At 47.3% G+C, this 72089-nt stretch overlaps 1 protein-coding gene across 1 annotated transcript; it reads right to left on the bottom strand.

Moving 5' to 3' along the window:
* Positions 1–15368: 15368 nt before the first annotated feature.
* LOC118932789 (annexin A8-like) lies at positions 15369–57309 on the bottom strand. Its single transcript, XM_057505370.1, is given in 13 exon segments — positions 15369–15515; positions 44517–44639; positions 45763–45827; positions 47510–47605; positions 47936–47957; positions 48541–48594; positions 49049–49095; positions 49098–49124; positions 49951–50041; positions 50826–50939; positions 52214–52308; positions 53128–53218; positions 57289–57309. Coding segments are annotated over 13 exon segments (993 nt in total).
* Positions 57310–72089: the final 14780 nt, after the last annotated feature.

Below are 72089 nucleotides of genomic sequence, written 5' to 3'. Positions count from 1 at the left end.
TAACACAGAGTTTTGGTAGGGGTTTCTTTGCACATTGTTACATTGTTCTGACTGTGATTAACCTGCTTTGTTGTTTTTTTTTTCTGGAGGCTCTCACCCTACTTAGTCTAAGCCCACCGTCCCTGTCTCAACACTACTTGATTTTTGCTGCATTCTGTTCTGGACATCAGGTCCCTGAAATCTCCTCTTCTGTTAGCCTCCGTGACATGATTCCAGCCTTGTTATCCTAGCTCTTGGCTGCTCCTTCTCAGGCTCCTCTGTTCCTCACATGTTAGGCTTTCTTTGGTTCTGCCTTGGCTTTTGTGTCCCACCTTCCCATGCACAATTGCATTATGTTCCCAAGGCTTCAGCTGCTGCGTACGAACTGACAGTTCCTGTATTATGCCTCCTCCACATTTCATCTACTTGCTGCTGGACTTCACCACCTGGGTGTGCCCCCCATACCTGAAGTGCAAGTCCAAAGCAAAATGTGAGCCCTTCTCTTGGATACCTGCTGGACTTCACATCATACTTACTCCTATCACCAACCGCCTGATGGCCTAATTCACAGCATCTGATTCATTCCTGTTCTTTTGGACAATTTCAAGAGTGTCTCCTAGTAGTATACCCACCTCTAGTCTTGCTGTCCAGTGGTCCTTTCTCTCCTTTCTAGTAACAGATTCAACCTTGACTTTCTCATTTGGCACTTCCCACCATTTTCAGGATGGAGTCTCAATGCTTTTATGTGGCTCGCAGACCATTTGTGGCCCACCTCTAGCTGACCTTCCCATCCTCTGTTCTAACCCCCACCTCACTCCCTGCTCCAGCCTGCTAGACCCCTTACATTCTGTTCCAACAACATGCCACACTTTGCCCAAACAGATGCCTATTGAATCCCTGTGTACTTTTTAATTCTAAGTTTACTTTCTCTGAAAACTTTCGCTGACTCCCTTGTCTCATTGCCTGAATGCCCAGAATGCTTTGCACTTAGGAAGCCTTTGAACTTGAAAGAAGAAAGGATGTCTCTCTGCCCACTGGGCTGCAGCCTCCTTAAGCAAAGGGACAGGGCCTTTATCTGTAGGGTAGCCAGCACAGCCCCTGGACCTGAGTAGATGCCACAGAAAAGGATAGTATGCTGGTGTCCACCATGAAGACAGACAGATGAACTTTGAGGCTTGGAGGTGAGTGGAGCCCAGGGAGAAGACCAAGAAAAGCTGGGCCAGCAACCTTTTTTTTCCCTACAGTGCAGCTCATCAAGACTACAGTGGTCTCCAGCTACAGCACACATAAAACAACTCTCCATATGGAGCATTTAAACTAGGCTTCAGGGCCTTTGTATCTTTTGTATTTAAGAAAGCAGGATATATGATAAATTAAGCCCAAGGCAGGGGGAGTGACTAGGGTAGAGCACTGCCCTCTGTGAATTCCCTGGCCATGTTGGAAGCAAGTTCTTCAATCTTGGGCTCAGTTCTTTATCATCTGCCCATACTTCCTTTACTTTTCCCCAGGCAGAACTGTTGACACAGGAATCTACAACATTTGTGTATATCAACACAGAAAGCAATTAGCAAATGCTTGAGTCCCTGTGTAAATATGCAAACTTCCTTATGCAGACGTTTGACTCAGAAAGAAGTGGCTTTTAGAAATATTTAATACACAAATGTGCAGACAAGATGTCAGCTGCAGATCCCTCCTCTGGCAGCCAGGTGCCTGAACTCAGCTGTTATCAGAGTCCCTGGCTGTCCTCTGAGCATGTTGGTGGTCGCCATTAGCTGCATTGAAGCTAACAGGTTCTAGTGGGTATGTGCCAGTTCCACGTACTCTCTCACTTAACAGTGAGAGTGAATGGACTGTGAGTCATCGATAAAGGAGGGTCATTCAGTCAACATCATTAATCGCCAAGGCATGAGCCAGGCCCTAGAGCCACGGAAGGCAGGACTTCAAGGGTGCATTCTGCAGCCTGACAGAGCTCAGAGCTTATGAGGGAAATGTACATTTAATGGGTAGATTTATGTACAAAAAGGCCTTTCTGTGTGTTGTATCATGTAATGAAATAGAGGGAATAGCAAACATTCAACAGTCAGAAAAGACTAAATAGCATGATGTGATGGGCTTCCGGGCTGCATTACAGCATTAAGAATGCTCATGATCTGTTAAATATTTTTAAATAAGGATTTAAACCATAGAACATACTCCCCACTCCTTGTAAGTGCACTGACACATTTCCTGAGAGAAAACCAAGCAGCCTATAACCCTGGGAGGAAATACACCTTCCACTGATTATGGGATTGCAGTGATATTTTTGTTGGTTCTCTTTACATTTTTCACATTTTCCAAGTTTTCTACAATAAGCAGGCATTGCATTTATAATCAGAAAAAGCTATTTTTAAAAAGTTTTCATGCCGGGGTGGAAAAGACATGAAGCTTCTTAGGGCCCCCTGGGTTCTGCTCTTCTGTCTGGAGAGGCTGGTTCTAATCATTCTTTTAAGAGTGCTACCTAAAAGCAAATGAAAGGGAAAGAGGATATGTAATTTTGAGGCTTCTGAAACATTTTTCAAACCCATTTGTGCTGATTCACCTTCTCCAAGAGCCCCTGTGAGAAGTGCAAAGGTTTGGAGCAGACAGCTTGGTCCTGAGGGTACAGGTGATCTGTCTGGTGACAGTTGTGGCAGGCCCACTTCCCTCCTATAGGACACTCGCTGACCTAGTAACCAAGAGGGCTCTTAATCCATGTTACCTCCAAACACCCAGGCCTGGTTAAGAGATCAGAAATACGTGTGTTTTGACAAGTCAGGAGCACACTTGGGTCAGCCCTCAGCTTTCCTGTCCCCAGAGCAAATCAAATGAGTTCTGCCATTGCCATGAGCCTTCCTCTATCTCCCTCAGAAGTGTTGGAGTCTGTCTGAATGTTATCTCCAGAGTGATGACGTGAAGTTTGCGGGAGGCTGACTCCATCATCTGTCTGTCACTAAGATGGTGGTAAGACTGTAGGATGCAGGGAGCAAAAGTGCACAGCAGAGAAAGCTTTGAGTGGGTAGCTGGATGGCCTGGTGACCTTGGGCAGGTGACTACCACCCTGTCCTGGGTCACAGCTTCTGCACTTATGACATGCATTCTAATGGCCTTGCCGCTTCAACATGCAGCCATTCTGCATTTTCTGGCCTAAGGAGATGCCGGTGACTCCTCAGGAGCACCCTCAGTGCCCGGATAGACTCCTCAGTGGCTTTGCTCAGTGTCATTTGAAGATTTCAAGTTTTTGTTGGCTTTGGACTTGAGATAAAAAATTGTTTAAGCTCAAAGTGTTAAGATTGGGATCTGGCTGGTCAAATCACAGATGACAAAACTGAGACCTGGAAGGATGGTCAGAGACACTTGTCTGAAACCCCACAGGCCCTTTGGGGGCTAGCTGAGAGGCCAACTGCAGCTCCCCTGTCCGTGTATGGGGCCCTCACACCATCTGCCCCCCAAAATGTCACATCTGAGCCTGCCTCCTAGGGAGATGCACAGCAAGCTGGGACTCCCGGCCTGGGCTTTGGGCACAATTTCCTCACACATGGGATAACCAGCGTGCTGTCCACGAGAGGCTGAGGTGACCACAGTGGAGTAAAGTGCTTCCTACCTCGAAGTGTACGTGTAGAGTTTGGGGGATTAAAAGCCATGGAGGAGAAACCCCAGGACTTTGTCAGAAAGGAGTGAAGGAGACCCTCCCCTCCTGGACCCGGCCAGACTGTTAGCACAAGGCCAGAGCCATTCATGGAGTGGAGAGTGGGGAGAGGGGAGGGGCAGGAGTAGTCTGTTGCAGCCCTTCCGTGTTCCTTTTGAGCCTGGGCACTGAGGCCAGTGGCACCGCCAAGATGCAGCTCCTGGGGTGGCATGGTGGGGGCAGAGGGCCTCTGAGTGGGACTTTGTCAGTGGATTTCTCTCTATAATTTTCTAGCAAGTTTAGTTGCCAGAGTTAGGAAGATCCCCCAGACCTGCTGTTCTGTTATTGAGAATGTCAATTGCACCTTGAGCCACAAAACGGGCACTTGAGCCACACGACTCAGTGTGGTAGAAAGGGAGGGCTTTGGATGTGGGCTGCAGCTTGGATGTGACCATCTTTCCAAAGTCTTTGAACTCCATCCTTCCCTGGCATCTCAGCAACTGCCCCCACAGAGGCATGTTGTGGATGTGGAACTCAGCACCTCAGGATGTGGATATGCCCTTGATACAGATTCATGGATTTTATATTCTCTACAGTCTGGTGGTGCTCAGAGGGGCAATGTTTTCAGTAAGCAGGCCATTGACATCAGCTTATGAATATTCATGAGTCTCTTTGTGCCCTGATTCCAACATGAAGGTTCCTTTTCCAGAAGAGAGGGCTTTCAGTGCTGTCAGCCCAAAGACTGGGCTGAAATGCCTGTCAGTCGTCTCTCTGAGGATAAGAGATGGCTGTAACCCAGGATCCCCACTAGCCACGGAATGCTGCTGGGTGCCCGAGGAGAGTGTGACCTATCCCTGCCCACACATAGTCTTTTTTTATTTTGTGATAAAATATACATATAACATAAAATTTGCCATTTTCATGATTTTTTAAGTGTGCAATTCAGTGGCATCAAGTACCTTCACAGTATTGTGCAACTATCACTATTCCCCAATTTTTTAATCTTTCCAAACAGAAACTCTGTAGCCATTAAATACTAAATTCCCATTCTGTCCCCCAACCCCAACCCCAGCCCCTGGTAACCTCTTATCTACTTTCTATCTCTATGAATTTGTCTATTTTAGATATTTTGTATAAGTGGAACCATACAATATTTGTCCTTTGGTATCTGGCTTATTTTACTTACCATGGTGTTGACAAGGTTCAACCATGTGATATGCATATATCAAAACTCCATTCTTTATTATGGCTAAATAATATTCCATTATACATATATACAACACTTTATCTGTTCATCTGTTGATGACACTTATGTTGGTTTTATGTTTGGCTATTGAGAATAGCACTGCAGTGAATATTGGCATACATTTTTCCAGTTCTTTTGGGTGTGTACCTAGGAGTGGAATTGCTGGGTCATATGGTAATTCTATGTTTAACTTCTTAAGGAACTGCTGAACTGTTTTCTATAGCAGCTGTACCATTTTACGTCAGCACGGCAGTGTAGAAGCGTTCCAGTTTTTCTACAGCCTTGCCAGCACTTATTTCCATTTTTGAAAGTTGTAACCTGTTCTAATAGATGTGAAGTGGTGTCTCATTGTGGTTTTGATTTGCTAATGACTAAAGATGTTGGGCATCTTTTCACCTGCTTATTGACTATTTGTATATCATTTTTCTGAAGAAATATCTTTTCAAGTTCTAAGGTCATTTTTTAAAACTGAGTTTGTTTTGTTGTTGAGTTTTGGGGGTTATTTATATATTCTAGGTATTAAACCTTATATACATGATTTGGGAGTATTTTCTTGCATTCTGTAGGTTATTTTTTCACTTTCTTGATAATGTAAAATTTCTTGATTCTCCGAAGTTTTAATATTCTGATGAAGTCTGCTTATTCTTTTTTTCTTTTGTTGCTCATGTTTTGGTATCATATCTACAATTCTATTGCCAAATCCAAGGTCATAAAGATTCACCCTTATGTTTTTTTCTAAGAGTTATACAACTCTTACCTCATTAGCTCTTACATTTAGGTCTCTGATACCTTTTGACTTAGTTTCTGTATATTGTGTGAGGAAGAGTCTAACTTAATTATTTTGCCTGTGGAAATCCAATTGTCCCAGCACCGTTTTTGAGCAGATTGTTCTTTCCCCGTTGAATGGACTTGGCAGCCTTGTCAAAAATCAGTTGACCATAGATGTATGAGCTTATTTCTGGATTCTCAAGTCTATTCCATTGGTCTGTATTTCTATCTTCATGTTAATACCACACTGTTTTGGTTACTATGGCTCTAAAGTGAGTTTTAAAATCAGTTGGTGCAACTGAGACATACACTCTTTTGTTCCTGCCCATATCCTCTCCTGGTGACCTGTTAGCTTCCAGCCCCCCTCAAGCCTCTGGTCCTAAGCCTACAATGGGCATAAGCTTGGGAGAACTGCTTCTTGTTTCCTGTCCCCAGATTCCTCTCTAAGGACTGTGTGAGTATGTGAAGGAGGCAGAATATAATAAATTATGCAAACTTGGATGCTTTTGGATGTGAAAGGAGATTTGTACTAGTTTCCTAGGGCGTATAACAAATTATCACCAATGTGGTGGCTTAAGACAGTAGAAACGTATTCTCTCACAGTTCTGGAGGCCCAATGTCTAATGTTTGTTGACCCTCACAGAACTCAAGGGAGGTGGAGAGTTGGGAGAGGGCAGGGAGATAAGTCCATTTAGAAGTAGTGCAGAGCGTACCAGGTTTCAGAGGGAAGGCAGAGAGAAGTCCAAGGGTGCTGGAGGAAATATTTGATCTTCTAGAGGAGACCAGGGAGGCTAAGGAAGGTAGATAGCCTGGGAGGCCTGGGAGGACGGAGAGAAGCTAAAAGTGGAGTGAAATCTGTGCACCTGGAGGTAGGGTCTGAAAAAGGGGACCTAGGAAGTTCCATGGGCATGTTTCTGTTTGTCACCAGATGTTGGTTGTGTAGCCCCTTATGTGGCACTGCAGGGAACTTCCGGTAGTTTTACCTCCATGGTGCCCTGCTTTGAGAAAAGGCTCCTTCTTAGCAAAATGCTGTGATTCTGTCAGGGGTAATAATAAAGGGACTCCCCCAGCCCAGGCCACAGGGGAGCAAAGGACACCTGCTGGCCAATCAGAGTGTCTCATAACATTGGGTGTGCTTGTTATAATTAGTTCAGGGGTCGGCACATGACACAGCAGAGCCAACCAGCAGCTATCTTTAGGAACGGAGAATGAATTCTGCTACAGGAGCTCCCTCCTTTCTGTACTGTGAGGAGTGCGAGCTTGGGCCTGCCGTGTACCATTTTGTTGTCTCATGGGGAGAATGTGCCTGAAGCTGAAACCACTCAGCAGCCTGCAGAGCCTAGAGCTGGAGACGGAGAGTCTGAGGGCCTGGCTGGAATTCCCGGGCACAAACCATATGTCCAAGTCCTGTCGTGGGCTTTCTAGATCAGCAAGTCAACAAGGTTGCTTTGAGTGACAAGACTTTGTGGAAGGTTAAAGAGGGCTACAAGATTTTTTGACAGAGCTCCCTTTGAGAGGTGGGATGAGTCCAAGGTGATCATCTAAGCCAGAGTCCATGGGCAAGAATCAGGCCCCAGGAGAGCCCACTGGGCTGTGGGGCACATGGGAGGAGAGGGCAGAGGTTGGACTCTGAGGAGCTGGAGGAGGAGATCTTATTACATCTTGATCTCTTACCAAATGCAGCCTTCAAAGGTGGGCACTGCTGCTCTTGTCCCAGTGATAAGGGCGAGGCTGTGGGCTGTGAAAGCCAAGGCCACCCTGTAAGCAGGTAGTGAGGTCTGGAGTTCACACTCACCATCTCCCCAATTCAGTTCTCCTGGCAACAAGTCAGTAACATGCCCTCACGGCCTCCCCCCCAACTTCTGAATTATCCTGCTGCACAGATCTCATTACCGCCAGGGGCAGGGAGCATGGCTCCAGCCTTACCCACCTCGGCCACTAATGAGTGCCCTAATTTGATTGGTTCCAAATGAATGTAATGCAAAATTAAAAGATTCCAGAAGATACTGCCATAAATCGAATGAGTTGGCTTCAATTTATTATGTTTTGAATTCAATTAAATTTCTCCTCCAGTCCTCTCTGAATATTAATCCAGCTGCTAGCTGCAGAGCAATAACTGGAAGGGGCTATAATTGTTGAATTCCCTCTCCACCATTCAGTTTGGGCTCAGGCAATAGCTCTGGATAGAAAACCTCAGCCTGGGCCTGGAGAGGTCAAGGGAGTTCAAGGCCAGCCACCAAGCCTCCCTCCAGCCAGCCAGCAGCATATTGCCTGTTGGGGAAGGAATTCAAAGCAAAGTACCAGATTTAAATCATTAAAATATTATTTTTAGTGCATAAACACTTTGAGACCACATAGAAAGGAGTGCTGGAATCATGGACTTGATCGTGTGACAGGCAGCGGGGGACACGATGACCTAAGGTCTGAGCTCAGTCTGGCCACAAACTTGCCTGTCAACTTTTCCAAGCCTTGGTTCCTCCACTTGCAGGATGAGGGAGCTAGACTCCAGGAAGGGTTTGGTAGCCTTGGTTTCTGTGCTGCCATTCCCTTTGTCCTCACCTGCCCACCCACCCCCTGCACTATCTCCTGCTGTGGTCATTCTCTGGCCCATTTGGCCTGGGCACCTGACCTCTTCAGGCTGCCCCAACAGGGCTTTCTTCCTGGGCATAAGTTGGATACAGCCAATGGGAGGCTTTGGCTGGAGGGCAAATGATAGGAAAAGAGAGGGTCAGAGCACACCCCCACCCATGCAGGGCTGTGTCCCTTCAAGACCCCAGACTTCCCTGAAGTCCCGTCTCCACATCTCCAGCTCTCTTTGGAAATGGTGGCACCATTGCCCCTTTACCTCTTTAGCTCGATGAGTGGTAACAGTGTCTTAGAGTCACTGTCTCTGTGTCCCCAACACCCACTGTTTGTTCTCTGTGTCCTGCCCACACTCCTGCTAGGAATACTGTCATTAAAGTCTCATCATGTGAACCCTCTGTGATGAATTCCACTTCCTGCTATGACCCTAAGTAATGCAGATGCTAAATCCACTCTTGACTGAGTTTTCTATGGAGGTTCTGCCAAGGAGTGGGACTGCAGCTGGGACAAAAGGGAGACTCCTGGTTTGGGGGCTCAGTATGAAGCCAGGGAGGCCTGGAAGCTGCCAGAAAGAGCTCCGGAGAGGCCGTCCCTGGGGGCACTGACAGTCCTAGGAAAGAGAGCACAGAGTGAAGAGAGGTGGGACTTCAGAGGACCTGGGAGTGGGCAGCTGGGGGCTGGCTGTCACTTCTGTCCCTCGGAGACCAGATGATGCCTCAGAAAGGCAAAGGAAAGAGGGACAGGCTCCCAGGCCTGCTCTACTCTTAACTCAGTTGAATGTAGGAGAGTGAAAAGCCCCTGACACAGGCAGAGTGTGTGTCCTCAAGGTGCAGGAGGGAGGTATCTCTGTAGAGAAGCTGAAGATGGAGCATTGGGTTGCTCTGGAATGGGGCTTCCAAGGGTACAGTGCTGAGGACTTGGAGTCAGCCAAGAGGAAGAGCTGGAAAGAGAGGAGTCCCAGAGCAGGATGGAGGGAGAGTGGGAGACGGTGGGTGGCCAGGGGCTTGCCTTTGGGATCAAGACCAAAAATTACAAGGGTGGGACCAACTAGGGTTATGTCTCCCAGCTTCGGTGTAAGCGAATGATCTGGGACCCTGGAGGGGAGTGGAGAACCTCACTATGAATGTCTGGCCGAGGAGCCCTGAGTCAGTGCACTGGGGTCTGGAGAACTGGAAGTCAGCATCAGGCCTGGGTTATGGCATATCAGCATCCTCGGGCTGTGGCCTGACTGTCTCCTGGTCTGTGGGCAGGGCGGGCTGAATTCTGCCTCAGTGGCTCCCACATCTCAGTCCCGGTACTGGCTCTTGGATTGGAGGGAAGCCTAGGGATGATTATTGATTTAGCTGGAGAAGGAACAGCCAGCAACCACCAGGGAGGGATGGGGTCCTTGTCACTGCAGGTGCTCAAGATCTTCTGGAAGCCCAGGACTGATGAGGAAAAGATGCAGATGGCCTAGGGGGCATTATTGACATTGGGGCTCTGAGGATCTGTGACCTATGAGTCAATAAGAAATGTGGGTACAAGGAAGCCAGGCCCAGATTCCAGGCAAGCAGAGGTGGGGATCTAGGCCGAGAGTCTGAGCACCAGAGGAGCAGAGGCAAACAGGATCCTGGCCAGCTGTTCTCAGGCAGCTTCCACTCATCCGCAGTCCCCAGGGAGAGTGGGCAGGAGCTGGGGAATGAGCAGGGCATGGTCAGTGCTCTGCACAGACAATGGAGGCAGAGGAGCCATATGCCTGGGAAGCAGATGAATGGGAACGGGCAGGTGTTCTTATGAAAATTAAGGCATCTTGCTGTCTCCCAGAGAGAGGAGGTGACAAGAGGTCTGCTCATTCATTCTTTCATCCATTCACAATTGGTTTTTAAAAATTAAAGCAGGTGAGCATATTTTTTTAACAGCCTTGGAACACTTATCTTTTATTGAAACCTGGGACATAGTAGATTAGAATCCTAAAGATTCAGCCCAGCAAGTTAGAAATTAAGGCTGTTTTCTTCTTAAAAAGTCTAACTCAGAAACTATTAAAGATCATCTCAAATTATATTTTTTCTTAATGATCCTAAATTTCGTTCTAAATGGAGTCTCAATATCAGATATTGTTCAGAACTTTTTCAAAGTTTGACCATTTGTCCCAATTTTTAAACATCTTTCACTCTCATGGTGTGTCCTGTCATTTACGTAATGCATACAGAGAGGAACAAAACAAATAAGAGAGAAAGGTTTAGGATGAGAGAAAGCAGCTTTTTTTTTGCAGGCTTTTCATTTATTTTTTAAAAGTTAACATGTGAGATAATAGGAAACTGAAAACCCCAAGAAGCAAAGAACAAAGTCATCCATAATCACAAGCATTTCAGTTTGATGTGTTCTTCTAGGTCCCATGCGTGAATCTACACAACTAAGCATCCATTTTTATGTAATTAAGATTGTAGTTATGCATCATGCTTTTTCACACATCATGAATATTTAACATTTTAAAGCCCCCAAACTATGTATTTTGATAACCAAGAATACACTATACCAACCCAAACTGAAAGAAAAAAAAAACGTATCTTGACTTTTCATAAAAGACAAAAATGGCAACAGGCCTCTAATAAAGATATTGGCAGAGTTACAATTAAAATGCTACATTCCCTTAATGTTCAATTAAAAATTAGACATAAAACAATAGAGTATACAAAGCATAATGCTTCTAAGAGAATTCATTGTCCAATCTATACTACTAAAATATTTAGCATGGAGGTTATGTTTTCACTGAATTACTTAACAATGTATTCCTACAGCACAGCCATAAGAGATGCACACTCATCAATGGTTATCACTGAAATGTAAATATGAACATATCTGCATACATTCCTTTCAATACTTCCTCTGCCCCTCAGCTGCCAACCTAATGAACAAATCTTGACATTTCTCATGGTGTAAATTCCATGTCTAAGATACCTCTTTTCTATCACTTAAAGCAAAAAAATATCTACAAATTGGTTAATTCACTAGTTCTACTTATCGTAGCGGTGTCACCTCACGATATCTAAAAAGCTTAATGACATCTAAAAAGCTTAGATGTTGCAAAATAATGAATGTACCTTGTTCACAATAAACACAGGTACTTTATAAGAAGTAACGATAGACCTATGGTTATAACCTAAAAATATCTTTTAAACATGGAGATACTAGCAAAGAGCCCTTCCCTTCACCCTTCCTCTTCACCTTCCTCCACCATTTCAACCACCAAGTACAGGACTACATCTAGCTTCAAGAGGTGGATTAACAAAGTAGCTCACAGAAGACAGTCCTTCCTAAAAACTAATAAAAGGGCTTTTATAAAGGGACTATTTTACTACCTCTACTTTTATTATACTTTGCAATTAGGCCTTGTGTATCTGTTAATGCACAGCAATTAACTAAAATGTACAGACAGAACAATGATTAGACAATCTGATTTGTCTAAAGACTCACCAGGCACAGAACCCCTCTGCACTTCTTTTTCTGCCCCCTCCCCCACCACCCAGTGAAGAGTCAGCACTCTCTAAAACATTGTTTAACACTTTTAACAATCTCCTACTTTAACAATTCCATTTCCTCAATACAACCATTCCTTATGAATTAACAGAAAAAATACTGTAAGGGTGTTACTTTTAATTCCCTACTTTAACATATGTTGTGTACTTCTAAACATCTAGAAAGACTAGATGTTTCAAATAAGGGTTTAAGTTTTTCCACTATACACATAGTAGTAACTTGAATAAACTACACACAAAGGCTATATATAATCTGCAAGTACCTTCTAAATAAGAACATTCCGGCCTGAAACTTCCCCTTCTCATCTCTATCAACCCAAGAGACAAGTATAACAAGCACCTGTAATGCTTAGAGGGGATGTGAACTACATTTCCTCAAGCTGTTTTCAGAACAGTCCTATGAATTTTAATACAAAGTGTACACATATATGTTTACTAACTCTACTTTTGTCATACACTAGCAACCTCTTTAACATCTAGAAAAACTAGATGTTGTAAATTAGGACTTTTGTCCTTTATATACAATATATATACAACTTAGTAAAACAAAATGCAGACATATGGGACAAGGGTTAATCTTGCGTAACTATAAACATACTGGTATAAAGCCCTTTGCACATTCTTCTTCCTTCCTAAACCACCAGATACAGTGTGTACTGCTCAGAGGTGGCTTGATAATTTCTATCATTCCATTTCTAAAACACAGTATTTCATATGAATTTTAACAAAAGGGTATCTACAAAATGTGTTATTTAGACAGTATTTCATATGAATTTTAACAAAAGGGTATCTACAAAATGTGTTATTTTCCTACTTCTACTTTTAACATACTTTGTGCACTTCTAAACATCTAGAATGACTAGATGTTTCAAATAAGGACTTGTTTGTCCACTATATACACAGTAGTGTTGAATGAACTACACATGTGTAACAATGGTTATATCTGAAAAGTGTCTTCTATGTAGGAACATTCTAGTCTAGAACCCTTCACTTCTCCTAACTCCTCCTCTCCATCACCACATGGGTGAGTACAGGCACATATCATTTAGACATGATTTTACAATTTCATCTCTAAAAGTCCTTTTCGTAAGACAGCCTTTCAATGAATTTTAACAAAGTATACAAAATGTGTTAGTTTACTAACTCTACTTTTGTCATACATTGGCAACCTTTTTAATATCTAGAGACTAGATATTATAAAATTAGGACCCATTTGTCCAATATATACACAATATATACAGTAAAGTTAAATGAAATGCACATCACACACAGGGCAATGGATAAGCTGAAATTTCTAGTACACACTAGCAAAACATGTTTTGCAATTTCTTCCCTCCCATCTCCCTCAACCCGATGAACAAGTACAGAAAATAGACTGTTCAGAGAGGTGGCTTAACAATTCCACTTCCAAAGACAGTATTTCCCATCAGTTTTTAAAAGCTATTTACAATAAGTGTTATTCTACTAATACTTTTACATATATTAAGCACTTCTAAATATCTAGAAAGACTAGATATTGTCATGTAAGAACTTACTTGTCCACTATGTACACAGCACTGTTAAATAAAATTGCACATGTGTAACAAAGGCTATAATCTGAGGTATCTTCTAAATATCACCATTTTGGCCTGGACCCTTCCCTACCTCACTTCCTTCTACCACCAATCCAAGTACAGGCATGTGTAATGCTTAGAGGTGGTTGAATAAATTCCTATCTAAAAGTCATTTATGAAAAAGCTTTGCTATGAATTTCAACACAAAGTATACAAAATGTGCTAATTTTACTAACTACTTTGTCATACACTGGCAACCTCTTTAACATCTAGAGACTAGATGTTGCAAAAGTAAAGGACTCATTTGTCCAATTATATACACTATATACAAAGGAAAACAAAATGCACATCAAAAAAATGATTTTGTCTGAAAATGTCCAAGTATGAAGAGCATATTACCTTTTGCAGTTCTTTCCCCTCCCACCACTTCTTCCAAACCACTGGACAAATATAGGGAACAATACTGTTCACAGAGGTGCTTTTTAACAGTTCCATTCCCAAAGGGCAATATTTCCTATAAATATTACCAAAAAAGGTTATTTACAAAGTGATATTTTACTACCTCTAGATTTAACATACGTCGGGCACTTCTAAACATCTAGATGGACTAGATGTTTCAAATACGGACTCAGTTTGTCCACTATATACACAGCAGTCTTGAATAAACTGCACACATTTAAGTTATAATCTGAAAGTGTCTTCAAAATATGAACATTCTAGCCAAGGAGCCACCTTTTCCTTCTCTCCACCAAACCCAACAGGCTAAAATGCTCAAATTTTCAGAAGACAATCTTTCCTAGGAATTTTAACACAAAATCTACAAAATGTTATCAGTTTACTAATTCTATGTTTTGTCATACACTTGGCAACCTCTTTAACATCTAGAAAGACTAGACGTTGAAAATTTGGACTCATCTGTCCATTATATGCACTATATACATGGTAAAGTAAAACAAAATGCACAAACATAAAGAACAATGGTTAATTCTCACTATAAACAAACTGGCAATAGAGCTCTTTGCGCTTACTTCTCCCTCCTTCCTTGAACCAGTGCATAAACACAACGTGTACTGTTCAAAGAGGTGGTTTGGCCATTCCCCCCAAAACAAACATATTTGCTATGAATTTTAACAAAAATATTTACAAAATGTCTTTTTACTATCTTTACTTTTAACATATATCAGGCACTTCAGAATATCTAGAAAGACTAGATATTTTTAGAAAAATCTTTTTGAGTATTTAGCATTGTCAACTATATACACAGTAGTGAGGAATAAAATGCACACACAAAACAATGGTTATAATATGAAAAATATCTTCTAAATATGAAGTCTGGCACAGAACCTTCTTTTCTTCCTCCTCAAAGTCTTCTACTCCACGTCCTCTAACCCAGAGTACAAACCCGGACGTGTGTCGCTCCAGATGTAGCTCCTGGAAGTGGTCTAACTTGCATTTCAAAGAGTCATTTCCAGAAGACATTTTTATTATTTTTTAAAAAACAAATGGGCATTTACAAGACGTGTAGTTTTCAAACTCTACTTTATCATACGTTGGCAACCTCTTTAACACCTAGACGGCGTAGATGTTGTAAGTTTTCTTTTAAAAGGTTGGGGGGAAAGTTGAGAGCAGTTTTTTCATATTATATACACAGGCCTCCTATAAATGGCCAGTAAATCTTCTCAAAGGACGCTGGGCACTTCCTATTAGCCAAATGTGGTACGTAAATCTACCATTTTTTTCTTTCCATTAACAAGGTCTGGTAGAACGAGGACCAACCGCCCGATGTCCTGGTTAACCGTTCCACCGGTCTTCGATCGGGGCCTCCGCTCACCTTCCGGGCCCATTAAGGCCTTTGTTCGTCGTTGTCCGGACAAGGTGAGATCTCATCCAGTTGGGACGGATCAGTCACCCAGTTCCCGATCTGCGCGGCTCCAAGGCCTAAGGACGGCGCAGCCTGCGTCCACGTAGACCAGCCTCTGAGGGCCTTCAAAGGCTCTAACGGACCTCTGCGGCGTTCGAAAGGCCACCATTCTTCTCGCCCTGCCACACCCAACGTCCCGGCGCCTTGGCGGGGGTTTCGCCTAGGCCCCGCGGGGTTGGGCCAAGAGCGCGAGCAGTCGCGCTGGGTCCAGGCTCAGAGCGGCCGCCGCCGTGAGGTCTCGCAGGTTGGTGGGGGTGAGGATGGGAGTGAAGGGGCTGGAGGGAGAGGTTCGCCGCTGCGGCAAGGCCTGGGTTCGGCCAGAGAGCAGCCCCGGCCAAGGTTCTAGGTCTCTGCAGGACAGACCCCGTGACTTGTCCCCGGGCCCCCCAGCTCACCTGCCGGCGTGAGGCCGGAGGGCCTAGAGGGGCCCGGGGCATAGTGCCGACCTTCGCTTCTCACCGCGCTCTCCGAGAAAGCAGCTTCTTATCTCACCTCTCCCCAGTCTTGGGCTCACTCTCCAGAGGCAAACTTCTTCCAAACATTTCCATTTTTAGTACTGATGGGCACCTCCATAACTCTAAATAGCATATGTACATACTCATATTTCTCAGTTAATCATCTGTAGATAATTCATTGACCCCCCCTACAAAGGAAAATATATATGCCTCTCCTTCTTCCCTTTGTTCTCTCAAAGTTTTATGGCTTTCCCACAATTATTTTTGGTTCTTCTGTTATTTATTTTTGTAACCTCACCCTGTGTAATTATGCCCTGATTCTGCATTTCATCAACCTTAGGGCAATGGACTGCGGCAGCCAGTTATGGTCTGTTCCCAGACTTCCCACACCTCTTTCCTTTGGGAGGAACTCTTCCCCTCTCTCCCAGGGGTGGGCATTAGCATGGTCCCAGTGGGCCTGTGCGCTCCACCTCCTTAGCCGCGGCAACTGCCTGGACACTGGGCATGGTCCCCAACCCAGGCTTCCCCTGAACTTTCACTGGTAAGACTGCTTTCTTTTTCTCTGGGATTACCTCGAAGAGGGAAACAGAACATTGGCCCCTGGAGGGGCCCTCTAGGCCACCACGTGGAGAGAAAATCAACAGCTACGAGCGAGGGAGCCAATGAGAGAGCAACACTGGCTTCTGAGGATGGGAAAGACTGCTGGACCGTCTCACATGGAGCCCAGCCAGCCTCTTGACCTTCACATCCACATGAACCTGAACATTTCATTGTTAATATCAATCAATCGTGCTAGCTTTCTGACTAATACAGGGCTAATATTGGCATATTAAACACCCTATCACATGTGAGATAAGAATTAGCAACTATGCTCCCTCTATTATTTTTCTGTGGCTGCTTTGACAAATTATCTCAAACTTAGTGGCTTAAAACATAAATTTGATAGTTCTTTTTGAAGAATCAGCTTTTTGTTTCCTAGATTTTCTCAATTGTTTACCCATTTTCAATATTGACTTCTGCTCTTATTTTTATTTCCTCCTTTCTGCTTGCTTCAGGTTTAATTTTTCTCTTCTCTTTCTATGTTCTTGAGGTAGGAACTTAAGCTATTGATAAGAGACCTTTCTTCATTTCTAAAATAAGCATTTGGTGCTGTAAATTTCCCTCTCAGCACTGCTTAAGATATGTTGATGTGCTGGGGTTTTTCTTGGTATTTCGATATATTGTATTTTAATTCCCTTTCAGTTCTTTGTATTTTTCAAGTTTCATTAGAGATTTCCTCTTTTACCTATGCATTATTTAGAAATCTGTTGTTTAATCTCCAAGTGTTTAAAGATTTTCCGGTTGTCTTTGTTTTTGATATCTAGTTTGATTCCACTGTGGTTAGGGAACGCACTGTAAGATTTCAGTTCCCTTAAATGTGTTGAGGTTTGTTTCATGGCCCAGGGTTTGGTGGGTCTTCATGAACAGTCCAGGGACACATGAAAAAAAGCACATTCTGCTCTTGTTGGAGGGACTGTCCTATGTAGGTCAATTAAACGCTGTTGGTTGGTTGTGTTCTGATCCTCTGTATCCTTGCCGATTTTCTGAGTAGCAGCCCTGTGAGTTTCTGAGAGAGATGCTGAGGTCCCTAACTGTGATTTCCAGTTTGGGTACTTTTTTTTTCAGCTCCAGGTTTTTGTTCCATGTGTTCTAAGGCTCTGCTCTTTGGCGTGTATGCATCTGGGATTGTTACAGCTGCCTCCTGAATTGATCCTTTTATTATTTCATAATGTCCCTCTTTGTTTCTAGCAACTTTCCTTGTCCTGAAGTTTCCTTGATCAGATATTAATATAGCCACATCTAAGTTTTGAATTAATGTTTACATTGTATATCTTTCCCCATCATCCTACTTTCAATCTACCTCTGTCACTGAATTTGAAGTGACATTTTTGTAAATAGCATGCAGTTGGGCCTTTTTTAAAAAACCTACTCTGCTAATTTCTGTCATGGTTGGTGCATTTAGACCATTTGTTTAAGGCAGATACGGATGTGTTTGGGATGAAATCTGCCTTTTTATTATTTGTTTGATGTTTGTTTCCTGTGGCTCTTGCTCCTCTGGTTCTCTTCTCTTGCCGCCTTATGGGTTACTTGAACAGTTTTTAGGATCCCATCTTTATTTATTTATCATGTATCTCTTTAAATTGTTTTCACAGTGGTTCTGGGCTTTACGGTGCATGTAAATGTTTTATCAGAGCCTCCTTCTGTCAACATTTTACCTGGTTCAGTGAAGTATTGAAACCCCGCCTGCTTGCAGGCTCTGCCTTGCCTGCAGAGTGCGTGAGGGGGGCCTCACCACCTCCTCTGGAATCCTCGGCAGTGGATCTGGTGCTGCACACACCCTCATGAGACTCCTCTCCACACTTTCCCCAGAGCCTTCTGTCTTCCAGAAATGTGTTGGACTCTCTCCTTCATTAATGGCCCTCCCCTCCTTTTGCTTCTACCTTATGGGGTGTTGCTGTTTAAATTTATAAGCTTAAATTTCAGTGATGTCTTCTGAAAAATAGGAGGTGACTGAATAAAGGAATAGAAAACTCCAAGTGCCCTTTTAAAGGCATGAGGTGGGAAGAACCTGGCCTTTGGCTCTGGGCAGACCTGGTGAGTTGGCACTGCTCACTCACTCCACATGCAGCCTGGGTGAGTGTGTGATCATCCGGCCGGGCATCCACCCCAGAGCACAGTGTTTGTGGGAGGGAAGAAGAGCGAGAGGGCAGGTGGGAGGAGGCCGCTTGCTGCCTGGCAGAGCAGGTGCCTGATAAATGGCTCTTGTTATGCAGGCACATAGTCCCAAGCTTTGGCTGGGTGGGGGGTGGGAGTGGCACATCCCTGTGGGGCCACCACAGCAGTCAGCCTGCTGGGCACAGCAGCTGGGAGACTGATCCCACAGGGCCCCCAGCGAGAGGCCAGTGAGTCGGTGCAGCAAGCAAGGATTCTGGGGGCCTGGCAGGGTGAAGTCGTGGCTCTGCCGCCTTCTGGCTGTGTGACTTTGGTCCTGTGCCTTGCCCACTTGGATCCTCAAAGGCTCTAACTAGGACCAGATGGCCATGAAGTTCGGGAGTGCATGCTGCCACCCCTCTTAAATTCCTTTTCTTAAATATGGGCAGTTGGTCGCTTAGGAGTAGGGTGTTCCTGTGTACTTTTCTCATCCCGACTTTGACGCCATGAGGAAACCCAACCCATTGTGCAGAAGGAATGGGGGAAATTTTGTCCAAGCCCAGGGTTATTTCTCTTCTGAAACTGAGGTCCAGGTATGGGATCGGGATGGGGGGAGGGCAAAAATGTTACTCACTATTGTTACTGCTGTTTTGTTATTGCTAGTATTGGAAAAACACATTGAATCTATGTGGCGGGCATTGGATATTAAACATGAATGACAAGCTAAGTCCCTCTCTTGTGAGGCTCACTCTCTAGTGGAGGAGACAGACATCCCCTCCCCTTTGCACAGATGAATTCAAAATGTAGTTACTTCCCTGCAGAGAACAGCCAAGGGATGGAGAGAAAATAATGGTGGAGGGGGTTAGAGTTGAGAAAGGGAAATGAGGGTTTTTTCTGTGAAGGAATGAAGAAGAGAAAGCTGAGGCCCAGAGAAATGAAGTCACTTGTCCCAGGCCACCTCTGGCCACAGCAGGGCTAGGGGGCCACCCCTCTCCCCTCTGCCCTCCTCACTATATCAGCCTGTTGGGACCAGTGTCTGAGCCAGGACAGAAACTATGACACTGGGTGTGTGAGTGTGGCCCCACTAAGGAAGGTTAAGGGGCCCCATTTAGACCAATGCCTGAGCTGTTGAGCTCAGCTGTCAAAGAAACAGCTCCAGAGTCCTGCACCCCTGCCCACCACCCTGGACTTGTCCTGGCCCTACTCTAGTTGGCTCAGGAGTGAGACTTGCCCTTTGCAAAATGATGGCTGTAGAGAAGCCAGAGTTTAAAGAATCTGGAGAATGTCAACTCTTATTTTATGAAGGAGGAAACAGGTACAGAGAGGATGAGTGATTTGCCTAATTTCATACAGCTGACCTGGAGTAGTCTCCCAAGGAGCCCCTTAATGTTCTTTCCACTGCTAGGGTTATATTCCAGTGAATTTAAAGGGACCCAAAGGAATGCATCACTAATGGTGAAATTTTGTGGAAGATGGGCATGAGGGATGATATGAGGCATGGGCACAGTCTACTAATGGCATAGTGTGAAACTAGCATAGGCCTGACATGCAGTAAGCTCTCCGTGAGTGGTTTCTTCCCTCCCCTTCCATTGCCTAGTTTGGGACATGAGGTCTGAGTTCAGGGCCTTGTGCACTTTTGGAGCTCTACCACCATTTGCTAATTGACTACATGAATGCTGGGGTATGAAGATGTACTCCTTCCTCCTTTTTCACCCTCAAAAAGTACTCTATGCACCTGGGGGGACAGGTGTAGAAGGCATCAACTTTCACTTACCCATCCTGATTGTATGATCCTGTACACACATGTGCATATGTGTGTGATGTGTGCATACCCCCACCCTGTGCATGCACCCTCACACTTGACTTTTCAAACTTTTGGCACCAGTGAGGAATGTAACCATTTCTAAGATATTTGCTGGCCTCTTTTTTCTTGTTTTCTAGCAGAAGAAAAGCATCGCTCTAAGCCCACAGCTGTGAAGATCTTCCTGAGCACTGTTTAGTCTTTCATCACTTTGTAGAGGACAGGACGATCTGCGACTCAGGAATTGCTTAGTTGATAACTCGATTCTGTGGCTGAGCCACATTTGTAAGCTGTGATAGCACCCCCGTTCCCTGCCACAGAAACCCAGAATCCAATTAGGGATAAGGGCTGCATCATTTCTCATTGTTCACTCTGCCTTCCATAGCCCCTGGCTATCCATCTTTCTTGGCCGAAGGCTCCCTGAGGTCTGCAGGGCAAACTTCTGACTCTCTCACTGAGGGGCTGGGCTGCTCGCCTGATCCTCACAGCAGCCTAAGGTATTGGAATTAAATCTTGAAGGGACAAGTTCTTCTTGGTCCCTGGGACTGGGGCACTCAAGACAATTCCAGGCTTTCAGGGAATGGAGGCATTTCATTACCTCAATCCCACTTAGTCTTGGAGGTCCTGGGTATTTTCAAAACTCACCCAGCCAGACAGCCGTTTATGTGAGGCTGCATGGATTGCTTTTTGGCAACAAATACTGAAGCAGAGATTGTTAGAAAATCAGACATGAGGATTTTAACAATACAGAAAACAGACCCCCAAAGAGAGATATTTGGCTTCATTCATACAAAAAATTCCAATATACTATTAGATAAAGACTATATGGCTTTGCATCAGGCCATAATACCAGAAATTTTTGGATTTCTCTGAGATTCATACTCACCTTCCAAATTCTAGGACTATTGAGGGTTTTCTTTTCCTAGAAGTTTCTGATGGACTACATTTGTTCCATGGGCTCAGCCACATCACTTAGGAGGACTTAATTTGTTCTACTACATTTACTCCAACAGTTCAGTCTTCTTATTTTATTAAATACTTAGATAAGGGACAGACAATATCTTTCAACTTGCATGTCATCTCCCATATATTGCTGATGGCTGCTCTAAAAATTGGGTCTAGAAGGGTTCTAAGTCCTAACTGGACACAGAGGGGAAGAATGCCATATTCAGTTAGCAAAGGCCTCCTTGCCTGCCAGAGGGTGAGAAGTGGCATATGTGTTGCATTGATTTGCTCTCATTGCACCTAACAGTCTTAAGCTCTGAGAGGGGTCCTATTAAATAAGATAAACAGATCTGGCCCTCAAGTTCTTTTCAGCATAGCAAGGATGATAAGCCAACAAATGCTCCCAGGCCAGTGCATGGTGTCCTGGTTGAGGCAGATGCAGGCATCAATATGCTACATTGGCCAAGCACATGGACCTTGGAGTTGGGACAATCCTCAGAAAAAAATCCTGCTCTGACACCTAACTGCTAGGTGGCAGTGGACTAGTCACAGAAATGCTCTGAGCCTCAGTATTTTCATCTGTAAAATGAATATAACACCTATCTCAGAAGGTAGCTGTGGTCATTAAATGACATCAGATTTTAAAGCATTGGCCACTTACCTTATGTGGTAATGATTACTATTGTAATTACCAATGTTGTACAAACACAGGCCTCTAAACCTTGTCTTGGGTACAGAGGAGTTTTCACAGAGAAGCCCTGCTTTGAATGGCAAATGTTTCACAGAAAGCCTTCAGTAGGAGACAGAAGACATTCAACACTGAGGAAGACATTCTGCCCCCTTGGTTAGGAAAATCTCAATTATGGAAAAGAAAAAAAATAAGGGTCAAAAACTCAAAACAACTTTCCTGAAATGAAGGAAGTCTTGAATTTACTGACTGAAAGGTAGATTGATACAGAGTGGTCAATACTGTGACAGATGCTGATAAATGAATGTTTGATTTCAGATAAAAAAATTTTTAAGAATATCCAGTAAAAACCCATGCCTCCCCAAACCAACCAACCAACAGAACCAAACCAAAACAAACAGAAAATCACAATCACATAAAAACTCAAGGTAAGAGGACTTCCAGGATGGCAAAAAAAGAACCTCTAAAAATATGCTTCTCCAGAAAAGCAAAGAGAATGCTGATGAGAATGGTCAAAATCAACTTTTTTCAGCTCTGGAAATTGACCAAGGGCTTTCAACAATCTGAGTATCACTTATTCAAGAAAAATGGCTGAATCATGGTAAGAATAGCAAGTTTCGTGATGTTTTAACTTGCCTTATTCTCATCCTCCTTTCAAGCTCCATGGTAGGCTTGAAAACCAAAGTCCTCACAACCATGGCAGCTGTGAAAACCAGCGGCTAGGAAGCCATTGGAGAGGACAGAATGGGTTTGGAGCTTTCCAAAGCACCCTATCCCCAGAGAATTGTCACTACTTGATCTGACAGCTCACTGGAAAAGCTCCCTTCTTAGGGATTATCTTTAACATGGTTCAGAGTTTACTCTGTGCAAACATCCCTATCCTGAGGGCATTTGTCAAAAACAATCAGCAATCTGGGGTGGAAATACTAGTTGGGACTAACAAAAGGCTGATAAAAAAAATTAAGAGGAAAAACTGGGGAATAAGATAGTCATTGGAAAAGCTGTGGAATATTCCTGGAATTCTAGAAGGCCACATTCATGTGCTGGGATGTACACATGCCCAAGAAAAATCTGTATGAGGCTTAATCTCTGATTGACCTTGAAGCTCTGAGAAAGCAAGAAGTAAAGACTGAGGCACAGTTGTAAGTTGCTTGCTGGGGTATTGAAGACATACTCTAATACACACGCAAAGTTTCATAGCAAAGGTTGGGAGACTTAGGTGATTCAGGCATTAAAGAAAATCTTTGTCCAATCATTAGCTGACCACTAAACTGGCCAGGGGGAGACTAGTGCACTCCTGGAAATAATGCAGATTTTAGATGATTAGTCCGGCAAACTCACTAAGCAAGTAAACAGAAATGGCAATAGCAGCAAAAATAATAACAAACAGAAAAACCAGCAGCAACAGTAAGAACAGCCGTGGAAGGCTTATGAAGTTGACGGATTGCTGGAGTTGCCACACTATATTATTTAAAATGTCCAGTTGTCAAGAAAAAATTATGATAGATGCAAAGAAACAGAAATACATGGCCTAGTCACAGCAAAAAAAAGAAGTCAGTGGAAACTGTCACTGAGGAAGCCCAGACATTGGGCTTACTATTAAAGACTTTAGACCAACTGTTATAAACATGTTGGAAAAACTAAAAACCATGTCTAAAGACTTAAAAGGAAAGTGTGATAAAATTACACTAAATAGAGGATATAATAGGAATTTAAAAAAAGAGCCTAATAGAATTTCTGGAGTTGAAAAGTACATTAACTGAAATGAAAAATTCACTAGAGGGGCTCCATAAAAAATTTAAATAGGCAAAGGAAATAATCAGTGAAGTTTAAGATGGGCCAACTGAAATTATACAGCTTGAGGAGCAGAAAGAAGTAAAAGGAACAGAGCCTTGGAGACCTGTGGTGCATCATCAAACATACCAATATGTGCATAATGAGAGTCATAGAAAGGAAGATAAATAGAAAATTACAGAACAAATATTTGAAGAAATAATTACCATTAGGTTCCCAAATATTGATAAAAAACATTAATTTAACACCTTGAATCCAAGTAGGATAAACCTGAAGAAATAAACACCTAGATACATCAGAGTCAAACTATCCAAAGACAAAGACAAAAAGAATCTTGAAAATAGCAAGAGAAAAACAACCGGTTACTTACAAGCAATTATCAGTAAGATTAACAACTGGCTTCTCATTTGAAACCATGGAATCTGAAGGTGGTAAAATGGCACATACTCCAAGTGCTGAAAGGAAAAGTCTGTCAACCAAAACTTCTATATCTAGCAAGACTTACCTTGAAAAAAACAAAAAAGAAATTCCCAGATAAACACAAAATTAGAGAATTCATCACTGGAGGACTTTACCTAAAAGAAATACTAAAAGGGGTCCTTAGGCTGAAATGAAAGGGCATTAGGCTATAGCTTGAATCCACACAAAAAGAAAGAGCACTGTAAAGGTTATTATCATAGGTAAATATAAAAAAGAGAGTATAATGTATCTTTCAGCTTTTTCTTATCCTATATGATTTAAAGTTCAGCTACTCAAGTGAGTAATTATAAAACTGTATTGATGGGCTTATAATGCATAAAGATATAATTTGTATGTCAATAATATACCTGAAAGTTGGTTAACATAAGGAAATTAATCACAGTACATATCCTATTAATAGAATGAAGGACAAAGCCACATAATATCAATACATGCAGAAAAGGCATTTGACAAAATCCAACATCCTTTCATAATAAAAACACTCAACAAAGTAGAAATAGAGGGAAACCTCTGAAACCTGATAAAGGGCATTTTCAAGAAACCATATATAACATCATACTAAATGCTGAAAGACAGAGTGATTTCCTCCTAAGACCTGGAAGAAGTCAAGGAAGTCTGATCTCATTACTATTATTCAACAGTGTTCTAGAGGTCCAAGATAGGGCAATTATGCAAATAAATAAATAAGTAAATAAAGTAATTTGCATTTAAATTTGAGAGGATGAAGTAAAACTATATTCACATGGTATGAGCTAAGGGATTCACAAAATAACTATTAGAACTAATAAAAGAGTTCAGTGAATTTGAAAATACAGAATAAATATAAAATTTAATTGTATTTATATACACTAACAATGAATGTTCAAAAATAGAATTAGAACAATTCTGCTTTCAACAGCATCAGAAAAAATAAAATGCTTAGGAATAAATCTAATAAAATAAGTGCAATACTTTTATATTAGAAACCATGTGATGCCATTAAAAGAAACTAAAAAAGCTCTAAATGAATAGAAAGGCATCCCATATTCATGAATATGGAAGACTTAATTTAATATTGTTAAGATGGCATTACTTCCCAATTGGTCTACAGATTTGATGCAATCCCAATAAAAATCTCACTTGCCTTTTTCTCAGAAATTTATAAGCTAATGCTAAAATTCATATGGAAATGCAAGGGACCCAGAATAGCCAATACAATCTTGGAAGAGAAGAACCATGTTGGAGAACCCATGCTTGCCAATTTTAAAACTTATTACAAGCTATAAAAAGACAGTGTAGTACTGGAAATGGAATGAATTGAGAATCCACAAATAGACCCTCACATTTATGGTTAATTGATTTTTGACAAGTGTACCAAGACAATTCAATGAGGTTAAAAAAGTCTTCACTAAATGATGCTGGGATAACTGGATATACACATGCAAAATAATGAAGTTGGACCATTACCTCACATTATATATAAAAATTAACTCAAAATGAATCAAATTCTAAATGTAAGAGCTAAAACTATAAAACTATTAGAATAAGTCACAGGGGTAAATCTTCATGACCTTGGACTTGGCAAAGGATTCTTACATATGAAATGCAAGATCAATAAAACAAAAACTAAATACACTGGTTATCATTAAATTAAAAATTTTTTGCCCCTGAAATTAATAGGGTATTGTATGTCAATTACACTTCAATAAAAAAATTAAAAAGTTTTATTCTTTAAAGGACACTATCAAGAAAGTCAGAATACAGCCTACAGAATAGGAGAAAATATTTGCAAATAATATATCTGATAAAGCACTTGCATCCAGAATGCTTAAAGAAATTTTACAACTCAACACTAAAGGACAAATACCTTACTGAAAACACAGGCAGAGGATTTGAATAAACATTTTTTCAACACACAGGATCAAAACATGCATGAAAATGTTCAACATCACTGGTCACTAGGAAAATGTAAATCAAACTCACAATAAGATACCACTATATACCCACTAGGATGGCTTTAATAAAAAAAGACAGATTATAATAATGCTTATGAGGATGTGGAAAAATTGGGAACCAATATAAAATGGTACAGTCACTTTGGAAAACAGTTTGGCATTTTCTCAAAAAGTTAAATGGAGAATTACCATATGACCAAGCAATTCCAGTCTTAGGTATATACCCAAGAATTTGAAAATATATGTTCACACAAAATCTTTCATATGTATAGTCATAACAGTATTATTCAGAATAGCACCAAAGTCAAAACAACCCAAATGACCAACATCTGAAGAGTGGATAAATAACTGTGGTATTCCATTATAGTAATGGGAATGAGAATTGATTAAGGAAACTAAGCTCCATGAAAGAAAAGACCTTAGTTGCCTGAGTTGGCCATTCACAGAAAAATAGACGTGAGAGGCTTTTAAATATATGAAAGGCATTGAATGTCTAAAACCACTTGTCATCATAGAAGACAAAACCAAATTACTATACTTTACCCACCAGATCCACAGTGATGAAACTGTGAGAATGTAGTGAGAGGATTAGGAAAGTGGTATTTTCCTTTTCTTAATTGATGAGAATGTAATTTTGGGAGCACTTTGGCAAAATTTTTCTCAGTTACAATTCCACACTATATTTTAGGAGTTTATCCTACGATTGTACTGTCTGAAGTCATAGAAGAATGTTTATTGCAGCATTATTTCCAATAACAAATGACCAAAACCACCCAAAATGTCTATTCAGCAGAGACGTGGATTTACTGTGTTACCCAGCAATCACATTCCTGGGAATTTATCAGAGAGATTAAAATTTAAGTACACACAAAAATCTGCCCAGAAATGTTCATAGTAGTTTTATTTATAATATTTCTACTGATGGATAATTTATGTACCATGAAATGCACAGGGCTTAGGTTTTACAGTCCAATATGCTTAGGCAAACACAAGCACCCCTATAACCCACCATTTATAAGACTTAGAACGTTTCTAATGTCCCAGAAAGTTGCTTTGTGCTCCTTGCAGTCCATCTCTGCTGTGTTACTCTACCCCCAAATCCCAGGGCAATGACTAGTCTGATTTATTTCACTATAGATTAGTATTCATACAAATAGAATCATACACTATATGTTCCTTTATGTCTCGCCTCTTTTGTTCAGGAACATATACCTGAGATTATTCCATTAAGTGCACCAATAGTTCATTTCCTTTTTGATGGCTGCTAGTGCTCCATTATATGGATACAACTTGAAGTATTTTATCATTCTCCTGTTGACAGATATTTGGATTGTTTCTTATTTTTTGTCTTTCATGAATAAAGCTTCTAAGAACATTGTCATTTAAGTCTTCTTGTTAGACATGAGTTTTCACTGCTTTTGAATATAAACCTAAGAAAAGAATTGCTAGATCATGTAGTAGGGCAGATGTTTAAATTTATAATAAATGACCAAACTATTTTCAAAAGTGCTTGCCTCATGTACTTTCTCAGAAAAATAGATGGGCTTATTTAAAATTTTTCATTTATAAAAATTATAAAAATTAAAGAAGTTTTTAATGCACATGGTTTTCATGTATATGATGGCCATTTGTATATATTCTTTTGTGAAGTGTTCAAAGCTTTTTCCCATTTTTTAATTGGGATTTTTATTATGAAGTTGTAGGAATTCATTTTTTTCCTCCAGCTTTATTGAGATATATATAACACTGTACAAGTTAAAGGTGAACAATATGTTGTTTTGACATACATATTGCAAAATGATTCACCATAGGGTCAGCTAGCACCTGCATCATGTCACACACTAACCATTTCTTTTTTGTGGTGAGAACATTTAACATCTACTCTTTTAGCAACTTACAAATACATAATACAGTATTATTAACTATAATCACTGTGCTGTGCATTAGGTCCCTAGAACTTACACATCTTACAAGTGGAAGTTTATACTCTTTGAGTAAGTCTTGTAGGAATTCTTAAATATTCTGGCACCAAGTCCCTTATTTGGTATGTTTTGTGAATACTTTCTCCAGTCTTTGAATTTTCTTTTTCTTTTAAAATACCAGCTTTTATTTGTGATCTGTATGGATATATCCTTATGTTGTGAGTTGAATCTGAATGGCATAGTTTTCAATTGAAAAGTTGATGTAAAACAAAATTTGAAACATTTTTACAAGGAGTAAAACAAACTCTTAATTCCTTTATCGTAACACAATTGTTTTCATTTTTCTATTTTATCTTCTGTTCTTCCACATATTCATCATTTTACATAGTTATAATCACAATTAAAATGCAGTAAATATTCTAAAATACAGTGTTTGTGGCTGAATTGGGCCCCTTACCCCAAATTCATATGTTGAAATTCTAACCCCCAGTGTTTCAGATAATAAATGTATTTCAAGTTAGGGTCCTTAAAGAAATAATTAAATTTAAATGGGTGCACTCTAAACCAATATAACTGGTGTCCTTATAAGAAGAGGAAATTTGGAAAAAGACACATACAGAAAGAGGTGAAGGCAGAAGAATGGTGAGATTTTAAATTTTGATGAGGTCCAGTTTATCAATGCTTTTCCATTATAGTTATTACATGCTGTGTCTTGTTTAAGAAATATTTCCTTACCCTAGGTGGTGAAGATATTCTGTTTTGTTCTGTAAGCTTTTAAGTTTATGTCTGTGATCTATCTTTAAAATTTTAAAAACCAGATGCATATATTACAATTAATATTAAAAATTTTTCTAATCAAAGAAACACATGTGGTAGTCACTGGGAGCAGCCTTGGCCTTGAAGCCCAAAGAATATCTTGGTGTGTCCAGCCAGGTGTCCATGGGCAGGCCACTCCCCAGGGAACAAAGTTGGCTAAGGGGGTACAGCAGTGACCCATGGAGGGTCAGTACAGATAAATGTTTTTGAAACTTAATTGGAGAAATGTACCACTCATCTGTGAGGACACATGGCACTCCAGAGTGGGTGTACAAGAAAACACGGAGCTCCCCCACCCCCCGTCCCCCAGTGGTGATGAGGGCCAGAGCTCCCCCCCTGCACCCTCAGCCTGGGCAGTGGGAGTCAGCACCTTTGCTGATATTTAGGCTTTCTGTTGATTGAAGCTGGCCACAGAAGGCATCGTGAGAGCAGGTTTCCAGGCCAGCTTGATGCTGCCTGCAGCTTGGATGCAGCACTGGGTCCTGACTGCTTCTGCAAGGTGGGTATTGGCTCTCCGGGGGCAGTGGGAGTCTTTATAATCATGTATAGTCATGTGGGGAGGCAGGAAGGAGGGCAGAGCAGTGACTTCACTCATGATGTGGAAGGATCCACCCTGGCCGATGGGTTCCCTCAGAACACAGATCTGGGAGTAGGGCTGTCAGGTGGACAGAAGCAGCCTAGGTAGAAGAGGAAGGGCTGAAATGAGTTGCAACATGAGGCCATGGACCCCATTCAGATTGGCACATGGAGAAGTGGGGAACATGGCAGAGCTTGGCATCCCATCTGTGGTGGGTCAGCCTACCCTAGGTTAGGAAGGGATGACCTCCATTCCACCAGCCAGGGGCAAGGGCATGGATGACTGAGTCCTGTTTCAATTAGGACCAATTTATGACAGGGATGGAGGTGGGGGATGGGGAACTTACCTATGAGGAGATATAGACAGCAGACACAGGGGTAATGGGAGGTCGTGGTTCACCCATGGCCAACCTGTCACTTGAGCAGCAAGGTCTCCTGGGAGTAAGCAAGATATTGGGTTCTATCTAGGAAGTTTTGGCTGTAACGTTGTGGCCCTGGGGAGGCACTGACTTACACACACAGAGGGACGTGAGAATGTCCCCTCGAAGCAGAGTGTAAGGCACCCCAGAAGTCCAGGTTTGGGAGTTCAATTCCAGAATACACTACAGAGATGGTGTCAGTCCTCAACTGCAAGCCCCAGGATTCCATCAGAGCACAGCCCAAAGCCCAGGCCCAGAGGCAGGAATGGGCTGGCAGTGGGGACAAAGGTATTACAGGCCACTGGGACATCAGGGATCACTTCTGCTTAATCATGGGAGTCCTTAAAGACCTGTGTGGGGCACGGATGTCCCTGGACTCACATGCTCAGGCCCATGGTTCAGAGAGCTATTTCAACTACTTACGGTAGGAGCTTTGGAAATCAGCATTTGTTTTTCACTATAGGATGAAGACTCAGTGGCCTGGGGCTACATTACAATTATATAGAGAGATTTTCTATCACCACGACAGAAGGAAGCCAAGGCCAGCCTTCTTCTAAGGGAATTAGTCCCAGGGCCCCAAGCCCTAGGCTGGAAGGTCTGAGGGCATTACTGTCAGTAATTGCTTCAGTGCTGCACTCCCTCGCAGGCACACTCACCTTTTGTAGTGTTGCTAGAATTATTACTAAGATCCAACCCAGATGCTCCCCTGCCTGGTGCCTTAAAGGCTCCTGCTGTCCCTGGAAATAGTTTGAGCTTCCCAGCCTGACAGCTTGTGCCTTCCCTGACTTGGCAACTGACAACATCTTTGTCTTGACTTTCTTACCTCTGGTGGCATGCACATACCATTCTGACAGAGACCAGACTCTGATATGTTTGCATTCCTCCCTCTACCTGGAATGTTCTTCCCTGTCCTGCCTACCTGATAAGCACTGAGTCATCCTTTGAGATTCTGCTCAAGCACTGCCTTCCTTATGAAGCCTTCCCTGGCTAGCTCCTACCTGGCTGCAGGTAGAATGCTTGGCTGTGGTAACAGAAAGTGTAGGGTACTGACCACAGATCTACTTCCCCTTTACTTCTTGCCAAGAGAAGTCTGATTTTGCCTGAGTATTCAACCCGCAGCTAGCTGACCCTTCCCCTGTCAAGGCAAACCTGAAAGAGGCCAAGCCCTGCCCACTGGAGCATGAAACCAGCACTGTGGGCATGTGTCTGGCTGTGGCTGTCCCCTGTATAACACTACTGGGCTGGAGGTCAGGGTGGTGAGCTCTTCCAAAGGGGCTCAAGCAGGGGGCAGGTCTGCTGGGTTGGTTTGGCATTGAAGAGTCAGAACCTGAAACAGGTGCCAAGTAGGTGCCAAAAGAGTTGAGGGAAGTTGCCTTCTCCATTAGATTCTTTTCAGGACTATTTCCATTAGGTCTGGCCAAGTAGGCTTCTCTTCTCAGGGGAGTTCAAGAGGCCCAGAGCAGCTTCTCAGAATCAGGGATGATAGATTGGCTCCTGCTCACCAGCTAGTTGGTCTTCCACTCCCAAAGTCTATATTCTTGTTTGTGTTCCTTCAAAAACATTTGTCAAATGTCTGCTCTATGCTAGGCACTGAGTGTTCACAAATGAATACAACTAAGTTCTTGCCTTCAAGGGGCTCATGGCTTTTTTGAGAGAGACACATAAAGAGACAATTATCCTCAGACACCATAAGGGCAGTGAATCTATGTAACAGAGAGATCTCTTAGTTGTTAACAAGAGCATCCACTCTGGAACGTTCAAGCAGGAAAGGAACTGGGAAGGGCCATTGGAAAGCTCACAGAATCCTGAGACGAATGACAATTATGTCTCAAATCATTGCTGTCGGACAAACTCTGAACTCAGTTTACTAGAAGGGTGATGCCCTTACCCACCAGCCAGCATTGCAAAGGAAGAAATGGAATCTAGCTTCAGAGAATAAGAGACCTTGGATCTGAGGGTCGAGAAGGAAACACGAATATAAAACCTTCCATGGAGACTTACAAAACAATTCCACATTATAGGGCTGTGACTAGGCCATAAGCAGGGAATACCTAGCCTCTCACTATTTTCCTTTGCTGCAATCAAAGACCAGACACTAAATTATCTTTAAGAGCACAGATGCATAGAAAAAATCCCAAAGAGCAATTGCAAGAGTACTTCAGGAATGTGTCTGTTTTAACAGAAGTATCCAAAAGGTTATTCCAGTAAAAATGATTTAGAAGTGCAGAGGACACTACCAGGGATCTGGCCAAGTCCGTTGCCAGCCAGTGCCCTTTCCCCAGCCACCATGAGTCAGCTTATAACACCTAGCTGGCCCCTCTCTGGAGAATGTCCTCCACTAGACAGGGCTCACGTGAGGCCACCAGTGCTCCAGCTGTGACCCCAGAAGACAGAGCATCTCTCTGATTGCAGGAGACCTTCTGCTTCCACTCCGTGGAGACAGGAGGTGGGGAGCACCATCTGCCCCACTGGGAGTGATGGATGAACTGCATGGGTCTGCTGAAGCAGATTTAGTTGCTGGGCATGTAGTTGGACATGACACTTCCTGGGCCATCTCTGTGGCTGCAGCTTTCACTGAGGCTCCCTTTGGCTGTGTCAGGATGTTTTTGGGATTGGCCTCAGGAGAATCATGTACTAAGCAGCATTCTGACTGTATCCTGAAGGTACTGCAGGGCAGAGGGATCCTCTAATTCCTTTCTAAACGGCTTTGGCAAAATGTGACTCAGTGACTTAGCACTGAAAGAAAAGTCCAGGGCAGGATTTGAACTTAAAAAAGAATCATTACTGCCTGAGAGTCTCATCTGGGGCTCCACAGACAGCCCTGAATCCCACCATTGAGGATTGGCCTGGCCCTAGCATGGGTTTCTGGAACACACTCCAGCCTTACAGACAGCTGCCATTCACAGGGTGGGTTGTGATGCACTCATTGTTCAATATTTTAAACTGCCTATTGGGCATTTAAGGAAATGATCCACAAATTCCACTGATAGATGTGGCCTATGTCAGCTTCCCTCGAAGCTAGGCTACCTTGTAATGTGCTTGACCAGGTGGGCATGGTGGAAGTGATCTGTGTGACTCCTGAGATTATGTCACAGAAGGCAGTGCAACCCTGAGTCACCACTTCAGGAGTCCCAGGACCCTGAGGCCCCATGCTGGACAGGCCATAGCAATATGAGGGAAGGAAACCTCCTGATGATTCCAGCACTCTGCTTTAGAGTTTCCCCCAAAGCTTCAGGTCCTCTCAACAGGGTCCCCAGTCTTGCTGAAGCAGAGACAAATTCCCCCCACTGTGCCCCAGATGAATTCCTGACCTACAGAACCCACAAGCATCACAAAATGGTGGTCTTACACCACTAGCACTGGGGGTGGTTTGAAATATAGCAAATTTAACTGGGAGTCCACCCCTGCATTTGAAGGTAAGGAAATTGAGGCAGAGAGAGAGAGAGAGAGAGAGACATACAGAGAGACAGAGAGACAGAGAGACAGAGAGACAGAGAGAGGAGAGGAAGCGAATCAGGTCAGAGTTGCAGAGCCAGAATCTACTTTGCACCTGTGTGAGCTCAAAGCCTCTGCTGCTCCCATCTCACTGTTCTGCCTGGCTCCTGCTCCTGGGTACATCCCAGCTCCTTAGGGTGCAGTTTAAGGGAGTTTGCAAGCTCAAGCATGTTCTGAGGATATGGGCTCCATGATGGAACATCTCTGTGTGGCTCCTATGCCACAAGCCTTATGCTGTCACTCATATTTCCTTGTTTTCTACTTCAGGCTATTCCTGTGTACCTCTTTTTTATTTTCTTGCTACCTACAGTGGGCTTTAATGTGAAAAATGAATCAGAGACAGTTCTCTTGAGCAAGGAAGACATTTCAGTGTCCCCTTTATCCCTTCAGGTGCCCCAGGGCTCTGTCCCATGTTTCATTCATGACCCAGGCATGCCCAACCATTCATTTATTCAACATGATACATCATTTATTCAACACCTACTACTGCAGATCAGGGAACTGAGGCTGAAAGCAGGGTGCCCAGTGCCACACCTGCAGGCAGGGGTGCAGTGTGAAGGCAAATTCTGGCACGCTAAGACCCCCACCCTGTAAGATCCAATCACCAATGCAGAGCACACCCTACCCTTACTCCTTAAAAACGTGCTTCCTCACCCATGAGCTGCTGCTCCTTCTCTCTGGGGGTAGCCATTTTCTCTTTCTGATAATAAAATCTCTTGTGTGGGCCCATGTCTCCTGAGCCATTCTGGGGTAAGGAGGGTCGCAGTGAGATACCCTTTCACAGTGGAGAGAGCCTGGGCTTTGGGTCACAAAGAAGCCAGCCACAGCTGTGGCACTCACTGCCTTGGGCCCGAGGCAAGCCCCCTCATCACCCTGAGACTCAGTCTCATCTATTAAGTGACACTGACAGTGACGGGAAACCTGCTGTGATATGGTAAGGAATAAATAGCAGGAGAAACCTCCACAGCAGTTGGCTCACGGAAGGGTCACGCAGTGTTTGTCTCCCAGCAGGAGAGACCCTACAGGTCCAATGGCTGAACCCATTTCTGTGGTCCACCAGGCCCTCTAGCTGTTAGGCAGGTCCTGACAGGACTGCCTAGTCAATGATCTGTACACAGAGCCAGGGGAAGAGATGAGGGCCTGTCATCTTGCTCCTTTTGTGTGTGGTTGAGGAAAATGGGATCAAGAGAATGTATTGGATTAATGCAAGACCACCCAGTAAGTCATAGGCTGGGGCTAATCTGCTTTCCAATGCTCTATGGCAGTTTCTGCCTCATGGGGTGATCTGGCCCTTAACTCTTTAGTCAGATTTATTGATGAAATCATTTGAACTCTTCTTGTGGGCTTTTAACTACATTTTTAATTAATTTTCTTTCTCTCCCTCCCTCCCTCCCTCCCTTCCAAGCCTCCACATGCCCCCCCAAGGAGTATGACCCACAGCAGGAAGAGCAGCTGTTCTTGCTGGGGGCCACTCCCAGCCAGGCCAATATCACAAACAGCCCTTCTAACAATTTTTGTTATTTTTTTTTAGAAATTTGTTTTATCTACCTTTTCAAATGTCTAGGTATAAAGCTATACCTGGGATTTTTGCACATTTTTCTGCCAATTTCTGTGCAGGAGTTTTTAATGCTGCTATTACTGTTGGAAATCATTTTTGCCTTGATGACATCCACACGGAGTGGACTACATCAAAAAAAATTTTGGCCAACTTATTCACAACTCTAATTATATTTTCATAAACAAAATCTAAGAGGGTGGCCTCAATGTATACCTAGATAAGGGGCCAAATTATTGATTCTGCACTAATTAGCCTGTTAAATCTCTCTCTGTCATGAAGTCTACTTCCTAGTTGGGTCAAAGTGATAATTTTCACTCAGCAGGGTTTTTGCTCTCCTGAAGTCTGATTAGGGCCCTATGTATATGTATTGGTGAGAAGAACTAGAAATCTCCCCAGTGCCACAGAAACTATGCATGGTTGAAGGAATTCCTGACACTGGGCTGGGACTGTGTTGGGAAAGCCATCCCTGCAGCAGTTTTCTGCTGGCCTTATTGTCTCTTGACAGGACTGGCTGGGAAGTCTAAAACAGACTGTAAAGGAATGCAGGAAACACCCTAGAGCGAGAGCCACTCAGTTTCCATACCCTAAGGGAGATGAAACTCGTGGGGACTAAACTCGTGACAAGACGTTAAGGGATGCTTGTGCGAAGGTCAGACAAGCGGCTGGTCCCCGTTTCAACTTTATTGGTTGAAGCATGGAGTGTGTTTTAACTTCATTGGTTGTGGTAATGTATGGGCATTGGTGTAATGGCTGTGGAAATCCTATATAATCTATACCTAAAGTTGCTTGGGGGTCGACAGCTCGGACTCAACCTGCGTGTCAGGGGAGGTGCTGTCAGCCCCAGCTAGCTGGCTGAATAAAGACTTTGCTTGGATTTACATCTCTGTGCCTGTGTGGCTTGTTCTCTGGAGAAGCCCCGGAGTCCCGAACCCTAACATTTTGTGGGCTTGTCCAGGATCCGAGCGACTTCCCGGAGAACAAGGGACGGCTGGAGGCAAGGTCTGATTGTCCGGACGGGGCAGTGTAATTCGAGGTTCGCCCCCTCGTGTCTGCATAAATCCAGTATAAAGCGGGAGTTGCCATCCCGTGTCTGGTCTCGGGTTAGTGATCCCGAGTAAGGAAGTCCGGGTTGGTAGTCCCGGCCCCCAGGTTAGTGACCCTGGGTGAAGCCCAGTTAACCAATCCTGGCACTAAGGTCTGAGTGATTCGGCCTTAGGAAGGGAAGTCCCATCGGCAGGAACCTGGCGCCCGAGGAGGAAAGGATTGAGCTCGTCACCCTGCGGCAGTCCTAGTGGACGCCTTTCGGGAGAATCACAAGAGTTTTTGAGGATCCTGAAAGTGGTGAGTGTGGTGCACACCAGTGTGAGAGAAGGACCGGTCCAAATGAGTGTGATCAAATGTGGTGTGTGTGTTTGGTGTTATTGTTGATTGTTTTATTGTGTATTGGTTTATATTTCCTTTTGCACTTTTCCCTTTAAGTTTCTCTTACTCTGAGGCTCTCCTGTTCATGTTCTCTCCGTTCCTCCTTTCTGCCACTAAATCATTCCCCTGCGGGCACGGGTCGGGCAATTAAGAGCCATTAGGGTGCCTGCCGCTGGAAGACTCCCGTGACAGGATAAGGGGGTCACAGCCGCGAATCCCAGATAAATTCACATCCCCTGCAGAAGAAAAACTGTGCAACGACAGGCACCCGTCCACAAGCACATACACCAGTCATCATCTTGTTTAAAGTGGCACTTCTACTTTTTGCCTTTTGTCTTCCTTGCATTATTCACCATGGGCCAGACTCAGGCTACTCCTAAAGGTCTGATCCTTTCCCAGTTTCCAAAGGTCAAGGAACAGGCCCTAAATATGAGTCTTAGTATCAAGAAAAGTAAGCTTGAGACCCTTTGTTCAGCCGAGTGGCCCTCCTTTGGAGTAGGCTGGCCGACCCAGGGGTCTCTTTCCCTGGACCTTATTGGCAAGGTCAAAGCCGTCATCTCCCGGCCAGACCCTGAGGGCCACCCTGACCAGTTTCCCTATATTCTTGTCTGGGAAAATTTGGCCAAGAATCCCCCTTCCTGGCTGAGGCGTTTTTTGGTGGGGAAATTTCACAGTGACCCATTAAAAACCTCCGTCCTAGTTGCCCCTGTCATAGAGGAAGATCTAAAACCCCCTGATCATAGGGCCAGAAACCCTGTGCGCACGAGTGCGCCGCCTGTTCTTCCTGACAGTTCCCTCCTCTACCCACCTCTGCCGATTGAGCGGCCACCCCCGTACGCAGGAGAAGGGGGTGAAGCTGCCGGAGGGATAGAGAACGAGGTTGGGGAGCCCAGCAGGGATCTGGCGGCCACAGCTTCCCCAGACTCTTCAGCAGGAGAAGGCAGGAGGCCGGAAAGAGCTTCCTCACGCTCTCCCGCCCTGGCTCCACGCTGGGCGCCAGGTAGAGTGGGAGGAATGCAGTTGAGGTCTCGAGGGGCGAGGGAGCAAGAAGGGGAGGCCCCCTCCTCCACCTCAGAAGAAGCAGTACTGGTTCTGCCCATGCGTGCCATCGGTGCAGGCGGTCCGGGCGGAGCTCAGCAATATCAGTATTGGCCCTTTTCATCTAGTGACCTTTATAATTGGAGGACTCAGAACCCTCCCTTCTCGGAAGACCCCAAGTGTCTTATAGGTCTGGTAGAGTCCATTATGTTCACCCATTGTCCCACATGGGACGACTGCCAGCAGTTGCTCTGCACCCTCTTCACAATGGAAGAGCGAGAGCGCATCCTCAATGAGGCCAGGAAAAATGTCCTCGGAGAAAATGGAAGACCTACTACCCTCCAGCCCATCATTGACGAGGCGTTTCCACTTACACGCCCAAACTGGGACTTCGGGACGCAGAAGGTAGGGAGCGTCTCCGGGTCTACCGCCAGACTCTGATGATTGGTCTCCAGGCGGCCGCCAGACGGCCCACTAACCTGGCTAAGGTAAAAACTATTGTTCAGGGAGAAAAGGAAAGCCTGGCCGCGTATCTGGAGAGGCTGTTTGATGCTTACAGGCAATATACCCCCATAAACCCAGAGGCAGAGGAACACAGATCAGCTGTAGTCCTCTCATTCATCAACCAGGCAGCCCCCGATATCCGGAGGAAACTCCACAAGTGGGATGACTTAGGAGAGATCTCTATTAGAGAAATGCTGCAGCAAGCGGAGAAAGTCCTCAATGCTAGAGAGACTCTGGGAGATAGGGAAGAAAGGCTGAAGAAAGAGAAATGGGAAGTGCAGGAGAGAAATAGGAAGGAAGACAGAATTTCAGAAGAGGGAGAACAAGAAGCAGAGAGAGGAGATGGCTAGGATATTCTTAGCTGGAGTAGAGGGGAGCCCTAGATCTCCTCGAAGAAAGGGACCCCGCCCATCCCAGCTAGGATGAGATCAGTGAGCCCTGTGTAAGGGACATGGGCACTGGAAAAGAGAGTGCCCCAAAAGGAAGGAACAAGGAGGAGGGAACCCCGTTAAGACCCTGCACCTAGGAGAGGAGAATTGACGGGGACGGGACTTGGCACCCCTCCCCGAGTCCTGGGTAACCGTGTGTGTGGAGGGGACTCCTATTGGGTTCATGGTAGATACGGGGGCACAGTATTCAGTTCTCAACCAAGCCCATGGTCCCCTAAACCCAAGACGCACAAGTGTAGTCCAGGGAGTAACAGGGTCCAAGAAATGTGCCTGGACTACTAATAGAAAAGTGGACCTAGGAAGACATCAGGCCTCTCACTCATTCCTGGTTGTACCCGAAAGCCCCGCACCGTTACTGGGCAGAGACTTATTGACCAAGGTCGGGGCGTGCATTCATTTTGAACCCGAAGGGATAAAGATCATGGACAGAGAAGGGCAGTCCCTACAACCAGTGCATGTGCTAACCCTATCCCTAGCCAACGAGCATCGCCTGTTTCAGGCAGATCAAGAAAAGGGGGGCCAGGGAGAAATAGACTCTTGGTTGCAGAAGTTCCCTTCTGCATGGGCCGAAACCAGAGGAATTGGTCTCGCCAAATATCTGCCTCCAGTTGTTGTTCAGCTCAAAGCCGCGGCCCTGCCCATCCGAGTCCGGCAGTATCCAATACCGGAAGAGGCTAGGAGAGGGATAGCACCCCATATCCACAGACTGTTAGAGGCTGGAGTCCTTAAATCTTGCCAATCTGCATGGAATACGCCCCTGCTTCCAGTAAGGAAGCCTGGCAGCAGAGAATACCGACCAGTGCAAGACTTGCGAAAGGTTAATGAAAGGATCAAGGACATCCACCCCACAGTGCCCAACCCTTACACCTTGCTCAGCCACCTGCCACCCTCACATGTGTGGTATACTACTCTGGACCTGAAAGATGCCTTCTTCAGTATTCCCCTTTCTGAAGTTAGTCAGCCTTTGTTTGCCTTTGAGTGGCAGGAACCAGGGGGAGGAAGAAACGGGCAGCTTACCTGGACTAGACTGCCACAGGGTTTCAAAAACTCTCCCACTTTATTCAATGAAGCCCTAAGCCAGGACCTGGAGCCCTTTCGCAGGAGCCACCCCCGCGTGACATTGCTGCAGTATGTGGATGACTTGTTGCTGGCCACAGAAACCCGTGAGGAGTGCGAAGAAGCCACAGAGAACTTGTTGGCTGAACTAGGCAAACTGGGATATCGAGCCAGTGCCAAGAAAGCCCACATCTGTCAAAGGTCAGTGATCTACCTGGGGTACAAAATATCTAACGGAGCCAGGTGGCTAGCGCCGGCCATGAAATGAACTATTCTGACTATCCCCGTCCCTTTCTCACCCCGGGGAGTGAGGGAATTTCTTGGCTTCGTCGGGTTCTGCAGGCTCTGGATTCCACGGTATGCAGAAATAGCCCGACCGCTATATGAGGTGACCAAAGAAGGGCAGGGCTGGCGATGGATTCAAGAACAACAAGAGGCTTTTGACAGACTAAAAGAAGCTCTCCTCCGGGCCCCCGCCTTATCTTTGCCAGACCCCAAAAAACCCTTCATCCTGTTTGTAGATGAAAAGAAAGGAGTGGCTAAAGGAGACTTGGCTCAGCAGCTAGGCCCATGGAAAAGACCTGTGGCCTATTTGTCCAAGCGACTAGACCCCGTGGCCTCCGGATGGCCACCTTGTCTGCGTATCCTAGCAGCCATTGCTCTACTGGTAAAAGAGGCAGACAAGCTCACTTTTGGCCAGAACTTGGGAGTAACAGCCCCACATACTGTGGAGGGGATCCTCAGGCATCCTCCAGGAAAATGGATGACGAATACAAGAGTCACCCACTACCAAGGGCTCCTACTAGATTCTCCACGAATTGCCTTCTCCGACCCTGTGACCTTAAATCCTGCCACCCTTCTGCCGGACCCAGACCTGTCGACCCCCATCCATGACTGTAGAGACATCCTCTCCGGAATTATCCAGATGCGAGCAGACTTGAAGGACACACCATTACCAAACTGTGAGCTAAATTGGTACACAGATGGGAGCAGCTTTGTGCAGGAGGGAGTCAGGAGAGCAGGGGCAGCGGTGGTGACCCACGAGGGAGAGGTAGTCTGGAGCGCAGCCCTGCCCCTTGGCACCTCAGCACAGAAGGTGGAACTTATTGCTCTTGCTGAGGCCCTGGAGAGAGCAGAAGGCAAGCGGGCCAACATCTACACAGATAGCAGATATGCCTTTGGCACTGTCCATGTCCATGGTGCCATTTACCGGGAAAGAGGGTTCCGCTCCACAGAAGGAAAGGAGCTGAGGAATCTACAAGAAGTCCAAAGATTACTGGCTGCTATCGAAAAACCGAAGGCAGTAGCAGTTATACATGTACCGGGCCACCAATCAAAGAAGACGCCTGAGGCCATCGGCAACAAACATGCTGATGCGGAAGCTAGGAGGGTGGCCCTCTCGGACTCCCTTGTACTTGCAGCCCTCGAGGTACCCATACCTGAACTGCCCGTCTTGCCACCCAAACCTGAGTATTCCCCTCAGGATCTTGAGTGGATTAGGAAACAAGTCTCGGGTAAAGTGTTGGAGGAGAGAAATTGGAGTAGGGACCAAGAAGGTAGATTGATCCTGCCAGAAGCATTAGGACAGTACATGCTTGCTAATCTGCATAAGTCCACCCATCTAGGCTGGAAAAAACTGCTCAGCCTTTTCCACTCTGTGCAGTTGGTGTTTCCCCACCAGAATGAGGCAGCTCGTCAGATCACGAGAGAATGCAGCAGCTGTGCAATGCTGAAACCAGCCCCAAGAGGGCCCCACCCGACAGGTACTTGGGAAAGGGGGAGGGCTCCAGGAAGGAATTGGGAAATAGACTTCACCGAAGTAAAACCAGGGAAGTATGGGTACAAGTATTTGCTAGTTATGGTAGACACCTTCTCAGGGTGGGTGGAGGCTTTTCCAACCAAGCATGAGACAAGCCAGGTAGTAGCAAAAAGATTAATTGAAGAAATTATCCCCCGATATGGGGTCCCTGAAGCCATAGGTTCAGATAACGGCCCGGCTTTCGTTAGCAAGATCCTGCAGGGATTGGCCCAGGCTTTGGGGGTAGATTGGAAGTTACATTGTGCTTATAACCCACAAAGCTCTGGGCAGGTAGAGAGAATGAATCGGACCTTGAAGGAGACCCTTTCTAAATTAGTATTAGAGACTGGCGGGGACTGGGTGACCCTCCTTCCCATAGCCATCTTCTGTGCTCGAAACTCCCCCTATGTACATGGTTTAACTCCATTTGAGATAATGTATGGGGCTCCTCCACCCATAACTCAGCGAGTACAGCTTTCCGGGGCAGGGGACCCGGCCCCTGACTACCTGAATGTGTTGCAAGCTCTCGCTAAAATGCAACAGGAAATCTGGCCCCTGATTAGAGCATATTATGAGGGCGGGAAGATTCCGAGCCTGGAACATGGCATAGTCCCAGGGGACATGGTGTGGGTCAAGAGACACCGAGTGAGGACACTCGAGCCCAGGTGGAAGGGACCTTACGTTGTATTGTTTACCACCCCCACTGCCCTCAAGGTAGATGGTATCGCTCCCTGGGTGCATCACACCCACGTTCGGAAGGTCCTGCCTCATAAGGATCCAGGAGCCCACAAGGAGGAGTGGAAGGTGCAGTAGCATCCTGCAAATCCTCTAAAACTACACCTAAGCCAAAGATGAAGGGGATCCTGCTGATAAGCGCCTTAATATGGACTTTCGAGGGAACCACATCTGTGAAGCTGATTCCAGAACCCGCAGGAAGACCGGGTTTGGGTCCGTCCGGGTTAGATAACCCCTTGTGGGAGATGGTGCAGGCAGTAGCAGAAACTCTAAACCACCCCACTCCCTCCTTCACTGATCCCTGTTGGTTATGCTACCCAGGTTCACCCCCCTTCTATGAGGCAGTGGGGATAAATGGCTCCTACACCATCAACGACTCCTATCCCACTCCTTGGGACAGGGGACCGAGGGGACTTATGATCACTCAGGTCTCAATCGCTGGTACATGTGTGGGCACAGTCCCTACGGCCCAGAGTCAGTTATGCTCCTCCTATAATAACACCACGTGGGAGCCGGGAAAGTGGCTTATACCCTCCTCGGGTTGGTGGCTCTGTTCAAAGGCAGGCCTCACCCCGGCCCTATCCACCCTTGTGTTCAATGCTAGCAGTGAGTTTTGTATGTTCGTGGCCATTCTACCTCGCCTAATATATCGTTCTCATGAATCCCTCCTTTCTTTTTGGGAAGAAGTGCTGAGCCCCCACCGGAGAAAGAGGGAGCCTGTTACTGCCCTGACAATTGGGGCCCTCTTCTCCCTAGGGATAGCAGGGGCAGGTGCTGGGGTCGCAGCTCTTGTAACTCGGGAACAGGGGCTTACAGCCCTGAGGCTGGCAATTGATAGGGACCTAGAACAACTCCGACAGACAATGTCAGACCTGGAGCAATCCCTCACTTCCTTGTCGGAGGTGGTTCTACAGAACCGAAGAGGCCTGGACCTCCTGTTCTTAAGAGAAGGTGGGCTGTGCGCAGCCTTAAAGGAAGAATGTTGTTTCTATGTAGACAAAACAGGTGCAGTAAGAGACTCCCTGGCTAAACTGAAGAAAGATCTAGAGAAGAGACGTAGAGAACATGAAAGTAGCGAAGGATGGTTTGAGTCTCGGTTCAAATACAAACCTTGGTTCGCTACCCTCCTCTCGGCCATTGCAGGGCCACTGGTCATCCTGCTGTTGCTGCTTACGATTGGCCCATGCATAGTTAACAGGCTTGTTAGGTTTGTGCTGGAAAGGATTGACACTGTCCAACTTTTAGTCCTTCGTCAAAGGTATCAGGCTCTAGATACTGCTGTGGAAGATTCCTCAGTTTAGTCAAGAAAAGGGGGGGATGTAAAGGAATGCAGGAAACACCCTAGAGTGAGAGCCACCCAGTTTCCATACCCTAAGGGAGATGAAACTCATGGGGACGAAACTCGTGACAAGACGTTAAGGGATGCTTGTGCGAAGGTCAGACAAGCGGCTGGTCCCCGTTTCAACTTTATTGGTTAAAGCATGGGGTGTGTTTTAACTTCATTGGTTGTGGTAATGTATGGGCATTGGTGTAATGGCTGTGGAAATCCTATATAATCTATACCTAACGTTGCTTGGGGGTCGACAGCTCGGACTCAACCTGCGTGTCAGGGGAGGTGCTGTCAGCCCCAGCTAGCTGGCTGAATAAAGACTTTGCTTGGATTTACATCTCTGTGCCTGCGTGGCTTGTTCTCTGGAGAAGCCCCGGAGTCCCGAACCCTAACAAGACAAAGGATAACTCCCCCCTGCCCCACCTCCCCCTGCCTACCTATGGCCCCATCTGAAATGTTTTAAAGCAGAAATGTCTTTTTAACATATTGTAAGTTATGTGCTTCTTGGAAAGTGTAGTTAACAATAAGGCATTTGTAGGGTAACTAGACATTTGACTTAATACCAATGAAGATGTAGGGATATATTTCTCATGATTTGACTTCTGTTAATGAAATCATCAGTTTGCATTAATGGCTAGAAAAGCTATTTCTCTCAAAGTTATAGCAGTGTGAAAATCACTTGGTGTTTTCTTGGCTCCAGAACTTTCACTGATGGGAATCTGGTTAAGCAATCCACTGGAGCCCATCTGATTTATCTCCTTAAAATTTTGCTGCCCGGACTGAAGGCAAATTCAGGCGTGCTAAGACCCCCACCCCTTCAGATCCAATCACCAATGCAGAACACACCCTACCCCCACTCCTTAAAAACGCACTTCCTCACCCATGAGCTGCTGCTCCCTCTCTCTGGGGGCAGCCATTTTCTCTTTCAGATGATAAAATCTCTTGCTTGGGCCCGTGTCTCCAGAGTTGTTCTGGGGTAAGGAGGGTCGCAGGGAGATACCCTTTCAAGGACTACTTAAATCTGCATTTGAATGTTATGCTTTGGCTCCCACTAAACTATTTACTGTCCTTGACTCTTCAGATATGGTTCCTTCTGCAATGATTCAGTTTGTTATTTTCAAAGGGGCAATCATAATTCAAATGCAAAGCCAAACTTCTGGGCGTGATGTCCAGGGGCCTCCACGCCTCAGCAGTCTGGTCTCTGTGTGCCTACGTTATAGGCCCTAGCCACCCTGACCTCCTTGCTGTTTCCTGAGTCTATCACATGGCAGCAAGTGCAAGAATGTGATACCCACTGGGAAGGGATGGACACATGTGACTTACAGCACTGGTCACAGCATCCAGGTCTCCCAGTAACATTGCTGTTTCAACCTGGCATTAGAATTGGAAATTCGTGACTTACCATGACCATGCTGCTCACGGTTTTGCCGTACATCTTCTTGAACTGACACTTAATAAGATTTAAGTCAATCTCACTCCTGGAAATGATGTTTCTTATCAGGGTCCCATCATGTGTCCCTGCTCCCTGAACAAGATACACTAATCAACAATCAGGCCCCCTTTCCATTCACCTTATTGTCTCTAGGGACAAATCTGTACTTGGGCCTGGGGGCATTTAGACGGGTGGAGCACAGGAATGAGTCTCTACTTGAGCCTGTGAAGCACTAAGAAGGATGATTTAGTGGTTTAGGGTTGCCACTCCCTTAATCTCTCACTCACTGCCCTGATTAGAAGCCACAGCCCCAAGCTGCTCTATGTGTTTTCTTTGCCACATCAAATTCTAGACACAAAATACTTCTCCAGGAAGACTTCTTAGGGCAGCAACATCTTGAAATTCAGCTAAACTGGCCAATTCACAACCAGGATTTTCCTGCTCACTTTCATCCTGACTAGTTTCAGGTCAGCTAGGGCCACATGGCCAAGGGAATCCCATGCTCTCTGTCATCTGCTGCCTGGAAGGCATGGGATTCTCGCTTCAGGTGGTGTCAGAAACCATAAATCAGAGAAGGAGGGCACTGAATTTTGTCTTGGAGAATTAATTTGATTGTCTATCTTCCAGTTTGGTTCCATATACCAGGAACTCCACCTGATTCGAGCAGCTTGGACATCTGTTTGAGTGGCTAGCGCAGACTTTTGGACAGCGGGCAAATCCAGATTGGCACCCCTGGCACATGCATGGACATTGAACACTGCATGCGGCAACCTCCCTCTGCACCTCTCCATTCAAAGGGTGCCTTGGCTTCCTGGCAATGCTGACCTGTGCTCTCTCAAGGAGGCCATGTAGTGGGATATAAAGGATGATTAGACTGGCATGGGCTCAAATCAAGGCTCTTCCACTTACCTGTGTGACTTTGACCTAGACCTTTAGGTTCACCATCTCTTGGATGGCAGTTATGACACAGGCCTCACAGGACTATTGTAAAAGTTCAGTGCAGTGAACACCTGAGAAAACACTGCTCAAGTTCAGCCTTGAGGAGATGAAGCTTCCCTTCCCCAGGTCCAGTTTGCCCTTTGAGATCTAAGCATTCTGACCACAAGAAGCTGGGAAAAGAGAAGACCCATGTATTGAAGGTGGTGGTGGTTCTGAGCTCCTGGCTTGGCAGATGGTGCCACATAGGGCTGAGGGGAGGGGGCACAGAGGACCAGACAGTTATCTTCAAGGAGTAGTAAAATTACCCTGCAAAGTAGCTGTGGAGGTTCCAGGTGCATTTCACTGGCAGACAGGAAGGCTCTGTTAGCAGCTAGAGGCTGAAGGTGGCATTATGCGCATATTTATTTATTTATGTCTTGGGTTAGCATCATACAAGTCTCGGCCTATTTACTTGTGCCCCGCCTACTTTCAAAATGAGAGGCTTTGTGTCAGGTGGGGTGGGACAGGGAAGGCAGTCTGGTGCACTGGGTGCAGGTCCAAAGGCAAAGAGCAGGCCGGCAAAAGGGGGAGGCAGCAAATACAGGCCTGCAGGGCTGGCCCAGCAGAGACATCACAACCCAGGGAAGCTTCTGGGCTTTTACCCTCTGAAGCGGCTCTGTCAAGAATCCAGCCACTCAGCTCCACAAAGGTGCTATGGTTATGGTGACCACTGGCCTCACAGTGCCCACTTGACACGTCACTCATCAGCAAGGCCTCTGCATTTGAGTTTCCATGTGACAAGTGGGGCCCAGTCCCAAAGCACTAAGGTACCCAGGGACACCTGGCCCAAAGAGTGGGCCCTGTGCTCACTTTTGTGGGTGCTGCTGCAGAGACTTGGCATCTGGGTGGGCGGGGGCATTGGTGTTTCAGTGCAGGGCAACAGAAACTCTGAGTGAGGTAGGCAGGTGTTCACACCCCACCTTGATGGCTCTGTGCGATTTCATTATTTGCCAACCTGCCTTTACTGTCTGCTTCTGTGAAGTGAATGATGGGAGTGTCAAAGGAGAAGTGAATAGAGGGGTGCCCAGCACAGCAGACACTGCACACTTCCACTTGTCTCTGCCTGAAGGTTTGTTCAGAAGCTTGCTCTAACTGGATACAGGGGCTGACTTTGGAAGCTGAGATTTGGAGCAGGGAGCATGCTTAGATGTTCCAACATAGATTGGATTTTATCACAGCCATCAAAGCCTGATAGGGAGTGTCGGAGGTCCCAGTCCACCCCAAGTGACCTGGACACATCTTGGGGCTCCTCTGGTTGCCTGGCACTGAATGGGGACAGCCTGATCGGGGGTGAGCATCTCAGCTCACCTGACCTCGGCTCCATTGGAGGAGGAAGGAGAGGAAAATCTCTGTGCTCTGGGCCTCCGCTCTTCAATCTCCCCTCACTGCGGCCTCAGCTCTGGGCCTCAGCATGCACTCTGGACCACATCCTCCAGAGTGAACCTGACGTCATGATTTGGGGAAGGTTCTCAGTGTTCCCCAGAGTCAGACCATCAAGTACTTGCTCGGGCCTCTAACTACACATTATTATTTCTTCAGTCAGGAACTGAAGCATGGACCGCACCCCTGGCTATGATCCAGACAGGTGACCTGCTTCAGGGACTCACAGTCAGAACCAGAATGCTCCCTGAGTGGCTGCTGGGTCTGGTCTGGCATTATCCTGCAAAGGGGTACACTCCCGCATCTATACATGCTCACAGATGTTCATGCACACGCTTGCTCACTCACCCGCAGAGCACAGGGCATTGCATGGGAAGCACAGAGGACAGCCCCTGGCAGACATAGCACATTGAAGACATTGGAGCTGGAATAGTTTCAGTGTCCCGGGCTGAAAGGTACATGCTGAGAGTGTGGGCTTTGGGGTCAGGGTCTCTTGAAGGCAAGCACAGGGACCCAGGTGCTTGCTATTGCCTCCCAGGCCACTGCTTCACCCAGAGCCCTGCAGTGGGCATGCCTGAGTCTGAACACTGAGCTCCATCTCTTACCCACTGTGAGCATGGCCTCCTCCAGTGACCCATGGGTCTCACTCTTGATGCTGTCCTCAATGCTCTTGTTGGCAATTTTCTCATACTCCTCAAACACTGTGGAGAGAGGGCTTCTCTCAGGGGACACGCAGATCTCAGCACGATGCCCCTGGCATCTGAGATCAGAGACTGCACATCAGCACAGCACCCCTGACCTTCACTTGGCTGCTGGGGAAAGGGTCTCTGGCTCCCTGGCTCTCTCCCAACTCCATGACCGGACAAGGCTGCACATGGGATATTCAGCATGACGGGGAGGCCCTGTGGCCAGAGCACCCTGAAGTGGTCCCAACATTGCCTCCCTCCCAGTACCTCTCATCAGGTGCGTGGCGCTGCACGTGCAGAGGATGGTGATAAATTTCATCTCACCAGTCCCTCAAATCTTCTCACCTGCTGCGTACAGATCCTGGCACTGGGATACCCACAATGAGCCAGCAAAAGAGAGCAAGGGGGTGGGAGTGAGCCCCGTCCAGTCCCATCTGCCCGCCAGGTCAGCATCCTCTGCTTGATTATCTCTGATGGGGAGCTTGCTGTCCTGAATGGTTAAATCTCTTCTGGATACTGGGCCAGAAGCTGCTCTCAGATCTCCCCTGCCTCCCACTGGGGCTTTGCTCTGCCCCTGGGAGTCTCCAAGCCCTCTGCGGCATGCGGACCTGTAGAAGCTGAGTACACACGCCTGGTTCTCAGAGGCCCCAGTCCCCAGGTACAGGGGCTGTTCCTCCCAGGATAGAGCTTCAGTGGGCCCCATGCAAGCCACTCCACTTCCTGTTTCTGAGTCTTCCCCATAGACTCACTTCCCTCCTCAAACACCAGAAGGTAAAAGCCTGCAGGGAGCTGAGCTGGGTCCCAGCTAGAATCACAGAAAATCCCCATGGGCAGAGGGGTAGGTGAGGCTTCCAGACATTAGTGCTTGGAGTCTGGACGGCAGAGGGTGAGGCCAGGGGCCCAGCAGGGCAGAAGATGCTGAGGGCCTACATACGTAGCCTTACCTGGACATCGTGGAGGGCCAGTCCTAGGTCCACAAAGCTGCTCACATCATCCCTGGTGCCCTATGAACAGGGGAGGCAGCTCTGTAAGGAGGGTGGCCACCCAGAGCAGTGGGCAGAGGGAGAGCAGGGCAGAGGGCAGGCACGGCTCTGATGCTCTTTGGCCATGGGACCTTCAGCAAACTAGTTATCCTCTCCAAGCTCTGTTGTTCTCATCTGTAAAATGAGAAGAGTAAGGGCCATTCAGTGGGATTCAGCGAGCTAAGGTGAGCAATGGGCCTGGTGTGGGGCCTGGCGTGAAGGACCTGTGTGGTGTGTCCTCACATGGCTGTGTCAGGAGAGGTGCATGGACTGCAGGGAGAACCCTTCAACCACCCTGAGATGTACGCATTGAGCCCAGGCCACAGGGGCATTGCCTCTCCCACCCCTTGCTGCAGCTCTGCCCAAGAGCCACTCCCTAGGGCCAAGCTGCTGGGATCCTCCGGGCCAGGCCTCCCAGGAGCCTGGGCTGTGGCACCTGCAGCAGGCACACCAGGATCTTCTCCAAGTAGCCACTGGTGTCTGGAAGTCTTCCTCCAGGCTGGCCCTGTAGTCTGCAGGGGAAACAGGAACAAGAGGTGTAGACCTTGTTTCTCCTCCAGAGCCTGCCCAGGGCCTGCTTTTGTCCTCAGAGCCCCATTGCCCACAGTTCTCCTGATTAAAGCCTCCTAGGAAGGATGAGTCTTTGGCATGTGGAGTGGATACACTGCCAGGTGTCTGAGCGGCGGAGGCTTCATCACTGGTGGTCGTTCAGAACTAGATAGTGACAACCAATGGCTGCCTCAGCTCTCAGTGCAAAGATGGGCCAGGCCAGAGATTCCAGCCAGGGGTGGCCGATGGAGCTCTGCTTCATCTTGCAGTTGGCAAAGCTGGAACCTTCAGGCAGACTTGCCATCAGACAGACCTCCTGAAGAACAGGCTGGCCTCTGCTTGCCTGGACTCCTGTAGACTCTGCAATAGGTTGGCCTGTGGGCCACACCCTCTGTCGCCATGGAGCTCTGCATGGTCCCTTGGGGCCACCTCTGCTTGGCCAAAGGAGTCAGCCCTATCCACTCTGACACAGCCTGTGGCCCATAGAACTGTCACACTCAAAAGGGTCAGAGAGTTTGGTGGGTGCCTACCCCTCTTCTCAGCAGCCAGGGGCTGAGGGGGCTTAGAGACCAAGCCTGAGTTGGCCCAATCTCACTATCAGTCACAGTACTTGGCACACATTAGGTGCTCAGCACCCATGTGTGGAAAAGCCCAGAAAGGGATCCTTTCAAATGTGGCCCACTACACTGCTTGTCCTTTGTCCTCTGCCAGGCTACTAAAGCCTGTGTTCATTCCCATATGAGCCTTGAACTCAGGCCCCTGCACCCTCCCTTTCTGCAGGCCACTTACCCTCCTCATAGGCCTTCATTATCTCCTGAAGCTGGTTCTTGGTCCAAGAAGCCAGGATTTCAATGACGACGCCTTCTTTGGTTCCTAAATCCTGAGGATAAGACCTTCTGTCTGCTGAGCGCTCTTTGGTGTGCCCCTGATCTATCTGCACCCGCTTTTGTCAAAAGCCCCAGGAAGAACTGGTCACTGCTGTGACCTCTTTCAGGGGGACCTCTGCTGGAGGCTGCTTCTGAGGGAAGTCACATGGATTCATCTCCAGTGGTGGGCACTGTGTGTAAGTGTTGTGATGGGAGAGCTCTCTTGGCTCTGCCTTCATAGCTGGGCGGCTGGAGCAGGTCGCTCCACCTCCCTGAACCTAAGGTAGTGCTCACCTTACTCAGGGTAGTAAGCCACCCCCATCCTGAAGGTGCATTAGAGAGAGTAGGTGTAAAACGCCTGGCATGTGGACAGTAAGTGTCCTTTCAGTGGAGATGATCATGGCTGCTGGGTCCTGATGCCCTCCTAAACATCTGTGAATGCAAGACAGGTGGTGGGAAGTGGGAATCTGGGGGACCAGGCATGAGACAGCAGAGGTTCGTTTCTAGTTGTTGCACAGTCGCTCCAGTGATGCCTGAGAAATTCTGATTTTGACTTCACTGTGGCCACCTGGTGGCAGAGCCAATCAGTCTGTGTTTGGTGGCAGTCTATGCAGACGGTTGCGAGCTCACTGGGTTCCGCCAAGGTGCAGGTGGCCATTCCAAATGGTGGCTAAGGGGGAGCTCAGGGATTCCAGTGCCAGGTTCTCTTGGGGAAGGGGTCCCAGGCATGGCTCCCCATTCCTCCTCCCCTCCAACCCTTGTAAGTGTTTCTACCCCCCGTCCCATCTGCTCAGTTACCTTCACGGCATCGTGCAGCTCCTTGGCCCTGTATCTGTACGGTGGATACATGAGGGCCATGATGAGCCTCTTGAACCTGCCACTCAGCTCTGACTTCAAGGTCTCGGTGAGAACCTAATGCAAACAAAGGTGTGATGGTCTGCATGCTACACTCACCTGAGCGTGGGCAGCGGGATGGCGGTCAGAGCCAGGGGCTTGGGCTGAACTCCCGTGTGGGCTTGCCATGTGCTGGTGGGGCTGGGGTTTCTCAGGCCAGCAACACAGCCCCTCTTACTAAGCATCATCACCCTTACCTGTGAAATGGAGGCAATGCTACTCCTGCTTCACACCATTGCTTAGGGAATATGGCTCAACTCAGCTTTCAGTACCATGCTCGGCATATCATGTACAAGTTTGTCAATGCCCACCATCAAATCCGTCACTTAGCCTACAGGCACTCAATAAATGGGTGAATGAATTCAGGAGTCTGTCTCACAGGAGTCTCCTTCTAAGGGGAGTTGTCTCAGCAAGAAGCCACGAGGCCACCGCCAGCCAACTCACACAAGAGCAAAGGACCAAGGGCCTTGTCAGACCTGGATTTAGATTCCAACCTTGTGGTGTACAGGCTCTGGGGTCTTGGGCACTTAACCTCACAGAACATCAGTTTGCCCTAATGTTGAAGAATGTACAGTGTGATGATTCAGAGATATTATTTTTAAAAAAAGCACATTGGCTTCCTTCACGGAGCGCTTGGGCTTGATCACTTACTTTCCTGAGTTCAGTCTCCAAACAATGAGCACTGACCAGGGCTCCTGGCAACTCTCCTGTGTTTACCCAGCACCCTCAGAGCCTGGCTCTGTCCTGGAGGTGCTGTGGGTGGGAGGAGAGCAAAAGGGCCTGGGCTGCGTGCTCTCTGCCCTTTGAGTTTCCTCATGGCAGGAGGGAGAAGGGGTGGGCAAAGACCTCCCCAATGTGAGGAGAGAGCCCCGCACCACAGGACAGAGCAGAGCCGGCCTGCTGTTAGCATCCTGGGGAAGAGCAGGGCACTCCAGGTGGGGGAGCAGGAAGAGCACAGCACCAAGGTGGGGAAACAGCTCAAGGATCAGATGTGAAGGAGTGTGGGGAGGCAGACAGTGGGCCTGACCGCAGGGCAGACACCAAGCCAGGGTGTGGGGAGGCATAGGTAAGTTTGCCAGATCAAACACAGGATGACTAGTTAAACTGTAACTTCAGATGATATTTAATATAATAATAATTATTATTAGTAGTAGTATTTTGAGTATACATGTGCCCATGTTTCTAGTGGGCTGCCTATAGACAGGGGCCTTGTCCAGAGTGAGCTTCCTCCTAGACTGTTTCTGACAGTAGCAGGCCCCCCAACCCCCTGAGGAAACCTGCCCCCCATTTACCTTGCTGAATTGAGCCTTGAAAGACTTGGCTATTTGCTGCCGCTGTGCATTGCTTTTCTTCATGAGCACATCGATGATGGCCTGCTTGTTGGTCCCTGCAGGGGAGCACAGCGTGAGCACGCCCAGAGCCCCCAGGGGGGCTGGTGAGGGCTGGGGTAGAGGGAGGGCAGCTGCTTGGAGGCCAAGCCGTGGGGATACACCACCTGGATGGTTTCAAAATCTGACAATTTTCATGGTGGATACAATACACCCAGGCAGAAAATCTGTCCATTCCCCATCTCCCACACACCCAATGTTGGGGTGCAGCCCATGTTCAGTTATACAGTGATAGAATCTGAGGACCCACTGGTCACCTGATCTGCTCTGGCCATTTCCCCAGGCCTTGGGAGCCCAGACAGTGAGGCCTCCTGTTCTGCCTGCCCGTGTGCTGCTGGCAGTGGAGGAAGTCCAGGACCTGAGGAACCAACGACTAGGTCTGAGTGCCTGCCCGGAGCCCAGTGGGCAAGCAGCCTCATCTCTCCAGGCCGTTTCCTCCTTTGGGGAGTGGAGGTAATAGTCAAGGTTTCACAGGAAGTAGAGCTCATGCCGTTTCAGCTGTCCAGGAATGGGAGTTCTCATTAATACCCCAACTGGGCAGTCAGAGCCAGAGAAGGTATAAATCTGCATAGGGTTTTCTGGGCCAGGCTATCCAAATCTGGGCTGGCTTCAGCCCGCCCTTTCCTGTTCTCAAGGATGCAGAACCTGGAGACAGAAGCTTCAGCCTGTGTGATTACCTGGGACCCAGCAGTCAGGGTTACAGGATAATCCTGACTCCCAAGCTATCCGCAGGGATCTGAGAAGAGGGATCTTGAGCAGAGTGGGAAGATTCCAGAGAGTCAGAGTGCTCCCAGGACAAGGCCACGGACCCCACTTACCAATCCCTTTCATGGCTTTGTAGATGGTCTCCGCATCAGGGTCTGGGTTGAAGTGCGGGCTGCCTTTCACCACGACGCCATCCTGCTCAATCTGCACAGAACCCAGGTCTGCTCAAACCCAGACGGCAGGAGGGCACTGCAGGCTCCCGGCCCACCTCACAGCGTGCCTCTGCAGGGTGAGCCCCAGTTTGGCCCCACTACACGCTGGTGGCTGAGCCTCCAGTTCCGCCTGCTGCCGCCTGGCTTGGCTCCTCCTTTCTGTCCACAGAGGAGGCCCGAGGGGTCCTTCCTGGTCCAGGGCCTCAGCTTCTGCATATGACAGTTTCCAGATGTAAGATGAGGAAGGGGTGCCTTTGCCCACTGTGTACCAAGTGACTATACGCCCCCCTCACATCAGGACTGCAGAGGCCTGGGGAATGGAGGCTCTATGGGCCAGTTATCTGACTTGGCTGAGGGGAAGCCTGTCCTGCCAGCCGGGCCCCCAAGCTGGAAGGAGCAGCCTCCTGAGGGGGAGTGAGGCAGGACCACCTCAGCACTGCCTGTTGCTCAGCACTGCCTGGCCACCCTGAGAGATGGCATCCCAGCCTCCAGGGCCAGTGCCAGCCCCAGGGAGTTGGGGTTTGCAGGCTCTTGATGGTGGCTGGTATTGTGCCCACTTCCAGAGCTGCCATGCTTATGGGGGCAGCAAGAGGTGGTTCTGCAGCCTGCACATCACCTTCAGTGCTGGGTGAAAGGGGGAACCAGGAGCAAGTCCTGAGATGGGGGCCTGGCCCAAGGAACGACCAGTGGGCCTTGCAAGTATCCTTCAGAGTCCAGCAATGGTTTTATTGGAGTGACAGGGCACCAGGGATGTGCTCCTGGCCACTCTGGTGACTTCAGCAGGATCCTACAGTCTTCCCTCCCTCAACCTCCTTGCCAGGTCTGTTCTTGGATCTTCTGTGAGGAGATTTCTGAGACTGTGGAGGTTTGCCTGGGTAATGGGAGCCCCAGAAGTGGGTGGGGGCACTGTAGGGTTGAGTACACTGGGTACAGGAGGACAGGACTGGCAATATATCCTATAGGAGGTGGCTTTCTTCAGGATAGGCTGGCTGCATGGAAACTCCTTGGAGGTCTGTGACTTGGGGGACAGTCACTCGGAGCTGTCAGCTGTGTGGGAAGCCTACTTGATGCGTGAGGGTCCTGCGAGAGACCGCGCCTGCCCGGCCCGCCTGAGAGGGTGCTGGCTCCACTCAGGGTTCTATGGGGCTGCCACGTCTCCTCCACAGAATGGGCCCTTGGTGAAGAAGCTGGTACCAGCCAGAAGAACCACATCTTGCTTGGAGAAGCCACCAAACCTCCTCTGTGCTTGCACTGAGGGGTGGCTCTGGATCAGGCTGGGCCTCTCCCAGCCAGTGCCATCTAAGGGCATGCAGCTGACCCAGCCACCCCCAGCTCCTTCCAGCACTGCTGACAGGCATAAGGAAGGGACAGCCCACAAGGACAAGAATATGAGGACAGGCTTCATGGAGTTGAGCATGCTGCCTTGAGAATATACAGGCAAGGCTGGGAAGCCAAGCATGGTTTGAGCTCAAGCTGCTCTCTTCCTGAGAAGGGGTACTTAACAGGAAATGAGAGCCAGAGCACCCCACTGAGCATCCTGACAACTCATGGCCTTTGCAAGTTCACAGGCTCATGGGGCAGAGGCTTAGGTTTACAAAGAACTGTGTGATACTCAGAGAATTGTGAAATAAACCAGATGGGCCCATGACTTCCAAATCTTGAAGCCAGAGCTTGCCCCAGGGCTCTTTAGCCTTGTATCCTGCAGAATTTCTCAGATGCAAATGAACTGTGCCTCTAAAATATGGTTGGGCAAGGGAGACATAGAGGGAGATGGAGATGGGCATTGAGCTTGAGGGAGGCCCACAGACCCTTCAGATGGAAGGGAGTTGAATTGCATTGCATTTAGTTTCCTCACCTTTTGCCCACTTCTATCCACCCCTCCCCACTCACCTACTCTCCTCTTCCCCACCCAGCAACCTGACATTCATCGGTCTATTCATCCACTCCCCCGAAGACACCCAACCACTCACTGCATATGTCCAGCCAGGCAGCCGGCCACCCATCCTTCCTTACATCAAGCCGTGTATATTAGATCCCAAACCTACAGAGCAGATTCCCATCTATGGTGTATCTATCAGGATATTTCCTTTGAGGAAGAGGTAGGCAGTCTTTCTATATACTGTGCTTGAATTTCAAAAGTCTGGTGACAGATTTTCCTATCTCATCTCTCAGCACCACATTTCACAGCAAAAACAGGAATAATTCCTTGTGGAGATTCCATGCAGAGAGCCTGGATGGGCGCAGATATGGCCCAGCTGTGTGCACACATACACTGTATCCCTTGTGTCAGCTGCTGTTGGTCCTGTTAGTGATTTGCACACTCCTATGTGCCAGGCCCTCTGCATTAGATGCCCTGGGTGCTCTTGGTGCACTGCTTGTCTCCTTGACTTCCATGACAGCTGCACTAGGTATGTCTGGATGCCCCATTTTAAAGGCAAGGGAGCTGGGCTGGAGTGCCTATCAAAAGGCATACAGCTGGTCAGTGGTGGTGCCAGGACTTGGCCATGGCCTGACTCCGACGCTGAGCTCTTTCTACCTCCCCCACTCTATTGATGACACAACCTTTTCCAGATGATGAATATTCCTGGAACTCTTCACTGAAGGAAGACTTGTGGCCCACTGAAGGAGGGCCAGTTGTCTGGGAGCGTGAGCTCAGGATGCCACCCATGAGGGGCTTTTTCCTGCCCTCCAAGCTGGCACTGGGGTGCTGTGCAGAGTGAGTGACCAGGCTGTGTGTCTGGGTCACTGTAGAGCAGCCCATTCAGCAGGTCTGAGGTCAGGCCTGGGTGGCAGTGTTTGTAAACAGCTCCCTCCGGGATGGTGATTCGCTGTATTGAGAAGTCTCACCGCCCCCTTCCCACTCCATGGTTTTAGGCAGTTATCTGGCATCAGACTCTGACTATCAACACGCAGTGGTGGGCTTCCAGATCTTTCTGAGACTCAGCTCCCACCTAAGCTGTTGGAGGAAGGATCTGCCTAGCCCCCTGCTGGGTCTTTCACTGAAAAGGTGACTCAGCCTGGCCTGTAACTCTCCATAAGAGTTCCATTCAGGGGACCTGCCATGCCTTTGTCATCCCCCACCACCAGGCTGCCCGGGAGAACCTGGGAGACAGAATCTGTCTCTACAGGGAAGGCACAGACAGGTCCCACCCATCAGATGGCCTCCTCTGGCTGATCTTTCACCTCTCTCCAGTCCTGGTCCTGGTTCAGCTTGGGGAGCCGAGAACCAGAGATCTCCCATGGGTTTTGGGTGCTGGGCCCTTGCAGGATGCCCTGGCTGCCAGGGAAGGCATCATCTCATTGGGGAAGAGGTTAGGTTTTTCCTCTCTGGAAACAGACAGAGCAGAGGTGGATCATGCTCTTGGTGTGGTGTTCATGCACAGAGAAGTAAGTGCCCCTTCTCAGTCTGGGCAAATAAGCACCCTTGGTACCTGGAGGCCTGCCTGCCCTCCTATGCCTGAGATGTGGGCATGGGCGAACCCTCTAACATCAGCCTATTTGTTCAGATTGCTTTCCAGTTCAAGGCACTACAGTGGCTCTCCATTGCTCTTAAGGCATTGCCCGAACTCCTTAGCCTGCCAAACAAGGCTCTTTAGGACCTGGTCCTGCCTGCTTCTCAGGTACATCTCCCCTCACTCTCTGCCCTCCCACCCAGGGCCCTCAGGCAGTGGTGGGTTACTTCCCTCCAAAGCCAAGCTTCCCACACTTCTTGGCCTTTGTACATACCGTTCCTTCTGCAAGGAACCATCTGCCTGATTGTCTCTGAACACATGCATGTGAATACACACCACACACACAGAAAGAGCTCAACCACAATACCATACCCCCTAGCTTCAAGCATCCCTAACCCTCCCTGCAGGAGCTCATCCCCTAGGCTCCCCAGCCAGTCAGCTTCCCCCAGTGCATTTCATGGTTACTTTATCTGTCTCTCCTGCCTCTGGCCAGGAGGGCCTCTAGGGCTGGGGCAGTTTCTTCTCCCCTTCCTCCTCCGTGGGCAGTACCAAGTGTTGACTGAGCCAACACTGTGCAGGAACCCACCACCATCGCTTGCTCCATACTTACCCAGGCTTTCCACCAGGCCATGTGGCTCACCTCTCAGGCACCTTTCCCTGGAGAGATGAAGATACACTGTCAGCCCTCCCTCCACTCGGGCTCCTCAGCCCCAGCATGCTGTAGGCAGCTGAGCAGGTGGCTTGGGTTGGGTGTGATGGTACCAGCTGGCCCCAGGCACCTCCCAGCACCCCTCCTGTGGCTCCCAGGCCCCACCCAGGCCCCACCCAGGCCTGCCCTGTACAATTTCACTGCTCACCACCAAATGTTTGGGGTGTGGCTCTTACACACAGTCTGTAAAATCTGAGTCCCAATCTTTGAAAGCGCCACTTAGTAAACACAGCCGTGCTTCACTCCACCTGATCTGTGTGAAAAATGAAATGCCATGACAGAGAGTCTGGGTTTGGGCTTGGGTTCTCCTTCCTAACTAATACCAAAGTCTCCAGTTGTGCCCTGGCTCCCATCCCCCACCCCCTTCTCAGGGACCTGGTATGCCAGCCTGCCTGTTCCTCTCTCCTCTGACTTCAAACTCTTCTCTTGCTCTCCAAGAGCATTTAAACACACCTAAGCCCCTCACCCCTTAAGGATGCTTTCCTTAGGCCATACACCTGCCCACATACAGGCCATTGTCTGCCCCCACCTCCAAGTTGCCCTTATACTGACCCCATTGCTCCATGTCCCCCCACTGCTATGCAGGACCCTCCCTGCCACACTCCTGGAGTTTCCCTCCCCAAGGCGACCACCTGTCAATAAACCCATTCAGCTTTTTGCAGTCCTCCACCTGTGGTCTGCTCAGCATTTGAGAGCAGAACCACCACTGTCTCCTGAAGAAGCTAGCACCCCTGCCCTTCCCAGCAAGGTGTGTTCATCCTCTTCCTTGGATTCCCCTCTCTCTCTCTCACCCTCCATCTGGATCCCCTCTTCTCACTGTGTGCTTATCATTTACCCCTATAGCTTAATTACAATCCACATTGATGATGGTACCAAAGTCCCATCTCCACACCACTCCTCCTGAGTTCTAGAAGTTCTCTCTAATTCTCTCTTGACAGCTCCACTTAGATGTTATCTTAGGTCCCGTAGACCAGAGGCAGAGCATGAGACAAGGACATGTGTCCAGTGAGTTCCTCAGGGAGGCCAGGAGGGAGGGAGGGAAGCAGGACAGAAGGGAGGCATCCATCTCAGCATAACTGGGGTGGGGGAGGGGTCCCCAGAGTGACACCCCCAGGATCCATTCACCCCAGGGGGGGAGGCTGGGCTTTTCTGTGGTGGCACTCTCTAGGCTTTGAGTTGGGAAGTCGGGTGACAGAGACTCCAGTCAGGGCCTGGAAGCCCATATCTCAAGGGCAGTCCTCTGAAGAAGGTCTGGGGGCCTGCCACTTAGGAGCAAAGGGCAGAAATGGGATGGAGAGGGTGGGCCTGGCTGGAGCACTGCCAGCCTCCTCACAGATGTCAAACTGTGTGTCTGAAGTGGTCTCATCTTTCCCTGTCTCAGGAGAGCCTACCTCCATCTGTGCTGTTGCCAAGCAGAAACTGCGAGTGCTGCCAAGCCCTTCTCTGTCCCTCACCCACGGGTCCTGTCATCCAGTCCACCATTTCTCCCCTCCCTCACGAAGGCACCCTGCTGCCTTCAGCCCATGGCAACCCCAGCTCCCCTCGTCTCCCCTGGTTACCTGCCTCCTAGCTGGCTCCACACCACTGTGGGCTTCCAGAATCTCCTTCCTGCCATCAGTCCTGCCTTGGTGTGCGCAGTCCAAACTCATAAACCCTCCCCACGGCCTGCCAGGCTCCCTACACCAACAGTCTCACCTGCTTGAGCAGACCACACCCTCTCATGCATCCTCCCTGCCCTGGCGTTCCAATGGGTCATTCGCCAGACACCTACATTGTCTGTGATGCACGTGGACACCACACCAAGGGCATGATCCTCCTCTGCTCTTTCTGCTACCCCGGCCCCAGTCCTGTCCCTAGGCTGACTCTGATGATGTATAAGGACCCACTGAACAGCTCTTCCTCAGAGCAGCCTCCCAACACCCTGTTCCCAGGCTAGAGTCCATCCCCTGCCATACACTGGAAACGGCACCCTCTGCCTATATAAGCACAGGTCAGGACTTATGGCCGGTGTAGCCCTGTGCTTCTGGGGTCCCCTGCAGGGCCTGCCCCTGCCCAGCCCAGAGACAATGTCAGGTGGGGTGTCCTGCCTGAAGAGCCCTTACAATAGGACTTCAATTTTTCCATAGAAATCCCCCAGCTGACAGAGGATGTGAACGGGCTGGGCACATTTTGAAGTGGTCTGTGACATTTTTGCAAGTTTTGTGACTGACCTGAAGGATCCATGATTTAAGAATGGGATTCTTTGTATTTAAGACGGTAGTTTTGTATGCTCCTGAGGACTCCCCTCCAGGGTTGGGCCAAAGTTCTGCATGCAGAGGCCCTGATTAGTGGTCCTCATGGCTGTCCCATCTCCCAGCATCTGGCCTGCATGGCCCTATATTTAGAGTCCTGGTGGCTCTGCTGAGGCTGAGTCCCCGGGCCTGGTCACAGCCCAGCCATCCCTCGGGGCTCCAGCAGTGGGCAGCCACCCAGCCTGACCCCGGGCCTCTGTCTTTCCTCCTTCTCCACTCAACCCCTTCACTCAGAGTCACTAAGCCCCTCAGGAGCTTGTCTTGGCCCGAGATGGGAGGGAAGTTCACTTCTGGCCCGATGTCTCAGGCCTGGCTACCTGCTTGGAAAGTGGGATAGAAAACACAGAGCCCGACCCCGAATGGACATCTTGGCAGATTGCCGCGCGTGCAGACTGTCAGCAGAGCAGAGCTGGGGCCGTCAGGCAGGGCTTGAGAAATGGAGCTCCTTTCTGCTACCCCAGCTCCTCCCTGGGCCCACTCTGGGGGGGCCTGGTGCACAGACAATGCGGGGGGAACTGTTAAGGCCACAATTCTATTAGGTATGCATGTTCCAATGGGGGGCAAGCGTGTATGTGCTCCCACTTGTGTGCTTGGGTAGGAGGCCTACGGCTGACCCCGGGGGGCCTACAGCTGACCTGAGGGGGGGTGGGTCCTAGCTCCCAGAAGCATGTGATCTGGGCCAGCTTGGAGGTCCAACCTGAGTCTACAGGAGCTGCTTTACATGACCCAGAGGCACTCAGAGAATATGCATTGTGATAGTCCCAGTATAAAATAAGGAGTAAGCATCGCCCAGCATACTTCCCTTTGTACATTTCTCAGCTGGGGGCAGCTCAGATGGGAGACTCACTTTCGTTCCAGTTCATTGAAGAATGCTGTTGGTAGTTTGATAGGGATTGCATAGAATCTATAGGGGGAGACTCACTTTCTAAAAATATCCTGCCCCATCTAAAGACTCTGGCAGGGTGGGGGTGGGGGAGGTGGGGAAAAAAGGCAGCCCCTGCACTTCAGGCAGCAGCTGCAGGCCACCCCCTTCCCTCCTTGGGGGGTGGGGAGTGCCCTGGTTAATGCCACACCAGAGGGGACAACTGACCCAGAACAGGGGAAGGCAGGGCCACAGAGTGGGCTGAGTGGGGTCCACCAAGGACACGCCCTTTGCCCACTCTCTCCTCTTACTGTGCCCCACAGGCAGCAAGGACAGGGCCGGGGTGGGGTGGTAAGGGGTGGGCCCTTGTCCCTCCCAGGTGTCCTCTGGCCTAACGCTCCAAAGTTATGACTGCCTCCCTCTTCAGCTCAGGGAGGAGGAAGGGGTGGTGGGCCCTAGTTCACGCTGGCTGAAAAAAAAAAAATGTCCATTAATGAACATACACGCTGGTCTCACTCAGGGTCTCACTGAGCTCTCCAGTAAGGCACAGACACGTTTCTCCATATAGGGTTGCAGAGTCTCAGATGGGCATGTACCATCTTACATTTATACATGGAGACAATGTAGGAGCACAGAGTCAGTTTCAGGGAAGGGTCCTTGAACCTCTCAGGACAGGACAATGCTTTCACCAAATAGGGATGATCCAAAATACTTCACTTAGTATTAAGGAAAACATAAAATCTCCCTATATTGTTATTTTAATCCCCTTTCTGCCTAAGAAAAATTATTTCCCATACTTTTCTTGGTGTTGTGAGTACAATAAACATTTTTCCCTTGATTTTTGAAACACCTACAGTCCCAGCCACTTCTTTAATGCTCAGTAAAGGCAGGTGAGGACCAGTGGGTCTTGCCCACACCTGCATGGGCATCAGGGACCCACTGCTCTGGATCCTGCCCTGCACAGGGCCCTGCCACCTGTAAGATAAATTCTAGCCGAAATAAGAAGGCAAAGAGAGGCAACAAAGGGCCAGGTAATTTATTTAAATACCCCCAGGTGAGGTTCTGTGGCCTTCTTGTCACAGGCCAGAGAAGTCACACCTGGTTAGGGAGGTGGGGGCTTATAAGGGGTTAGGAGGGGGAGGAGTGGGCAAGCTATCCTAGGGGGCGTGGAGAGGTATGATTGGCTAAAGGTGACATAATAGACAACTAGAAACTTTTTTTCCTTCCAAGAGGGAGGAGGCTGACATCCGGGTCTTAGTTGGCACATCAGGATGGAATTCAGGGAGAGCTGTCTCCTTTCCATATATGGCACAGACTTTGGGGTCTGGTCTGTTCTCCCCCTATGGCATCTCTTTGTTCTGTTTGCATGTCCTTGTTTTTCCTTTCTCCAGCCTAACACCACCTGGGTGCCAGATGCCAGGCACTCCTTGTTAACATTCTCTGTATTTTTTCACACAATCAGTGGCTTTTACAAAAACAAACCAAACAAAACATTACACTGATGAAGTCCTCATCACATTCTGTGAAGGAGGTCAAAGTGCAGTGTGGAGCTGCTGCCTGAGGCACCTACACTCGCTTAGGGACTGAGGCTCTGAATGGGGCCCAACCAAGCCCCTGAGTCCCACCCCAAACGGACTTATCATCCTTTCTCATTTCCTCCATTCTGAGTAGGCCAATTCTCTGGAATGCCTGTGCCCGGCATTTTGTGCCCCAGGAAGCCTTCTTATCAAGAGCTGGGGTGACAACATACTGGCAGAGATGGGACAGGTTCACATTGGAGGTGACGTCTCTCACCATTCCCATCCTGGCTGTTGGTAGGACACAGATGTGGGACCCAAGCTGGGCCAGGACTGAGAAGCGGAGAAAGGGTCCACGAGAGACAGCAAGAACAGGTAGAGGTGCTCTGAAGGTGCGAAGCCACGTGACCCAGGGTAACCCTGTAAACGATCCTTAGACACATATACACAAGCTATTCCAAGAGCTTTCCTTTTTCAAACATGGGGAAATTATGGTCACCACTGTACATACTTTAAGCAATACAGGCTAAAACTCCAATGGACACAGTTTTAGCAAAGTGTTCTTAAAGAAATTCAACAGCAAGGCATAAGTATTCAGGGAGGTGGAGCTGGGTGTGGGGGGTAGTTTACTGTCCACATGAATTAGGGGTAACAGGTTATAGTCCCCCAAAGGCTCTCTCCTGAAGCACTCAGGGTTCCACCCCAGGCTCCCGTGTGCGGTGTGCACGGCCCTGGGAGCCGTCCCACAGACACTGCGCACACGCTGGGCGGGGGGACATGGCGTGCTGGAGCAGCTCTGGAGAACATGGTTTCTTCTAAGGTGACAAATGCAAATAGAGGTTTACCTTCTTAGGTGAAAAGGCTCCTCTAAAATTCCGTGCTTAGGGACAGTTTGGGCATCTGGGAAGCTGGTGAACTTAGGGGACCCTGTCTCTTTCTATGACACACTTGGAATGTGGGTAAAGGGGAAAGCAGGAACATGGAGTGAAGGTGAGAAATTTAAGTATTCTCTCTGCATAAAATTAGGGAAGGCAGCACAGGATCATATTAATATTTTAAAGACACTTTGGGCTTTTTTCACAGAGCAGATTTTGACTAAAACCCCATGTGCCCCAGCCCTGGGTGATACATGAAGACCAGGCTGTGGGGGTGGGACTCAGCCATGTGCACATCCGCAGGACGCCAGGGTGCTTTGTCCTGGCAGGAAGAGTCAAGACACAGCTCATGTAATGGAACAACGCTCACCAGGTAACACACTTCCTTGCTAATGAGCAACGTAATTCAACTCTTTCTGATGTAAACCAGGACTCAGTACTGACGTCCAGTTCAGTTTGCACAGAGCACTTTATCAATATTGTTAAACAGAGACTGGGTTATGGGGTGGGAGTTGTACTGCGGCAGGGCAGAGCGCCCGGGCTGCAGGAGGAAAGAGCGGCTGCATTTGGTGAGGAGCGTCCAGATGGAGGGGGCTGGCAACATGGGCACCAGCAGTTGCAGATACAGAGGGACCGAAGGATAACTTTACAGCAGATCCCTGGGTCGCAGGGCAGTGCCCCCTGATGGGGTGTCATCGGGGTGGGAGGGGAAGCATTCCTCTTCTGTGCGGAAGAGCAGAGAGAGAAAGTCACTAAGAAGCCACTGGAATTGGGGGCTGAAGGCTGCAGGGTCCCTGGCTCATGGAGCTGGCCAGGTTCCTCATCTTCTCAAACCCCCCTTGTCCTGCTGCCCCTAATCCCACCGATCCCCCCGCGGGTCTGCCTAGGGGCACCATGTAGTGTGCTGACATCAGGCTTCCGAGAACCTGTCTTCCCTGCATGGAGCCTCAAAGCCCACTCTGCCCATATCCTGTTCTAGGCTCGTCTCTGGCCGGAAGTCCACTCTCACATTCCTATGTACCTACTGCCTGGCCAGGCCCTTGGCCTCCCTTCTCAGGCCTACATGATGTCCCCTCTCCCCCAGGCACCTGGCTCTGGTCTACTCCATTCCAGGCCTCACAGAATCACCTTCCCTGAGAAGAGGCTCCTGGCAGCTCCCACCTTCAGCTGTGCTTCCCCTCTGCCTGGGAATCCTGCTCCAGGGCCCAGCTGGCCTGCTGGAGTCCTCACCACCACGCCCCTCACTTGTCACCAGCCCTGCCCATACACATGCAAAGCCTGTGACCCCACCCGGGGTGTCCCTATGCTCCCACTCTGCCCCTGGTGCTTTTCTGCTTGAGAGCTGCCCACTCCCCTGGCCTAGGCCCTGACCTCTTTGCCAGAGCAGAATAAACAAGGCTGCCTGTTAGTACATGGAAGGCCACAAGGGGCCCAGTGACAGCCCATCCTCTCAGCCCATTTCACATTTACAGAGTGTACTCACCCATCCCCCCCACCTCGTCTGCCATGCCACATTCCTAAGGCCAAACTGGGGGCACTCTGGCCCTACAGCCCCCAGAACACGGGACCTGGATCTCCCTTCTCAGCACTGACGTCAGTCTCTCTTGGGCCCATGGCAAAGTCCCAAGGAGACTTAACTGTTCTCTCTTGGGCATATTCTTAACTGTTTATTTTTTCAGGTCAACTTTAGAATAATTTCCATCAAATTCCCTAAATGTGTGTAAACAGCAGCCTTGGTCCCTGCAGGGAGCTGTGGGAGGAAATGACACCCATTTTGTCTCAAAGGGACCTCGAGACGGGGTGGCACAGGTCACCCTCGCTGGGAGCCCTTCGGTTGCCCTGGGCACCCATTCAGTGAGAGGGTGAGATTTCCATCCTGATCCTGACTTTCCTGATGGATCTACGAGGGCCGTTTCTGTGACCTGTGGGCTGCCCTGGGCTCAGGCAACGAGGAAGAGAATCAGGACCTGAAGGGAGTCAGGGTTTGGCACAAGACTAAGGAACTAGACTGACCCTCGCTGGGTCACTGTGTGTGTGTGTGTATGTAGGAGAGAGGCTCTGGAAGGGAGCACTGGGAGAGAAACTCCTCCGGGATTTGAAGGCAGTGGGGCAGACGCAGGGCCTGTTTGCCACAGCAGGAGTAAAGGCTGACTATGTTAGTCCCTGCGAAGCCACAAGGCCACTCCTTGGTAACATGTCCCCATGCAGACTGGGCTGGCTGGCATTGAGATCAGGCTGGGCTGCGGCCCTCCCTGTTCTGCAGAAACTGCAGGGCCCAGTGACACCCAAGCCTCTCCGCCCATCAGACTCCCACACTGAAGGCTTAAAGAGCAAGAGCCAAAATCCCAGCACCTGTTAGAAGGTCCAGATGTCCAGCTGGAATCCTACACTCCTGGGGGCCTCCAGAGCTGTAGCAGGGGAGAGGGAGGGGGCCAGTGCACAGGGCACAGCTCTCCTCAGCACAAGCTCAGTTCATTGAAGAAATCCTGTGTGCTGCCACTACTGTTGGGGTGACCTCACCCACTTCCCTGACCTCTGGGACCTCCACTGAGCCACTAGTGAACAAATAGGGGGTCACTTGGGGCTCACAGCACTGCTGCGGCCACTCCAGAGGTGGCACTGCAGGGCCTGGCCAAACCCTGGGCAGCTGTACATGCCCAGAACCCAACAGTCTGCCACCCTCCTCACCTGAGCTTGGTGCTTGGGAATGTGACCATTTCAGACAGTTGCTCAGTGTCCCCACCCTCACCTTGCTGGGCACAAAGGCCATCCTAGCAGCTTGCCCGTGTCCACCCTCTGGTCGCTTGCCTCCCCTTGTTTGAACCCTCTATCTGGCTCTGTGGTTCTGTCCCTAACCCTGCATGGCGTCTCCAGGTTGTGACTCCACTGATCGGAGCCTTGAGCCCACCTTCGACAGGAGACCTGAACCTCTGATGCCAGACAGTGGCCCTGCTGGGCACAAGCATGCCTCAGGTGTGTCTTGTCAGCCATATCCAGAGGCTTCTAGGGTGGCCCAGAACTTCTAAATGTCACCTGCTCAGCCATGAGGGCCAGGATGTGGCCAGTACAGCCCTACTCACAGACTCTGGGACCACTGTCTTCCAGGTGCCCCACCCCAGTCCATGCAAAAGGTCTGAGGCTGGAGAAACTCAGGCAGCTGAGTCCCAGGTGAGCCGGGATCTGTCCTTGGCTCTGGGGTCTAAGCAGGGCCACCCTCTGGTGGCTTGGAGGTAAAGCTGTCAGGAAATGATGAGTGGGAACTCCAAAGGGGGGCAGGACAGTGAGAAGGGAAGAGCCAGGGGTGAGATTCAAGTTCAGCTCTGCCACCTCCAGGCTTTCTGATGTGGGACAAGTCACTTGGCCTCTCTGTGTCAGGACCATCTTCCTAAACCTGGGACACCTTTAATACCTACAGGTGAAGTTACTGGGAGGATTGAAACAGTGAAACTGTGTACAGTTCTGATCTATCAACTGGTCCCTGAGGGGAACACAATAAAAATTAGTCACTGTTGTTGAAGGCAATAACAGAAGGAATGAATCTTTACTAACTGGTAAAACCAGTCCCTATAGGGCACCCTGACACCTGCGTGAGCAGCCAGGAGAGTCTCAGGAATTGGAGGGAGCGCCACACCCACAGGGTGGGGTGCTCAGTGTGGAGGGACGGTGGTCTGGGAGGTCAGGAGACCTCAGTGGCCTGCTGAATTTCCCCCAAGCCCTGTTTCCCTATGTTTTGAAGAACTGGGTAGCATCCTAGATAAGTAAGTTTCCTGACACCCTTGAGACCACAGTGCAAGGGAATCATGGGTGCCCTGCCCAGGGGTTGCTGTGGGGCTCAGGAGTGCCATGCCCCCATGTCTCGGGCATCTTCCTTGGCAGGTGCCCACACAGGGATCTCTGACCCACTGTGCCTGCGGGTAACTGTCAGGGGCACAAGCAAAGTCCCCAGCCCAGGGAGAGAATCCCTGTGTCCCTCTTACCATGCTCGTGGGCAGCTGGGTGCTCACCTGTGTTTTCGGGATGTGCCTCTGAACAACATCTGACAAGGTGCCCAGTTTGTCCTGAAAAGCAGATGTGGCTGTGAGGAAACTTAAGGCATGGTCACTGCCTTGAGAGTGGAGAGTCCCCTCCGGCTGTCCCGAGGGCAGTGCTGATCCTCACACTGCAGCCTCCACCATGGGCAGGGGGCCCGTCAGCCTTGTGTGTTTGGGTGAGATTACTGTCAGTCACCGAAAGTTTTGGAATTTGGAACAAATCAGAATTTTTGATGGAGAGTCATGGGCTACATTTAGAGGAAAAGGTCAAAGGTTGGAGGCAATACAGAGTGACCACAGAGAGGACGTGAGGGGAAAACATGCAGTGGGTGTGGGGCAGGAGTTGGAAGGGTGGGGAACAGGGCCTGCATCTCAGGGACACACAGAAGGCAAGAGGACGCTTGTCCTGCTTAGGGGGGCAGGTTCATGACACTGGAGTTTGGTGGGGACCAGAGGAAGACAGAGAACAGACCAGAAAGCGGCCCTGGACCCAATGGCAGGTGGCACCATGGCTGCCGGACCCTGTGGTTCAGGTCCCTCTGAGCCCTGACAGGTGTAAGCATGGGGCAGGCACTGTGGCAGGAACAGTCCCCAGTAATGGGCTTTTCTGTTCTTTGTCTTTCCTTACTGTATAATCTTCTGCTGCTGCCATAAAAAATTACCACAAGCTTTGTAGCTTAAACAAACTTATTATCTTACACTTACAGAGGTCTGAATTGAGAAACGGGTCTCACTGGGCTGACATCAAAATATTGTCCAGATTGTGCTCCTATTTGAAGCTTCCAGGATAGAATCTGTTTCTTTGCCTTTTCCAGCTTCTAGAGATAACCCATATTTCTTGGCTTGTGGCCCCTTCCTCCATCCTCAAAGCCAACAGTGACAAACCAGTCTGTCTCACACTGCCATCTGTCTGGTTCTCTGCCACCAGAAAAGGTTCTTTGCTGTTAAGGAGACATGAGACTGAGCCCACCTAGATGATCCAGGTATAGCTCCCCATCTCAAGGTGCATTAATCACATCTGCAAAGCCCTTTTGCCACATAAAGCAGCCTATTCAAAGAATGAGGGCATGGGTATCACTGGGAGCCATGATTCTGACTACTACACTTAACAATCTATGAAAGTACTTTTTGAAAAAGGATATTAGCCCATTGTCAGCATAAATGTTGCACATTCTTTAACCCTACCATTTTTTTGACATTATGACTCTGCTCCTATCAGACTTTCAGCCTTGCAAGTAACTCACTTTAAAGCTGTGTAAAGGTAAGCAATAGTTGCCTATAGTTTCCTATTCAAAGCATAAATAGCTTGAAGAGCCAGAACCACATGTAAGTGGAAGTCATACCCTCACCAGGTCTCTCATGGGAAAGTCAGGGTAATAACTGGGATGGACTCTGCGAATGTTGTTGTTTGGGTAGACTTAGGTGAACATGAACACCTGGAATTCCCAAATCCTCGGAGCCACCCTTTGTTTAGAGAAGTGTCCCCTCTACCTTAGGTGATGAGTGCATGTTTCTGCCTTGCTTAAAAACTCCTGACCTTACCTGGAATCAAGAGGATTTTAGTTGCAGAGGACTCTCATTAAGACCCACCCACTGCCACAACTCCTTCCTGTGTGAAGACCCATTGCTGGGATCAGGTCCCAGCATAACATAGGGGTATGTGTCTAAATACAGTTCAATGTGGAGCTCTGCTGCTTTCAAGCTCTTAATTACCAAGGGATAAATTATTCTATCAGAGACAACTGGACGTTGAGATTCCCACATGCCAATTTTGAGCTCTTTATACCAGGAAACCAGCAAGCATAAGGGGACTAATTATACAGACTGGGTTACCTGATCTTGATTATCCAGGGGAAATAGGATTGCTGCTACCCAATGGGAATAAAGGGAGAATGTCTGAAATAATAAATGATATATTTAAAGCTCTAATAGAAAATAACTAACAACTAAGAATTTATACCAGCATAAAAATCCTTTATGTTCTACAAAATAAAGGCAAAATACAAGCATTTTTTCCAGATAATCAAAACCAAACAGACCTACATTAGATGATACACTAAAGGAAGTTCTTTAGACAGAAGAAAAATAATGCTAAGTGGAAGCATGGATTTCCAGAAAGAAATGAAGAGAATTAGAAAGGATACAGACAGACACACAGACAGACTGATATAAATGAATATAGACTGTATGAAACAACAATAATAGTGACATCATGTGGGGTTTAAAAATATGCATGCAATTAAGATACATGAAGAAAATAAATGCAGTAAGTGCATTTTATATAAAGAACTCAAAGCCCTTGAATTATTAGGATATCAAAGATAACTTCTTAGACTTTAATAAATTAAGAATGCCTACTAAAATGTCCAAGGTAACCATTTAAACCACTTAAAAAGCTATAAGAGAATATAAAGCCATCAGACTAATAGAGAAGAAGGGAATAAATAAAAGTTACTTGATGAATCCCTAAGAAAGCAAAAACAACTACTATATGCTTCTTACAAGACATATACTCAAAATATATGGATTTAGAAAGGATGAAAACAAACAAAATGTACTATACAAATACTAATCAAAAGAAAGCTGGTGTAGCTATTAGACAGGATAACTTTTTTTTTTTCGTTTGATTTTTATACTTGATTTATATGTGGATCCCACATTTCTCCCTTTATTATTATTATTATTATTTTAAATAAAATGCTGAAGTGGTAGGTAGATGTAAGATAAAGGTAGAAAACTTAGTTTAGTGTTGTAAGAGAGCAAATGTAGATGATCAGGTGTGTGCCTGTAGACTATGTGTTAATCCAAGCTAGACAAAGGCAATAAAACATCCATGGATGCAGAAGATTTCACTCAAAACAGGGGGGGAGAAGTTCTAAGCCTCACCTCTGTTGATCCCCAATTTCTCACCTGATGGCCCCCCTGCGACTGTGCCTGTCTTAGGTTGTTCCTCCCTTGAGGAATCTTACCCGTCTCTGGCTAACCAGTCATCTTCCGGGGCCATACAGGGAGATGTAAAGTTGGTAAGTGAGAGAGAAGCCATATTGTTTGAAAAGGTTAGCTTTTTACTTCTTTGCAGATTTATGCCCTGTGGCTTCTATGCCCAGCATTTGTCTTGAGGTATCTTTAGCACTTGGAGGAATTATGATACTCAGTAAATTCGATATGAGGCACGATTCTATTTAAGGGTTGTAATTAGGAAGGAAGAAGAAAAGCTATAGAGGTAGCAGGCGGAAGAAAACATGGGAAGATTGATTATTTCTTTGATATATCTTCTTGTACAGTAACTTCAGCATGTATAGGTTTTAAACTACTAATTAAATTGCACACACACATTAACATAATAGGAATACAGTTACATAACCAAAGCAGATCTATAATTACCAGCCATTTCCAGTGAGGCCAAGAAAACCAGTTAGGCACCCTAGGCATTTGTGAAAATTTGTCTATGATATGATGGATATTGTCCAACTGTACTTGAACAGTCTGAGAGAAATCAGACAAATTAAAACAGCCCATTCCTGGGAACTGTTCACATCCCTTATGTTCTTTTAACAGTAGATATTCTGTAGTTGTAAGATTTTGGAGTGCTACAACTTGCACTTCTCCTAATTCTTGGCTGAGTTCCAACAGTGTAGATCCAGTCAATTTTGTTGTTTTACTGTATGCACAGGCCAGCTTAGATATCTCCTTCCTCATTCCCATGGCAAGTCCAGGAACCGGTGGGATGAATGCAGCTACAACTGCAGCATCGCCTGGATCTTTGTTGAGGTTTTTTGATGATATCATCTGGTATGACTCTTCCAGAGAGTGCTGATGTTGGAAGTTCGTCTTCATATCGTATCTTAGTTCATTTTCGGGGTAGCCAAATTAGGCTTTGATCCTCTGTATAAATACAAACAGACCCTTTGCCCACACTTTGATCTGCTCTTTATACCATTGTGTAGAACTCATTGGAGGTCACCACACAGGAACTGCTTTTTTTTTTTTTTTTAAGAGAAAGCAATATTATCAGAAAAGTGTACCTCCATAGCCGATCATCTGACACCCTTTAAGTGATCAAAGTTAAGGATATTTAAAGCATGCATTAATCGTTGATTTACAGTTAGTTTTATCCTATCAGGGAGTAATCCCCCTTTTCTTTCTTTTTTTTTTTTTCTGTAATCTTTAATCTACACTTACATGAAGAGTATTATGTTTACTAGGCTCTCCCCTATAGCAGGTCCCCGCTATAAACCCCTTTACAGTCACTTAGACAGGATAACTTTTAAACTTTAGGGCCAACACATTGTAAGTGACAAAGTAGGATATTTCACGATGATAAAACAGTCAGTAATCAGTAAGATTGGAAAAAGTCTAAAATTGCTTGCACCTATTGGCATAGCATCAAACTATGTAATTCAGTAATTGACAAACCTAAAGGAAAAAAAGAATCCACAATATGAGTGTGAAAAATTATAATACGTCTCTTGCCACAACTGGGAGACTAAGTAGGCAAAATTCAGAGATAAAGAATGACTTAAAAGCTTAATTAGCACACTTTACCTAGTTAGCATTTATAAAACACTAAATCCCAAACTGCAAAATATACCATTATTTTCAAGTGCACATAGAAAACCTACCAATACCAACCATGTACTGCTCATAGAGCAAGTATCAATAAATTTAAAGAGAGTAAAACCTCACAGAGTATATTCTGTGACTACAATGGAAGTAGCCAAAACTCAGTAATAAAAAAATAACTAGAAATTTCTCAAATTTTTAGAAATTAAACAGCATACTTCTATAGTACATAAGTGAAAGGAAAGTTAAAATGAAAATTAGAAAATATTTGGAGCTGAATGTCAATGAAAACATGACATCAAAATGGATGGGATTCAGTTAAAACTATGACTAGAAGAAAATGTTTATCATGTATACATGAGAAAAGATGGAAAGTCAAAAGTCAAAGATCTAAGCTGCTATCTTAAGAAGTTAGGAAAAAGAGAGCAACTTAAACTGAAACAAAGTGGAAGAAAATAATACAGAACAGGAATTAATAAAATATAAAACAAATGTGGAACAGAGAAAAATCAAGAAAGTCAAAGCTCAAAAACAAAGCTTGCTCTTTGAAAGCATTAATAAAA

This window comes from Manis pentadactyla, chromosome 8 (genome assembly GCF_030020395.1).
Source record: "Manis pentadactyla isolate mManPen7 chromosome 8, mManPen7.hap1, whole genome shotgun sequence".
NCBI lineage: Eukaryota > Metazoa > Chordata > Mammalia > Pholidota > Manidae > Manis > Manis pentadactyla.
Note: the sequence above shows the minus strand (reverse complement) of the source record. Positions and strands in the feature narration are given on the sequence as shown.